The sequence below is a fragment of the Phyllobates terribilis genome, unplaced genomic scaffold (assembly GCF_046119375.1).
Source record: "Phyllobates terribilis strain yellow unplaced genomic scaffold, ASM4611937v1 Scaffold_7__3_contigs__length_470593459, whole genome shotgun sequence".
NCBI classification, from domain to species: domain Eukaryota; kingdom Metazoa; phylum Chordata; class Amphibia; order Anura; family Dendrobatidae; genus Phyllobates; species Phyllobates terribilis.
In genome coordinates this window covers 129,619,512-129,691,600 of record NW_027362767.1, presented here as the reverse complement: position 1 = coordinate 129,691,600, position 72,089 = coordinate 129,619,512, and the positions used below count along the sequence as shown (strand labels likewise).

Sequence of the window (72,089 nt, the reverse complement as noted above, 5' to 3'; positions counted from 1 at the left end):
CAGATACCCGCTCGCTGGAGAATATAGAGTGCACTAAAATTGTAAATAACCCTGTTGACAAATGTTGAAATGTTTGCCAAGTTACATGCATGTTTGGTAATTCTGTGTTTCAGTTCCTTACAGTTGCCGTACAGACTCGAAGGTTATGGACTTTTTATAACCGGGACCTTGTATGGACTGCGTTCGGAGCCTAACCAAGGAATGAACTAAGACTGTAAAGGACTTGGGGTAGGACAGACCCCCACCTGGTTAAGGCTCCCCGTTGTATTGGTGATATGGACACCCGGTCACAGACCACACTGTGACCTTAAGAACTCAATCTGTGCGTCGCTTGTATACTAATGTTTTATAGTCATGTATATTATCTTTGTTTACTGTTTAGTCCCGGAGTACTAAATTTTACTAGGGGGGAATGTGTCACCCTGGCCTTGATGCCACAAAATGTAATAAAGCTGTGTCTGAGAGCAAGGGGGAGGTTCTCTAGTCAGGGGAACATTAGCATGCAGTACCTCCTGTCTCGGGCCTGTAGGTGGAGCAGGTTGCCCCTATAAAAGCTGGTGCTGGGGGCAGGGTTAGAGAGAACTGGATGACCTGTCTCAGCATTGAGACGTGTCGCGGAGCAGAGCAGGGACAGAAAGTTGTATTGCACCTAAGAGGAAGTGTGGCAGGAGGAGAGCCACAAGCCAGAGACAAGAGGCGAAGTGAGCCTGTCTTGGCAGATAAAGGACTTAATTTACCAGACTTTGGTGTCTGAGGCTGGGAGGATTCCACATCCTACAGCAGATAACCAGTCCGCAGGGGACTGTATATTCCTTGGCCTAAGAAGCCTGGAGGCTCTGCCACAACAGAAGGGACCAGTAAAGCCGTACCAGGCCGGGAGCAGAAAGGAACCCACGTCGCAGGCCATACAGGCGAGAGTACACGGAAAGCTCGGAAACGTGGGCTGTTACCCTATAAGGAAGAGATAGCCAGAAGGAGCACAGAAAGCACGGTAGGCCTACACCCTCACCCTGACCAGGGCCAATTTCCCCATTGCTCTCAGACATCCAGGTCCCCTCCTAGCCGGGACTGTTTATGGGTCAGTTTACCTGTTTTAGTAAAGACCCTGGACTGCAACCTGTTGTCTGTGTGCTCCTTCGCGCCTCCAGCCCTACCGGTACTGGGACTCTCACCATCATCACTCCCACCATCCATTATACTGCCCTGGGGCCGCACTCTTCCCGTGGGGAGTCACACTACCCTAGCTGCACACCTCATCAGCCCCAGCGGTCTGCATGCAGCGGCGGTTCCTAATAACCGCAATCCACGGGTGGCGTAGTCGGACATAATCATCAGCGCATAACGGACTACCACTGGCCTGACCACCCTCAGCCATGGAACCGGGTTGCCACTACTACTCCCATTGTTCCCCTACTGCCCGGATCCGAGTGCCCCACGGCCCAGGAGGCGAGTCAACTGGGTCCCGACTTCCACTATGTTTACCCAGTGTGCCGTCAGGGAGATGTACACAAAACACTTGTCCACAAACACTTGTCCACGTGTCCGTTGTCAGGTGGACTCTCCCAGTAACTGCGTTGTTGAGGGCACGGCAGATGTTTTGGGACACGTGCTTGTGTAGTGCGGGGATGGCATACCGGGCAAAATAGTGTCGGCTGGGGACCGAGTACCGAGGGACGGCCACTGCCATAAGGTTGGGGAAGGATTCCGTCTCCACCAGCGTAAAAGGCAGCATTTCCAACTCAAGCAGTCGTGAAATGCGCGAATTTAGGACTGTGGCCTGTTGGGCGTTAGCTGCGAATTTCCGCTTTTGTTCAAAGGTCTGGGATATGGACAATTGAACGTGGACGTGGACGTTGATGCTGTTTCTTGAGAAACTGCCATAACAAGTGAAGACTGAGAGGAGGGGGCATCTTTGCATGCAGTATGGATAGGGGATTGCCTTGCACACACAACAGGGGGTTCTATTGCACGCACAACAGCGGAAGAAGCAGTGGTGACACCCGCTGACTCTGGTCGTGGACCTTGGGGTTCGCCCCACAAAGTCGGGTGCTTTGCTGCCATGTGCCTGATCATGCTGGTGGTGGTCAGGCTGGTAGTTTTGTCACCCCTGCTGATGCTGGAATGGCAGGTGGTACAAATGGCCTTTTTGGGGTTATCAGCAGAGTCTTTAAAAAAATTCCAGACTCTGGAAGACCTACAGGTTGTACTGGCAACGTCCCTCGTGTTGGTGTTACGGGGAACTGTTGCCTGCCTTCTGTGTGCAGCCACCACACTGCTTCTTCCTGCCTGTTGGGGTACTCTGCCTCCCTCACCCTGTGTGCTGCTGGCCTCGCTCTGCATGTCCTCCTGCCACGTTGGGTCAGTTACTAGATCATCCACCACCTCCTCCTCTTCCACTTGCGTACCACGATCCTCCTCCTCACTTCGTGGCAATTGTGTCTCGTCATCGTCCACCTCTTGTGACAAATTGCCAGCGTCGACTTCCTGTGGCCGTGGCTGTTCAAATATTTGGGCATCACTACATGGGATCTCCTCTTCCACCACTTCAAGTGGAGCAGGCGAGGGGCACAAATCTGGAAATGGACCAGTGAACAGCTCTTCAGAGTGTCCAAGTGTGGGATCAGTTGCTGTCTGACGACACTCGGCATGGTGGGAGGAAGGAACATCAGGGTGAGGAGGAGTATGCGGTCGATACTCACGGCTACTAAGATTTGACCGTGTAGGAAGACAGACCGGAGGTGGTGGTGCCCAGGTAACTGGAAGTATTATCTGCTATCCAATTAATAACCTGATCACACTGATCAGTTCGCAATAAGGGTGTTGTTCTGTGCTTCCCTAGTAATTCAGTCAAGAAGTGGGAGCGAGAAGATGTGGCTGTTGGTTGTGGCAGATTTTCACCTTGGCCACGGCCCCGTCCTCTGCACGCACCATCACCAGAACGTCCAGTTCCACGTCCCTTGCCACGCGCCTTGCCCATTGTAAAGAAAGTAAAATAGCTTACACTCGCACTATCAATGGAAAAAGGGTAATAAAAAGTAGATTAGAACCGTGGAAGAGGAAAACCATAGTTCTATTTCTCTGGCCTACACCCGACTCTTTTAAACAATCTGAACAATCAGGGAGAAACTATTACTGTTTTTCTTTACGGAAAAAATACCAAAAGCTGAATAATAGAGATTTTTTACCGTGGAATGGCAAAACCACAGTTATTGTTTACTGGGGTATACCAGACTTTTTTAAATATATAGATTTGCGGCTGAACAGTGAGCGACACACTCAAACTGTTTTTTTTTTTAGATACAAATGGCCCAAAATGGATAATACAAAGGTTTGAACCGTGGAACTGCAAAACCACACTTCTATTTTTCTGACCTTCACCAGATTATTTTCAACAGATATATTTGTGTCTGAACAATCAGGAGACACTATTATTACTGTTTTTCTTTACGGAAAAAATACCAAAAGGTGGATAATAGAGATTTTTTACTGTGGGACAGCAAAACCACAGTTATAATTTACTGGTGTATACCAGACTCTTTTAAACAGATATATTGGTGTCTGAGCAATCAGGAGACACTATTACTGCTTTTCTTTATGGAAAAAATACCAAAAGCTGGATAATAGAGATTTTTTAACGTGGAACGGCAAAACCACAGTTATAATTTACTGGTGTATACCAGACTCTTTTAAACAGATGTATTGGTGTCTGAACAATCAGGAGACACTATTACTGTTTTTCTTTACGGCAAAAAATGCCAAAAGCAGGATAATACAGAGATTTGACCCGTGGAACTGCAAAACCACACTTCTATTTCTCGGGCCTACACCAGACTATTTTCAACAGATATATTTGTGTCTGAACAATCAGGAGACACTATTACTGTTTTTCTTTACGGCAAAATATGACAAAAGCAGGATAATACAGAGATTTGACCCGTGGAACTGCAAAACCACACTTCTATTTCTCTGGCCTACACCAGACTATTTTCAACAGATATATTTGTGTCTGAACAATCAGGAGACACTATTACTGTTTTTCTTTACGGCTAAAAATGCCAAAAGCAGGATAATACAGAGATTTTTTACCATGGAACAGCAAAACCACAGTTATAATTTACTGGTGTATACCAGACTTTTTTAAATATATATATTTGCGGCTGAATAGTGAGCGACACACTCAAACTGGTTTTTTTTAGATACAAATGGCCCAAAAGTGGATAATACAGAGGTTTGAACTGTGGAACTACAAAACCACACTTCTGTTTCTCTGGCCTACACCAGACTATTTTAAACAGATATATTTGTGTTTGAACAATCAGGGAGACACTATTACAGTTTTTTAATTACGGCAAAAAATGACAAAAGCATGATAATAGAGACTTTTTACCGTGGAACAGCAAAACCACAGTTATAATTTACTGGTGTATACCAGACAATTTTAAATAGATATATTTGCGGCTGAACAGTGAGCGACACACTCAAACTGTTTCTTTTAGGTAAAAATGGCCCAAAAGTGGATAATACAGAGGTTTGAACCGTGGAACGGCAAAACCACACTTCTGTTTCTCTGGCCTACACCAGACTATTTTCAACAAATATATTTGTGTCTTAACAATCAGGGAGACACTATTACAGTTTTTTTTTACGGCAAAAAAAGTCAAAAGCAGGATAATAGAGATTTTTTACCGTGGAACAGCAAAACCACAGTTACAATTTACTGGTGTATACCAGACTTTTTTAAATATATATATTTGCGGCTGAACAGTGAGCGACACACTCAAACTGTTTTTTTTTAGATACAAATGGCCCAAAAGTGGATAATACAGAGGTTTGAACCGTGGAACTGCAAAACCACACTTCTGTTTCTCTGGCCTACACCAGACTATTTTCATCAGATATATTTGTATCTGAACAATCAGGGAGACACTATTACAGTTTTTTTTTTACGGCAAAAAAAGTCAAAAACAGGATAATAGAGATTTTTTACCGTGGAACAGCAAAACCACAGTTATAATTTACTGGTGTATACCAGACTCTTTTAAACAGATATATTGGTGTCTGAACAATCAGGAGACACTATTACTGTTTTTCTTTATGGCAAAAAATGCCAAAAGCAGGATAATACAGAGATTTGACCCGTGGAACTGCAATACCACACTTCTATTTCTCGGGCCTACACCAGACTATTTTCAGCAGATATATTGGTGTCTGAACAATCAGGAGACACTATTACTGTTTTTCTTTACGGCAAAAAATAGCAAAAGCAGGATAATACAGAGATTTTTTACCGTGGAACAGCAAAACCACAGTTATAATTTACTGGTGTATACCAGACTTTTTAAATATATACAGTATAGACCAAAAGTTTGGACACACCTTCTCATTTAAAGATTTTTCTGTATTTTCCAGACTATGAAAATTGTACATTCACACTGAAGGCATCAAAACTATGAATTAACGCATGTGGAATTATATAGTTAACGAAAAAGTGTGAAACAACTGAAAATATGTCTTATATTCTTGGTTCTTCAAAGTAGCCACCTTTTGCTTTGATGACTGCTTTGCACACTCTTGGCATTCTCTTGATGAGCTTAGGTGCATTGTCCGACCCGTCTGTGTCCATCTCAGGTCAAGCAGCGCCTGCTTCCGTGGCACCGCAACCTAGTTCTATTATGGCGTCCGGCTATGGACCCCGGCTCTCGCACCTCCACATTTTGCTGTCAACCCAGCTTTAGCTTGAGGTTTCATAAACCAGTGCACCCTGCACTTTGAACTCTTGGCACACCAGTTCATCTCCGACCGGGCCAAGGTTGCATTCATCATGTCCCATCTCAATGGACAAGCACTGGCATGGCTAAATCCCCGGTGAGAGAGAGGGGATCCCCGGGTGTCCGATCTATCGTCTTTCCTCGCTGCTTTTCAGAAAGTGTTCGATGAACCAGGACGAAAATCCTCTTCTGCCACCTCTCTGCTACGTCTCCGCCAAGGGAGTCTCACTGTGGGCCAATATGCCATACGGTTCCGTACCCTCGCTTCTGAGCTTGCCTGGGACAACGAGGCCCTGGTGGCCATCTTCTAGGAGGGTCTTTCTGGTCGGATTAAGGACGAGTTAGCGGGCCGGGACATTCCTACCACCCTGGATGACCTGGTGTCACTAGCAACCCGGATTGACATTCGTTTCCTAGAACGTGCTAAGGAGTCTACCCGGGAAAGAGGATTTCCTCGTCTTGCTCCTGTTTTCCAGAGACCGGCTTCCCAATCAGCAATTTCCCGAGCACGCTCGCCTGAACCTATGCAGATCGACCAGAACAAGATGGTCAAATCTCGCCAAGAGACACGCCGAGCCGAGGGGAGCTGTTTCTACTGTGGTAGTAAGGAGCACCTTATCCGTTCCTGCCCGGTGAAGCCGGGAAACTCCAGAGTCTAGGACCGCTCGGAGAGGTCGTCTTAGGCAAAAGTAAATCCTCTCCGTCCTTGACTTTATCCGTCTCTATCTCCTGGGGAGAGAACCGCTACTTTGAAATTGCACACCTGGATTCCGGAGCTGCTGGGAACCTAATTTCCCAGTCCCGTGTAGAGAAATATCACATTCCCACCAAACCTCTGGCTGAACCATTGGCAGTTGCCTCCATGGATGGAAGACTCCTTCCGGTGACCATCCTGCTCGTCACAGAACCTATAACCTTGCAGGTGGGAATGCTGCACTCTGAGAGGATCTCCTTCCTTGTGCTTTCCGGTCTCTCTCACTCCCTATTGCTAGGTCTACCCTGGTTTCAGAAACATGAACCCGTGCTGAATTGGCAATCCGGTGAAGTTCTCCGTTGGGGGCAGGATTGCCATAAGACCTGCCTGGTCCCGGTCCGCCTGGTTCGTCTGGCACCCACCCCGGCTAATCTATCCGGTTTACCGGCACCTTACTGGTCCTATGCTGATGTCTTCGAGAAAAAGGAAGCAGAGACACTGCCGCCTCATAGGCCATATGATTGTCCGATCAACCTGGTACCCGGTACCACTCCACCCCGTGGGCATATTTACCCGTTGTCGTCGGCCGAAACCCGGGCTATGTCGGAGTACATTAAGGAGAATCTGGCTAGGGGATTCATCCGGAAATCTACCTCCCCGGCTGGAGCCGGATTCTTCTTCGTCAAGAAGAAGGATGGTTCACTACGCCCCTGTATTGACTATAGAGGACTCAACCAAATCACGGTCAAAAACAAATACCCCCTGACGCTCATCTCCGAGTTGTTTGACCACCTTAAGGGCGCTAGGATCTTTTCCAAGCTGGATCTACGTGGGGCGTATAACCTGGATCCGTCAAGGTGACGAGTGGAAGACGGCATTCAATACCCGGGACGGTCACTATGAATACCGTGTGATGCCCTTCGGTCTCTGCAATGCTCCCGCCGTCTTCCAAGAATTAGTCAATGACATCTTCCGTGACCTTCTATATTCCTGCGTAGTGGTGTACCTGGACGACTTCTTGGTCTTCTCTCCGGACCTTCCCACACACCGGAGGGATGTTCGTCAGGTCTTGCTTAGTAAGCTCAGGCAGAATCACCTGTATGCAAAATTTGAGAAGTGCCTCTTCGAGCAGACCTCCCTTCCGTTCCTGGGCTATATTATCTCCCAGACAGGTCTACGAATGGACCCCGAGAAGCTCTCTGCTGTCTTAAAGTGGCCCCGTCCGGAGGGGTTGAAGGCGATTCAGCGATTCCTGGGCTTAGCCAACTACTACCGTCTATTCATCCCGCACTTCTCTTCCCGGACTGCTACCATCTCTGCGCTCACCCGTAAGGGAGCAAATCCCAAGGAATGGCCGCCCGAAGCTGAGGAGGCCTTCCTTTCCTTAACCCTTTCGCAACCTTGGGTTTTGTCGTTTTTTCTTTTTCGTTTTTTGCTCCCCTTGTTCCCAGAGCCATAGCGTTTTTATTGTTTGGTCAATATGGCCGTGTGAGGGCTTATTTTTTGCAGGACGAGTTGTACTTTTCAACGCCATTACTAGTTTTACCATATCATGTACGGGAAAACGGGAAAAAAAATCCAAGTGCGGTAAAATTGCAAAAAAAGTGCAATACCACAGTTGTTTTTTATTTATTTTTTTACCACGTTCACTGAATGCTAAAACTGACCTGCCATTCTTATTCTACAGGTCATTATGAGTTCATAGACACCAAACATGTATAGGTTCTTTTATATTTAAGTGTTGAAAAAAAATTCCAAAATTTGGTAAAAAAAATAAATAAAAAATAGCGCCATTTTCCGAGACCTGTAGCGTCTCCATTTTTCATGATCTGGGGCTGGGTGAAGGCTTATTTTTTGCGCGCCGGGCTGACATTTTTATTGATAACATTTTGGGGTAGATCCTCTGTTTTGATTGCCCGTTATTGCATTTTATTGCAATTTTGCGGTGACCAAAAAACGTAATTCTGGCGTTTAGAATTTTTTTCTCGTTACGCCGTTCACCGATCGGATTAATTATTTTTTTATATTGATAGATCGGGCGATTCTGAACGCGGCGATACCAAATATGTGTATGTGGGGTTTATTTTTTATTATTTTATTTTGAATGGGGCAAAAGGGGGGTGATTTAAACTTTTATATTTTTTTTATTTTTTTTATTTATTAAAAAACTTTTTTTTTTCACTTACTGCATGCTTCAATAGTCTCCATAGGAGACTAGAAGCAGCAGTTGTCTGATCGGCTCTGCTACATACAGGGGACCAGCAGATCCCCTGCATATAGCAGAATTGGTCCTGTGCTATGAGCGCCGACCACTAGGTGGCGCTCATAGCGACCAGATCATGACAACCACAGGCGTCTGCTGCAGACCCTGGGTTGTCATGCACGCCCATCGGCGACCCGCGATCACGTGACGGGGTCGCCGGTGGGCAGGGCTTAGGACGCGTGTAGCGTCGGCGTCCCTGCCTCCTGCTAGGCAGGGACGCTGTTCCCCTCACCTCTCTGCTCCGTGCCCGGCGGCTACCTCCCGCTCTGCTTGCAGCGCCCGCTCTCCCCCGGTCAGTGTGCTTAGGGCGCGCGCGCGCTCCCCCTTTCTTAAAGGGGCCGCGCGCGTCGCCCTAAGGAGTTCCCGGCCAATGGCCGGAGGATCCCTCCATATATAAGGCACCTCCTCCAAAATGGAGGTGCCCGAGCAATGTTGTTGCACTGTTCACTACTCTGCTTCAGCCCTCAGGTCCCGTTGCCTGTTACCTGCCTGTTACCTGCCAGTTACCTGCCAGTTGCCTGCCAGTTGCCTGCCAGTTTCCTGCCAGTTTGCTGCCTGATTCCTGCCTGTCATCCGCTTTCCTGCTTGCTAGCCTGAGGTCCGACGGTCTTCCGACACCTGTCAGTCTGTCTATGGACCAGCTTGCTCGCTCACCTGGGAGCGCTCACCTGCTACCTGTCTGCTAGCCTACCTGGAGGCTCCGCCGTCACGTGCTGTGACCACCTGCTTATCCTGAGACTCTCGCCTGCTCACCTGGGAGCACTCATCTGCCATCTGCCTGCTAGCCTACCTGGAGGCTCAGCCGTCACAGGTCGTACCTGCCCGTTTACCCAGAGACTGTCCCGGTCACTTGCTGTGACCTCCTGCCCGTTTACCCAGAGACTGTCCCGGTCACTTGCTGTGACCTCCTGCCCGTTTACCCAGAGACTGTCCCGGTCACTTGCCGTGACCTCCTGCCCGTTTACCCAGAGACTGTCCCGGTCACTTGCTGTGACCTCCTGCCCGTTTACCCAGAGACTGTCCCGGTCACTTGCCGTGACCTCCTGCCCGTTTACCCAGAGACTGTCCCGGTCACCTGCTGTGACTACCTGCCTGTCTTCCCTGGTCACCACCCGCTTCCTTACAAGGACCACCCCCTTGTATAAGTTGCTCAGAGGTTCCGCCTCCCAGACCCGTTACAACGCGCTTCCAGGAAGCGCGCGTTAAATGCCGCTGTCGGAGATTGACAGCGGCATTTAACAGGTTAACAGCCGCGGGTGGATCGCGATTCCACCCGCGGCTGTTGCGGGCACATGTCAGCTGTAAGAATCAGCTGACATGTGCTTGGTTCAGTGAGGGCTCAGCGCAGCAGCCCTCACTGAACGGGCAGTACACAAATGTGCGTACTAATACGGCATGGGCTCTAAAGGGGTTAAAGCATGCCTTCTCCTCTGCCCCAGTGCTGCACAGTCCGGACTGCGACAAACAGTTCTTCCTGGAGGTTGATGCTTCCTCCTTCGGAGCCGGAGCGGTGCTCACCCAAAAATCTTCATCCGGGAGAATGGTAACCTGCGGCTTCTTCTCCAAACTCTTCTCCTCGTCTGAGCACAACTACTCCATAGGAGATCGAGAACTGCTAGCCATCAAATTGGCACTGGAGGAGTGGCGTTACCTGCTTGAAGGGGCTCTATACCCGCTGATTATCTATACTGATCACAAAAACCTAGCATATCTCCAGAATGCCCAAAGACTCAATCCGCGTCAGGCCTGGTGGTCTTTGTTCTTCGCTCGCTTCGACTTTATCCTACATTACCGCCCGGCAGACAAGAATGTTAAAGCTGACGCCTTGTTCCGATCTTTCCTGTCCTCCGATCTAGAGGAGGAGCCTATGCACATCATCGACCCCTCCAAAGTGATGAGTATGGCCCCCTTGGCTCTGACTCATCTCCCACCCGGTAAGACGTTTGTAGCGGTTCCAGATCGGGAAAAGAGTCTTCACTGGGGTCATTCATCTAAACTAGCCGGCCATGCCGGTCAGAAGAAGACCTTTCTGCTCATTACCCGGCATTACTGGTGGCCTACCCTGCGCAAGGATGTGGTAGACTTCGTCTCGGCCTGTTCGTCCTGTGCCCACAACAAAGTTCCCAGACATCTTCCAGCCGATCACCTCCTGCCTCTTCCCGTACCTGCTGCCCCGTGGCAGCACATTGCTATGGACTTTATTACAGATCTCCCTGTTTCTGCCGGTTGTACAGTCATTTGGGTGGTCGCCGACCGCTTTTCCACAATGGCCCACTTCATCCCTCTGCCTGGTCTCCCGTCTGCATCGGAGCTGGCTAAGGACTTCACCCTTCACATCTTCCGTCTCCATGGCCTACTCCTCCACATTGTGTCGGATCGAGGGGTTCAGTTCACCTCACGTTTCTGGAGAGCTACGTGTAAGCTGCTGGATGTCACCCTGGATTTCTCCTCCGCTTTCCATCCACAGTCCAATGGCCAAGTGGAGCGTATCAACCAGATCCTTACCAGCTACCTCCGGCACTTTGTTAAAGCCCACCATACCGATTGGGTGGAGCTCCTACCATGGGCCGAGTTCTCCTACAACAACCATGAGAGTGAATCGACTTCCAAGTCCCCGTTCTTTGTAGTCTACGGTCAACATCCCCGGATTCTGTTTCCCGTCTCCGCTTCTGTGGACAACCCTGCCGCGGAGTCTCTGGTCTGCGAATTTTCCACCATTTTGGAAAATACTAGGTCCGCACTTCTTCTGTCCTCCGAGCAGATGAAGAGACATGCTGACAAGAGACGTCTGGATCCGCCTCAATTCCGTCCGGGAGACAAGGTTTGGCTCTCCTCCAAACATGTTCTGCTCAAAATACCCTCCTATAAGTTGGGTCCTCGGTTCATCGGTCCATTTGAAGTCCTCAAACAAATCAACCCAGTGGCCTACAAGTTAAAACTCCCGGCCACTTTGCAGTTTCTCAATTCCTTCCACGTATCTCTCCTCAAACCAGTTGTGTTTAATTCTTTTTCCAACAATCCAGGTACTCCCCCTGCTCCCGTTTCCGCTGAGGACGTTTTTGAGGTAGAGAACATTCTGGCCACCAAGAGGGTAAGAGGAAAAACCTTTTTTATGGTGGATTGGAAGGGGTTTGGCCCAGAGGAGAGAACTTGGGAACCCAGGGAGAACATTCATGCTCCACTTCTCCTTAAAAAATTTCTTTCTGGCCTAAAAAAGAGGGGGCGTAAAGGATGGGGTACTGTAGCATCGGCGTCTCTGCCCCCTGCCAGGCAGAGACGCCGTCCCTCTCACCGCCGCGCTCCCCGCCCGGCGTTCTCCAGCGCTCCTCTTCCTGCTGCTGCCGGCACGCGCAGCCTCCCGGGCACGGTGCTTAGGGCGCGCGCACGCACGCGCTCCCTCCCTCTCAAAGGGGCCGCGCGCCACCCGAAGGAGTCCCCGGCCAATTGCCGGAGGTCCTCCCATATATAAGGCACCTCCTCCAAAATGGAGGTGCCCGAGCAATAGTTGTTGCACAGTGTACTTACCTCTGCTTCAGCCCTCAGGTCCCACTGCTAGCCTGACTACTAGTCCTGCCCGCCAGCCTGACTACCAGTCCAGTCCGCCAGCCTGACTACTCTCCAGCCCGCCAGTCTGTCTTCTGTTCAGTCCGCCAGTCTGTCTATGGGTTTTGCCCGCTTGCTTACCTGGGAGCACCTGCCCGCTACCTGCCGTGCCTACCTGGAGGCTCCTGCCTGTCACTTGCCGTGACCACCTGTCAGCCTACCTGGAGGCTCCTGCCCGTTACTTGCCGTGACCACCTGACAGCCTACCTAGAGGCTCCTGCCTGTCACTTGCCGTGACCACCTGTCAGCCTACCTGGAGGCTCCTGTCCGTCACTTGCCGTGACCACCTGACAGCCTACCTAGAGGCTCCTGCCTGTCACCTGCCGTGACCACCTGACAGCCTACCTAGAGGCTCCCGCCTGCCGTGTCTGCCAGTCCATCCACCCGGATCACTCGTCAGCCTGCCTGCTGTGCCCATCTGCAATACCGGTCAGTCCCTACCTTCTGTACCGTGGGAGTCACCTGTGTAACGGGTCTGGGAGGCGGAACCTCTGAGCAACTATACAAGGGGGCGGTCCTTGTAAGGAAGCGGGTGGCTCCCAGGGAAGGCGGGCAGGTAATCACGGCAAGTGACAGGGACAGTCTCTGGGTAGAAGGGCAGGTAGTCACGGCAAGTGACAGGGACAGTCTCTGGGTAGAAGGGCAGGTAGTCACGTGAAGTGACAGGGACAGTCTCTGGGTAGAAGGACGGGTACTCACGGCAAGTGACAGGGACAGTCTCTGGACAGGCAGGTGGTCACGGCTAGTGACGGCAGAGCCTCCAGGTAGGCTAGCAGGCAGGTAGCAGGTGAGCGCTCCTAGGTGAGCAGGCGAGAGTCTCTGGACAGGCAGGTGGTCACGGCAAGTGACGGCGGAGCCTCCAGGTAGGCTAGCAGGCAGGTAGCAGATGAGCGCTCCCAGGTGAGCAGACAAGAGTCTCTGGACAGGCTGGTCCATAGACAGACTGACAGGTGTCGGAAGGCAGACCGTCGGACCGCAGGCTGGCAAGCAGGTAAACGGATATCTGGCAGGTATCAAGCAGGAATCTGGCAGGTGACTGGCAGGTAACAGGCAGGAATCTGGCAGGTGACTGGCAGGTAACAGGCAGGAATCTGGCAGGTGACTGGCAGGTAACAGGCAGGAATCTGGCAGGTGACTGGCAGGTAACTGGAAACGGGACCTGAGGGCTGAAGCAGAGTGAAGGCTTTGCAACAACATTGCTCGGGCACCTCCATTTTGGAGGAGGTGCCTTATATATGGTGAAGTCCTCCGGCCATTGGCCGGGGACTCCTTAGGACGGCGCGCGCGGCCCCTTTAAGAGAGGGGGAGCGCGCGCCCTAGGCACCGTGGCCGGGAAGCAGCGCGCGCTGCCAGCAGAGCAGGAGGAAGACGCCGGGCACAGAGCGGAGAGGTGAGGGGAACAGAGTCCCTGCCTAGCAGGAGGCAGGGACGCCGACGCTACAGTACCCCCCCCTTTAGGCCCCCCCTTTTTTAGGCCAGAGAGAAATTTATCAAGGATGAGAGGGGCATGGATGTTCTCCCGGGGCTCCCAAGTTCTCTCCTCAAGACCAAACCCCTTCCAATCTACCAGAAAAAAGGTTTTTCCTCTTACCCTTTTGGTGGCCAGAATGTTCTCTACCTCAAACTCGTTCTCAGCGGAAACCGGAGCAGGAGGCGTACCTGTAGACTTGGAAAAAGAGTTAAGTACCACGGGTTTGAGGAGAGATACATGGAAGGAGTTAGGGATCCGTAAGTTGGCCGGGAGTTTTAATTTATAGGCCACCGGGTTGATCTGTTTGATAACTTCCAGTGGGCCGATGAACCGAGGCCCTAACTTGTAGGAGGGAATCTTGAGCCGGACATATTTGGACGAGAGCCAGACTTTATCTCTAGGACGGAATTGTGGAGGATCCAGGCGTTTCTTGTCAGCGTGTTTTTTCATCCGTTCGGACGACTGAAGGAGTGCGGATCGGGTACTCTCCCAAATGGAGGAGAATTCGCGAACGAGAGATTCCGCAGCCGGATTGTCCACCGAGGTGGAGACGGGAAATGGGATCCGAGGATGCTGACCGAAGACTACAAAAAACGGGGATTTGGAGGAAAATTCGCTCTCGTGATTATTGTAAGAGAACTCGGCCCATGGTAGGAGATCCACCCAGTCCGAATGGTGGGCATTAACGTAGTGCCGGAGGTAACTGGTCAGGTTCTGATTGATCCGCTCCACTTGACCATTGGACTGTGGATGGTAAGCGGAGGAGAAGTCCAGAGTGACGTCAAGCAACTTACATGTGGCTCTCCAGAAGCGTGAGGTGAACTGAACCCCACGATCTGACACGATGTGGAGGGGCAGGCCATGGAGATGGAAGATGTGGCGGATAAAGTCTTTAGCCAGTTCGGGTGCAGACGGGAGACCCGGCAGGGGAATGAAGTGCGCCATCTTGGAGAAGCGATCAGCGACCACCCAAATGACCGTACAACCGGCAGAGACAGGAAGATCCGTTATAAAGTCCATAGCAATATGCTGCCACGGGGCAGCAGGTACTGGAAGAGGAAGAAGGCGACCAGCTGGCAGGTGTCTCGGAACTTTGTTGCGGGCGCAGGACACACAGGCAGAAACAAAGTCTATTACATCCTTGTGCAGGGTAGGCCACCAGTAATGCCGGGTAATGAGCTGGAGGGTCTTTTTCTGACCGGCGTGGCCAGCTAGCTTAGACGAATGACCCCAGTGTAGGACCTTCTTCCGATCAGGTACAGTTACAAACGTCTTACCGGGAGGGAGGCGATTTAGATTCACGGGAGCCACTTGCATTACTCTGGCGGGATCAATGATGTGCTTAGGTTCCTCCTCTAGATCAGACACCAGGAAGGATCGGGACAAGGCGTCAGCTTTGATGTTTTTGTCTGCCGGGCGAAAATGAAGAACAAAATCAAAGCGGGCAAAAAACAAGGACCACCGGGCTTGGCGCGGGTTAAGTCTCTGGGCGCTCTGAAGGTAAGCCAAGTTCTTGTGGTCCGTGTAAATTATTACCGGGTGAAGAGCCCCCTCGAGCAGGTAACGCCACTCCTCCAGTGCCAGCTTAATGGCTAACAATTCACGGTCTCCAATAGAATAGTTGCGCTCAGAAGAGGAGAAGAGTTTGGAGAAAAAACCGCAGGTTACCATTCTTCCGGAAGATGACTTTTGGGTAAGTACCGCCCCGGCTCCAGAGGAGGAAGCGTCAACTTCTAGGAAGAATTGTTTGTTGCCGTCCGGACGATGCAGCACTGGGGCGGAGGAGAAGGCCTGTTTTAAGGAAAGAAAGGCCTCCTCAGCTTCGGGCGGCCATCTTCTGGGATTAGTACCCTTACGGGTGAGCGCAGAGATAGGGGCAGTCCGGGAAGAGAAGTGCGGTATGAAGAGGCGGTAATAGTTGGCGAAGCCCAGGAACCGCTGAATAGCCTTCAACCCCTCTGGTCGGGACCACTTCTGGATGGCCGACAGTTTCTCAGGATCCATTTGTAGGCCGGTCTGAGAGATTATGTAGCCCAGAAATGGAAGAGACGTCTGCTCAAAGATGCACTTCTCATATTTAGTGTAGAGGTGGTTCTGCCTGAGCCTGAGCAGGACCTGACGAATATCCCTCCGGTGAGTAGGAAGGTCCGGAGAGAAGACCAAGATGTCGTCCAGGTACACCACCACGCAGGAGTAGAGAAGGTCACGGAAGATGTCATTGACCAACTCTTGAAAGACGGCAGGAGCGTTACAGAGACCGAAGGGCATTACAAGGTACTCATAGTGGCCGTCCCGGGTGTTGAATGCCGTCTTCCACTCATCCCCCTGACGGATACGGACCAGGTTATACGCCCCACGGAGATCCAGTTTGGTGAAGATTCTAGCCCCCCTCAGGCGGTCAAATAATTCAGGAATGAGCGGGAGGGGGTATTTATTCTTCACTGTAATCTGGTTAAGGCCTCTATAGTAACATAGTAACATAGTTTGTAAAGCCGAATAAAGACTTGCGTCCATCAAGTTCGACCTGTTAGTTCTGTAATTGCTAAAGTTGATCCAGAGGAGGGCAAAAACCCCAAATGATTTGGCCAATCTTCACCTGAGGAAAAATTCCCTCCCGACTCTGAAACCAGCAGTCAGAATAAATCCCTGTATCAACCTACTATTTTATTTTATTTTTAAGTATATGCTGAAATCTGCCTGGTATCTAGAAATGCATCCAGTCCCCGCTTGAACTGGTGTAGTGAATCCGACATTACCGTCTCCTCACTCAGTGAATTCCATATTGTCACTGCTCTTACCGTAAAGAACCCCTTCCTATGCTGGTGCTGAAACCTTTTCTCTTCCAGTCTTAGTGAGTGCCCTCTTGTTACCGTAATATCCCTCCTTTTGAACAAATCTCGGGCAAGATCTCTATACTGTCCCCTAACATATTTGTACACATTTATTATGTCCCCCCTCAACCTTCTCTTTTCCAAGCTGAATAGTCCTAGTTTTGCCAACCTCTCTGGGTATTGCAGTCCCTCCATTCCCTTTATTAATTTTGTTGCCCTCCTTTGTACCTTTTCAAGCTCATTTAAATCCTTTCTATATATTGGGGCCCATAACTGAGCACAGTATTCAAAGTGTGGTCTGACCAGTGCTTTGTACAGTGGAAGAACAATGTTCTCATCCTTTGCAGCTATACCTCTTCTGATACATCCCATTACCCTGTTTGCCCTTACAGCAGCGGCCTGACTTTGGGCACTCCAATTTAGTTTGCTATCAATCAAGATGCCCAAGTCCTTCTCCATCTCTGAATTCCCCAATGATTTCCCATTCAGTGAGTACTGGTGACTTCCATTTTTCCTTCCCATATGTATGACCTTACATTTCTCCTCGTTAAACCTCATTTGCCATTTAATGCTCAACCTACCCAGCTTATCCAAATCCCTCTGTAGGTCTGCACTGTCCTCTTTTGTATTAATTGTTTTACATAACTTTGTGTCATCTGCAAGTATTGATATTTTACTATTTATCCCGTTGACTATGTCGTTAATAAAGATATTAAATAACATTGGGCCTAGTACAGACCCCTGTGGTACCCCACTAGTGACGCTTACCCAATCTGAGTATATTCCATTTATAACCACCCTCTGCCTTCTATCCTTTAGCCAGTTAGCTACCCACTTGCAGACATTTCCCCCCAGCCCCATCATTCTCATTTTGTATACCAACCTATTATGTGGCACGCTATCGAACGCTTTTGAGAAGTCGACATACACGACATCCACTGGTTCCCCCTGATCTACTCGAGAGCTAACCTCCTCGTAGAAGTCAATCAGATTTGTTTGGCAGGAGCGATTCCTCATGAATCCATGTTGGTTCGGGATTAAAAGATTATTAGCATCAAGATGCTCCGTAATTGCCTCTTTAATGAAGCTTTCAAAAATTTTGCCCACAAAGGACGTCAGACTCACCGGCCGATAGTTTCCGGCGTCACTTTTCGCTCCCTTTTTGAATATTGGCACTACATTCGCCTGTCGCCAATCAAGTGGCACAGACCCAGTCTCAACAGAGTCCTTAAATATAAGATATAACGGTCTGTCTATCACATTACTTAGTTCCCTTAGTACCCGTGGGTGTATGCCATCAGGTCCTGGTGATTTGTTTATTTTAATGTTACTGAGGCGTTTCTGTACCCCAGCTTGGGTTAGATTTGTCATACTTAGTGGAGGATTAAGTTTGTCACTTCTCATTTCTCCTGTTAGTTCGATTTCCTTTGTGAAAGTTGTCGAAAAAAAATTATTTAATAGATTAGCTTTATCCTCATCTTTCTCTATGATTTTGCCTTCCTCACTTTTTATCGGTCCAATATTATCCGATTTAATCCTTTTACTATTTATATATGTAAAGAACAGTTTGGGATTTGATCTACTTTCCCTAGCAATACGTCTCTCTGTTTCCTCCTTCGCTATTTTTATTTGTTTTTTACAGGTTCTCGTTTTTTCCTTGTAACACATTAGTGCTTCCTTACTGTTTTCCTGTTTTAATCTCTTGAATGCCTCTTTTTTGCTATTTAACGCCCCTTTTACGTTCTTGTTCAACCATATTGGTTTCCTCTTATTTCGGGCCCTTTTATTCCCATACGGTATATATCTCTCGCACTGAGTATTCAGAATTCTTTTGAAGGTTTCCCATTTACTATTCGTATTCCATTGATTAAGAACTTTGTCCCAGTCAATAAGTTGAAGGCTTTCTTTCAGCTGATCAAACTTCGCCCTCCTAAAGTTTAATGTTTTTGTTGTTCCCTTATTGATAACCCTACTGAAGGGCATTTTGAAGTCGATAATATTATGGTCGCTATTACCTAGGTGCCCCCCTATCTGTACCTCAGTTATTCTATCAGGCCTATTAGTCAATATTAAGTCCAACACGGCCTTCCCTCTCGTTGGTTCCTGCACTAGTTGGGAGAGATAATTATCCTTAATATTTGTCAAGAACCTTTTACCTTTCTGAGATCTACAGGTTTCTGTTTCCCAGTCAATATCCGGGTAGTTGAAATCCCCCATTACAATCACTTCATTATGTTTTGCTACTTTGTCTATTTGTCCTAATAGCAGATTCTCATTCTCCTCTGTTATATTTGGTGGCTTATAGCAGACCCCCGGTAATATTTTATTATTATTTTTAGTTCCCTCTATCTCTACCCACATGGACTCGACCCCCTCTTCTCCCTCTCCTATATCTTCCCTTAGTCTGGGTTTTAGACATGACTTTACATATAAGCAGACTCCTCCGCCTTTCCCCTGTTTCCGGTCCCTTCTAAATAAACTATAATCTAATAAATTTACCGCCCAGTCGTAGCTATCGTCTAGCCAAGTCTCTGTTATACCTACGATGTCATACCTCTCCTCCGATATAAGCGCCTGCAGCTCATCCGCCTTATTGGTCAGGCTTCTTGCGTTGGTCAGCATGCAAGATAAAACTTTGGGGTTATTTAGCATCCTATTCTTCTCTAACGATCTAACTGTACTATCCCCACCCCCCTCTCCACCCTCATTATATTCACTTCTCCCCTTCCCCCTTGCTTGCCTCACATCCCACCTATTTCCTTGGTTTCCCCCCCCCCCGTCTCTAGTTTAAAAACTCCTCCAACCTATTAGCCATCTTCTTCCCCAGCACCGCTGCACCCTCCCCATTGAGGTGCAGCCCGTCCCTACGGTAGAGCCTGTAGCCGACCGCGAAGTCGGCCCAGTTCTCCATGAACCCAAACCCTTCTGCCTTGCACCAACTCTTTAGCCACTTATTCACCTCCCTAACTTCCCGTTGGCGCTCCTGTGTGGCTCGCGGGATTGGTAGTATTTCTGAGAAAACTACCTTGGAGGTCCTTGCCCTAAGCTTCCTACCTAGGTCCCTGAAATCATTTTTAAGGACCCTCCATCTACCACTCATTTTGTCATTGGTGCCGATGTGGACCATGACCGCTGGGTCTTCGCCAGCCCCACCCAGTAACCTGTCAACCCGATCCGCGATGTGCCGGACTCGAGCGCCAGGGAGGCAGCACACCGTTCGGCGATCCCGGTCTTTGTGACAGATTGCCCTGTCTGTCCCCCTAATAATAGAGTCACCCACTACCAGAACCTGTCTTGCCTGCCCTACACTTCCCCCCTCCCCCTCATTACTGGAGCATACACTCCCCCGGCGGTCAGAGGATCTGTCGTGCTCCAATAATGCCAGTTCTGAACCAGCCTTCCTATACTTCTTCCCTCTATCCCTCCTAACTGTTATCCAGCTCCCTGCCTGTTCAGCCTGCACTTCCCCTCTATGCTCCACCCCCAGTATTGACCCATTGAGTGTCTGCTCGGTGAGCAGCAAACTCCGTTCCATGTTGTCGATGCTCCTCAGTACCGCTATCTGAGCACCTAGATCCAGAATTTGGGCTTCCAAGTGCACGATATGCTCACATCTCTCGCAGCAGTATGGATCCTCGAGCGGTTGCTCACGGAATGCATACATTGCGCAAGATGTACACTGCACGGCTCCGGCCAACATGGACGTCATTCTAAATATGGGGATACAGTCAGTATATATATACACAAGTACAAAACACAATTATTTATATATAGGTGTATGGACGGGGATCAATTAGGGATGTGCAAGTGTATCAATTAGATATCAATTAGATAATATATACATGGACGGAGTGAGCCGTCCTTCTTTTTGACGAAGAAGAAGCCTGCTCCTGCCGGGGAGGTAGATTTCCGGATAAATCCCCGGGCCAGATTCTCCTCAATATATTCTGACATGGACCGGGTCTCCGCTGCGGACAAAGGGTAGATACGCCCACGGGGAGGAGTAGAGCCGGGTATCAGGTCGATTGGACAATCGTATCGTCTATGAGGGGGTAATGTCTCTGCTTCTTTTTTATTGAAGACATCCGCATAAGACCAATAGGGAACCGGTAGACCGGGTAGACTGACTGGGGTAGGAGAAGGACGAGCAGGATGAACGGGAACTAGACAAGTCCTATGGCAGTCCTGTCCCCAGCGAAGGACTTCTCCGGTCTGCCAGTCAAGCACGGGTGCATGTTTCTGGAGCTAAGGTAGACCTAACAAGAGTGCGTGAGAGAGTCCAGGCAGAACATGAAAGGAGATGCTCTCAGAATGCAGCATTCCCACCTGCAGAGTTATGGATTCGGTGATGAGTTGGATGGGATGTGGTAAGAGGCCCCCATCCACGGCGGCGACAGATAAAGGTACGGCCAGAGGTTTGGTGGGAATGCGGTATTTCTCTACCAGAGACTGAGAAATGACATTTCCAGCAGCTCCTGAGTCAAGTTGAGCCAGTTCGAAATAGCGGTTCTCTCCGCAGGTGATAGAGACTGACAGCATCAGAGATGGAGAGGGTTTACTTTTGTCTAGGGCGACCTCTCTGAGCAATCCTAGACACAGGCGTTTCCCGACCTCTCTGGGCAGAAACGGATCCGGTGCTCCTTACTGCCACAGTAGAAGCAGCTCCCCTCGGCACGGCGTAAGTCTTGACGGGTTTTGACCATCTTGGTCTGGTCGACCTGCATAGGCTCAGGTGAGTGTGCCTGGGGAGTAATGGAGGGAGTGACGGGTTTCTGGAAGGTGGGGGCTAGACGTGGAAACCTCCTCTCACGGGTGACCTCTTTGGCGCGCTCCTGGAATCGGATGTCAATCCGGGTGGCAAGTGTTATTAAGTCGTCGAGAGTGGTAGGAATGTCCCGACCGGCGAGTTCATCTTTAATACGGCCGGACAGACCCTCCCAGAAGACAGACACCAGAGCGTCGTTATCCCAGGCCAGCTCCGAAGCAAGGGTATGGAACCGTATGGCATATTCGCCCACGGTGAGATCTCCTTGACGGAGGCGTAGCAGTGACGATGCGGATGAGGTCTTCCGTCCGGGTTCGTCGAAGACTTTCCGGAAAGCCGTGAGAAAGGCTGGCAGGTCGGACACCAGGGGATCTCCTCTCTCCCACAGAGGATTTAGCCAAGCCAGAGCCTCCCCCGTGAGGTGGGACATGATAAAGGCTACTTTGGACCGGTCGGAGATAAACTGGTTGGACAAGAGTTCAAAGTGCAGGGTGCACTGGTTTATGAAGCCCCGAGCTTGAGCGGAGTCACCTCCGAAACGAGGAGGTGCAGAAAACCGGGGTCCGGGACAGGATACCATGGTATTGGTGGGCAGCGGCGCTGCCGGGTTGCGTGTCATGACACTAGCGGTGGTTGCAGGTGGAGCAGACAGAGTGTCCAGACGAGAGTTGACACTCCGCAGGTGACTCAGGATGGACTCCTGTTGGGACCTCTGACGGGACAGTTCATGACATAGGTCCGAGAGCGAGGGAGCTTGGGTGTCACCGGATTCCATGGCCCGAGCAAACTGTAACGGGTCTGGGAGGCGGAACCTCTGAGCAAGGGGGCGGTCCTTGTAAGGAAGCGGGTGGCTCCCAGGGAAGGCGGGCAGGTAATCACGGCAAGTGACAGGGACAGTCTCTGGGTAGAAGGGCAGGTAGTCACGGCAAGTGACAGGGACAGTCTCTGGGTAGAAGGGCAGGTAGTCACGTCAAGTGACAGGGACAGTCTCTGGGTAGAAGGACGGGTACTCACGGCAAGTGACAGGGACAGTCTCTGGACAGGCAGGTGGTCACAGCTAGTGATGGCAGAGCCTCCAGGTAGGCTAGCAGGCAGGTAGCAGGTGAGCGCTCCTAGGTGAGCAGGCGAGAGTCTCTGGACAGGCAGGTGGTCACGGCAAGTGATGGCGGAGCCTCCAGGTAGGCTAGCAGGCAGGTAGCAGATGAGCGCTCCCAAGTGAGCAGACAAGAGTCTCTGGACAGGCAGGTGGTCACGGCAAGTGACGGCGGAGCCTCCAGGTAGGCTAGCAGGCAGGTAGCAGATGAGTGCTCCCAGGTGAGCAGACAAGAGTCTCTGGACAGGCTGGTCCATAGACAGACTGACAGGTGTCGGAAGGCAGACCGTCGGACCGCAGGCTGGCAAGCAGGTAAACGGATATCTGGCAGGTATCAAGCAGGAATCTGGCAGGTGACTGGCAGGTAACAGGCAGGAATCTGGCAGGTGACTGGCAGGTAACAGGCAGGAATCTGGCAGGTGACTGGCAGGTAACAGGCAGGAATCTGGCAGGTGACTGGCAGGTAACTGGAAACGGGACCTGAGGGCTGAAGCAGAGTGAAGGCTTTGCAACAACATTGCTCGGGCACCTCCATTTTGGAGGAGGTGCCTTATATATGGTGAAGTCCTCCGGCCATTGGCCGGGGACTCCTTAGGACGGCGCGCGCGGCCCCTTTAAGAGAGGGGGAGCGCGCGCGCGCCCTAAGCACCGGGGCCGGGAAGCAGCGCGCGCTGCCAGCAGAGCGGGAGGAAGACGCCGGGCACAGAGCGGAGAGGTGAGGGGAACAGCGTCCCTGCCTAGCAGGAGGCAGGGACGCTGACGCTACAACCTGCTCCCTTACAAGGTCGTCCCCAGAGTAGCACCTGGTCCCTCTGCTCGGATCCTCCCCGGTCACGGAGTCGATTGAGCCGCCGTATGACCTAGCTCGCTCCGAGTTGATAACTAGTTACGCCGCTCTGGGTCCCTCCTTGCACCGCAGCACAGAGGTTACACCACCCAGATCCGTAACATCGGGGCTCGCCGAGCATCCCGAGTAGCGTGATGCTCGGGCGAGTACCGAGCATTGTCTAGCATGTTCGCTCAACACTAGTGGTGGCAGCTAGTAGTTCTTTTATTATTGCGGAGCTGGTAGTGATCGTACCGGGGGTATATACATATATTCCATGCATTGGAATCGGAGGTGTATATACCATACGCTCACGGTTAATGCCCCAATGACCAGCCTAGTAGTGGAAACAGCCGCGGCCTCGTCCATCACTGTGCTAATTGCGCAATTGTCCTGATGATTGGAGGCAGCGGAGTTACGTTTCCTTGACAACTGCGACTGGAGAGATCATACAGATCTCACTGCTGTGACATCCGTGACAAAGTGGTAACAGTGGTAGGATCTATGTGACCCACCCGGCTGTGTATTCGTGACTGTCTCTATGAATCACCTTGAGGGTCACTACACCACCAGATGAATTCCTTGATGATGGTTGTTTCCAAAATGGCGTCACTTGGGTCATTTCAAGGTCATTTCCACTGTGTACTGTCAACTCAGGGGTTCAGTAAGTGTGATATTGTAAATGAATACCATTTTTACAAGATTTGGTCTTCAAAAGTGAAATGGCACTCATTCCTTTCTGAGACCTGCTGTGAGGCCAACCAGCAGATCTTATTGATGCTAAATGACAATCAGCCCCTAGGTTCATGCCATTGGATTGTAAGAGAATGGTAGTTTATTTACTTTGTTGCAGTCAAAAATCACAAGTTTTCTAGTTAAAATACTTCACAGTCGTCAGAGAGTCACTCTCTGGGGAAGCAATGTGTGAAACACACGGGTGAGTAACTCACTTAGCAAAAGACAACCGAAATACATCAGAGATTCACTTGCTAAGGAAGCTGCTATAGGCTCACCTTGTGAGGTGGATCCTCTAAGATAAGTCTGGGTGGGTACACGGGCCTACAGGCGTCAATGCAACAGTCAGCTTAGGTAAGTAGGAACCAAGGACTAGTAGTACTGGAGGAAGCAGGCAGACAGGAGACAGGGAAGCAAGTAGCAGAGGTAATGGAAACTGCATGTAAAGTGCACAGGGCGGTAGTCCTGGTCGAGGGGCTGCGTTCCCACACTACTAGAGAAGTAGCAGAGGTTCTGGAGACTGCAGAAAGGTAGCAGAAGTCCTGGAAGCGAAACAGGTATGGAGCCTTAGTGTCTTGGTGGGCCTTATATAGGCCTAAGTAGATGGAACATGGGAGCATGCCGAGCTACTTGCAAAGCCCGACATGATGCACAAAAGAGTTTAGCGCATCGGGGTGAAGGGATCAGAGTTCGGAAGTGGGAAAGGTGTGTAAATGTACACCCTCCCTTAAGGCTCCCCCGCAAATTAGCCCATAACTGCAGAAGAAAGGACCAGGCCTGCACAGTCACATCTTGCCTGCAATTCTCTTTGACTCCAAACTTGGAGAAGACATCTGGGGAGACCTGATAGGAGTCAAGAAATTAGAAGCAGTGGATGAAGAGCAGAGTTTCCGAGAAACTGTTAGAGGCAGGATCTTGAAGTAGTTATGACAAAATGATCCCCACTGGCCGATCTGGTCGGATAACCAGAGCATGAAGCCACAGTAACGTAAGTCCCAAAAGCACTGGTGCATCAGAGAGGGGTAAAACTAAAAAATGAATGTCCTCCATGTGTAATGCACCAAACTGGTGCGTTACCTTCCCTTTCCGGAATCCGGTAGGACCACCAGGAATTGTTGAGCCATTCACAGAGGTTAGCTACAGGGGTGTCTGCAAAGACACAAGAAGTCCATAAAATTCTCAGTTGCTTCGGAATCAATAAGTCTTTTTCTCGGAACCCAGAGGAACTGTAGGAAACAGATATAGGCAAGAGCAGTTTATCTTTAATGGAGGAAAGTGTTAATCCTAGGAGGATACCTCTCTCTTTGCATAGGGTATGAAGTTTTTTTCATTTGGCCTTCAGTTTGGAACAATTAGTGCAATAATGATCCTGTCACCACAATTCAAACAGAATGTAATTGAATGTCATCAGGATCTTTCAGCCAGATATAATCTATTCTGGCCGATCTCCATGGGTTCTGGTTTAGCCATTCTAGATTTTGGAGAGGTTTCAGAATGTGAGACACGGGAATCAAGCTTTTTTTTTCTTTCGACCTGTCTATAAAATGCAAGTCCACTCAGGTGGGAGGAGAAATCAAGCCATTTAGGGAGACCGAGACCGCAGACAGGTAGCAGAGGTCCTGGAGACCGCAGGCAGGTAGCCAGATTTCCTGGAGTCCGCAGGCAGGTAGCCAGAGGTCCTGGAGACCGCAGACAGGTAGCAGAGGTCATGGAGACTGCAGTCATCTGGCAGAGGTCCTGGAGTGTACAGACAGGTAGCAGAGGTCCTGGAGTGCACAGACAGGCAGTAGAGTTCCTGAAGACAACAGACAAGTAGCAGAGGTCCGGGAGACTGCAGATAGGTAGCAGAGTTCCTGGAGTGTGCAGACAGATAGAAGAGGTCTTGGAGACTGTGAAACAGGTACTGAGCAAGTCGTGGTGCACAAACAAACTAATAGTCTTCATACCAAGACACAGGTGTGTGTCTTGGTGGACCTTATATAGGCCTAGATAGATGATCACATGGGAGAACGCTGGGCTACTTGCAAACCCCGGAGCACAAGAGAGTTTAGTGGACCAGGGTGAAGGGACCAGAGTCCGGACCCGGGACAGGTGTTTAACAGAAGTGACTCGCCCCCTGGGCCGTGGGGCACGCGGATCCGGGCGATAGGGGAACGATGGGGGTAGTAGTGGCGGCCCGGTCCCGCGGCTCAGGGTGGTCAGACCAATGGTAGTCTGCTACGTGCTTCAGATAATGTCCGACTACGCCACCCGTGGATTGCGGTTATTAGGAACCGCCGCTGCAAGGCAGTCCGCTGGGGCTGATGATGTATGCAGCTGGGATGGTGTGACTCCCCACGGGAAGAGTGCGGCCCCAGGGCAGTGTAGTGGATGGTGGGAGTGATGGTGGTGAGAGTCCCAGTACCGGTAGTGCTGGAGGCGCGAAGGAGCACACAGACAACAAGTTACAGTCCAGGGTCTTTACTCACAGTTCATTTGTTCCGGGTCACTTCTGTACAGGTAGTGACCGCCCGAGCCGTGCTGCGTCCACCAGGTGTGGGGCTCGGTCAACTCCCAAGCAGTTCAGGAGCATGGCACAGGACCCCCTTTAATCCTTTCTCTGGCCTGCCTCACCAGTGACCCACTTTTGTCCAGCTGCCGCGGACTTGTGTGGTTAAACGTGGGCCCCGTCCTCCGCTGTCCTATATGGTGCCTTCCTAGCAGGTTTGATGAGGTGTCGCACCAATAGATGATCACGACGACCGGTGTTTGGCTGAGGGTAGTTTCTCCTCCACCAACTTGGGATCCGGTACCCTTAATCTGCCTGACCCTTCACCCTGGATTCTCGTGGGTTCTTAGGGTCCCTTCCACCTTCTTGTTCCTGAGCCCTTCTGTTTCTCTGTCTCTTCTTCTCCCTTTCCGTTCCTTCCTGTTCCTTTCTGTTCCATTCTCTTGGAGCTGAGATGAGCCAAAATCCCAGCTCCCCTTCACCTCCTCCTCGGCCTCTCACTAGGCCCTCCTGGAGTAGAGCTCCTACAGAGCCTCTACTCCCTGTCTTCTCCTCTGACTGAACTGACTTAAATCTAAGATGGTGCCCACCTTTTATACCTCCCTCTAGAAACATGAGCCCAGGTGACCAGCAACCAATGGGCTCCTTCCTACGCTCAGGAACCAACCCCTATCTGCCCCTACAGCACTGGGTGTTCCACCCCCCTCCCCACTCCAGGCAGGGACATAGTCGGTCGTGCCTGCACTTCTGTCTAGTGGGAGCACCGTTGAGCTGTCCCTCGGAAATGGGGTGTGTGTGCTGTATGCAGCTAACTGAGCCCTGGTCCATACTCCATCCTTACCTGGGAGTGGAATATCACACCTCTGGTCTGAGGTGCAATACACCTGTAGCGACCGAACCCTCGGGGCGCTACAGAAGCAACTCGCGAAATACATTTCAGAGGGTAGTCTCCGGGAAAGTGACTTGCGAAACACATCAGAAGGTCACTCTCTGAGCAAGTGTGTCGCCCCTGAGGGTTCGACCGCCACAGGAATGCTGCACTCCTTTAATGGAGTGTGGTGTTCCTCCTCTGAGGTAAGTCCGGTGCGATGGTAGTTACCTAGTTTTGCATCCAACACCACATTTCCACCAGAGGGAGCTAGTATGCACTAGGTGCGGCTCCCCTGGTTACAGGGAGACTGGGGAACACAAAGTAGTAGGAACCAGTTAGTGGGTGTGGGTGGAGGAACAGTTAGTTAGTGACACTTCTAAATTCATATTTAATAGAATGTCATCTTTGATCTTGGTCTTCGGTTGGTGCTGTTTAGTTCAAACCTGGTCCTGTGTGGACCTGTCCTTCTTAGTGGTCGTTCTGTGCTGTCATGAACTGTGTGTGAAGTGACTTCCCTCCGGGAGCGCAGATCCTGTGTGGGCCTGCACCGGCATGGGACACAGCCCTCGTACCCAGATCTATGGGACGAGAGGGAGGTTGCAGACAAGGAATGTCTCAACCCGGCCAAGGACCAGGATCAAGAAGGCCCGGGAGCTTTAGAGTGTGGCTCCCTAGCAAATGGGTCCCGGGGAGGATGCAGATGGAGCGGAGTACGCCACCTGTCCTCTTCTACCTGATCTATTCAGAGGGATTCCGGCTGCAAGAGGGGTACCGGCTGCAAGAGGGGTACCGGCCCCCGACACCCGACCTCGTACTCTATGTCCAGGATGGGAAAGCCCGGTTAGGCCCTGAGGATCCCGTCGGGCTTGGGATGGAGAGGAATTGCCACCCGAGCCCTACACCTGAGAGGAGCTCAGAGGGAGACCCGGCCTATCCACACACGCACAGACGGGAAAGGGTAAAGTCTGTAGTGCAGGAACACTCTGGTGTAGGGATGCTACCTCATACTGGACTTCTTTGGAGGTAGTCGGACCCCCGTCCCTGGTGGCCGCAGGACTCCGCGAGGAGCAGGGAGAAGCCTTGCGCTGCTTATGAGAACTCTGAGTAAAGCCTTGGAAATTCATCCCTATGGCCTCCGGACTGTTCATTACGCGCCATACCACGCGACGCGGTGCCCGCACTCCCCGCGCTACTACTACTACCCCCTTCATCCCGCCTTGCCTGCCCTGAGGCCGCGCTCTGCCTGTGGGGAGCAGTGAGAACTTTAGCCGCCATGACATCGGGCCTCAGCGGACTGTAGCGGTGCTGGTGGCGCATCACCAGACACCACAGGTGGCGTAGTCGACAATTACCACTCAACCCGGAAAGCCCTAACATCATTTTCAATGTGACGGCCCTGGGCACGGAACGGGTCCAGGCCACGACTGCATCCCCGTCCTCAACATCTGACCCGGCTCCGAGTACCCCATCTTCCCAGGGCAGGGCTTGCGAGCGTCACATCACTGGCGTAGTCGGCAGGATATCGTGCCCGCAGCAACAGAGAAAAGTGCCCATTGCTATTGGGTACTGTGTGCCTTACACCTTGGACTGTTGTTTTGCACTTAAAATGGCGCCCGCCCAAGAAGAACAGGCGCCATAATGCTGTGAAAAGACTGTCTTTGAACGCCTCCCATCGTGGGCTGGGCTCCCGCTTGGCGCCAAAAATGTGGACTGCCCCTTCCATCAGAGACTGTCCGCGGGGTAATGCCCGTCAAAGTGGATGGGCTGAACGAAGGCGGGCCTGTCAGCATGCCGCCCAGGAACCGCCCCGAAAGAGGAGGAAGAAGAAGGAAAGCAACAAGGTGCGGCCATGTCAGTCGGAGCTTGGCAGTGAACGGAGGCAGTTATGGAGGCCTCTGGGGAACGAGACCACGCGACCACTGAGCCCGGTTCAGGCCCTTCACCCGGCGGAGAACCTAGTGGCAGCGCATTGACTCCGGGAGACTTTGAGTTTCTCCAGCAGGAAGCTCCAGAACTAGCAAGGAGACAGAAGGAGGCCCAGAAGGCGGCAATGGCAGCGTGGAAAGCTGAAATGCTGCAGCGCATACAAGACCGCCGCCGAGGAGTGGAGACTCTGGAAGCAGTCGGCCTGGAGGTCGAAGTAGAGACTGACCTAACGGCGGGTGAGAGTGCAACCCCTGCCCCGGCTGCGGAGCCATCGGAGTTAATCTTGGACCTCATGACGGAGTATATACATCCCCAAGTCATCACCTGGGAGCAGGCGCTAGCTCCTGAGCTGCAAGCGGCAGCTATAGGTGGGGACTTGCGCTGCCACGAGAGCTCTACAACGGAGGTGCCTGGAGCTGCGGAGGAGGCTACCGGCTTCAACCCGGACTGGTCCGCACTACTGGAGGACTTACAGCAACCCGTCCTGACCCCGCTACCTGCACCAGCGGTAACCTGGTCCGAGGCCGAGGAGTGGGCCTGGGAAAACCAGGGGGGCGACCTTATGGGCTTCCCGCGGGAGACCAGATCTGAAGCGCGCAGGAGGAGCCAATGGTGCAGCGACCAGGTCTTCCAACTGGCACGGGAGCAACGTCGGCGGGAGCAACGCTGCGAGCGCCTCGAGGTGAGGACCAAGGCTACAAAGACTCGGGCGCGACTGGAGGAGGCCACCCGTCCTAGTCCCCGGTATGAAGGCCAGGTTGTGCGTTTTCACCATGAGGCGGGGTGGGGGTTTATCCGGTGTCCCATGTTCCAGGACGATGTGTTCGTCAGCCGGCGGGACGTCGAGCCGCGCCTTAAGAAGGGACACCCCGGCCGGAACCTCTTCCTGGGCGATACTGTGACTTTCACTCGCCACCAGGGGGAGCGTGGGTGGTACGCCCTGGATGTCCGCAAAGTGTCTGGGAGTGACGCCACCCCGCCCTCAGCCTCAGGTGACCGGCTAGCCTCTGTCGGGAGGAATGAGCCCTTCCCTTCATGTGAGCCCCAAGTCTAAAGCAGCCCCGGCTGCTGTAGTTATTGTTTGAAGTTTAACTATTGCTGCTATTTTTCGTGTGTTTTTCTTTTTTTATAGAGACTTTGGTCCCTGCGGACTATGGCAGGCGGCGGACTGCATTGTAAATAGTTATGCATCTATTTAGGTGCTCCCTATTGGTTTTATACAAAACCGTGCCTACTTTCTACCTCAGACCTCAGAAGCAAAACCTGTCTGGAGTGGCTTGTGTGGGGGTCCAACTCCGGATCTTCATGCCCTGCAGCCACCCCAGGGCCCACGTAAAGGGTTTAGGGCAGGTCCCTCTTGCTACTGAACTGACCGTCGTCACCTTTAAGCAGTCCGCTGTCTTGATCAAAAGGTCTCTTGTCTTAATTTATAATTTTGCACTATTATATCTCTGTGTTTTTTTTATAATTTTATACTTTGCACTTTTGTACTTTTATAACTGTTATGCAACGTTACAAGAAATGTGCCTCCCATAAAGGGATGATAGTTTTACTTGTTATATAAAAAGAATTTTCCTGGGTGCTATTCCTTTGCAGCCCGCGGACGTGCTGTGTTTTACCAGGGGGGAATGTGGCGCCCCTGAGGGTTCGACCACCACAGGAATGCTGCACTTCTTTAATGGAGTGTGGTGTTCCTCCTCTGAGGTAAGTCCGGTGCGATGGTAGTTACTTAGTTTTGCATCCAACACCACATTTCCACCAGAGGGAGCTAGTATGCACTAGGTGCGACTCCCCTGGTTACAGGGAGACTGGGGAACACAAAGTAGTAGGAACCAGTTAGTGGGTGTGGGTGGAGGAACAGTTAGTTAGTGACACTTGTAATTTCATATTTAATAGAATGCCATCTTTGATCTTAGTCTTCGGTTGGTGCTGTTTGGTTCAAACCTGGTCCTGTGTGGACCTGTCCTTCTTAGTGGTCGTTCTGTGCTGTCATGAACTGTGTGTGAAGTGACTTCCCTCCGGGAACACAGATCCTGTGTGGGCCTGCACCGGCATGGGACACAGCCCTCGTACCCCGATCTATGGGACGAGAGGGAGGTTGCAGACAAGGAATGTCTCAACCCGGCCAAGGACCAGGATCAAGAAGGCCCGGGAGCTTTAGAGTGTGGCTCCCTAGCAAATGGGTCCCGGGGAGGATGCAGACGGAGCGGAGTACACCACCTGTCCTCTTCTACCTGATCTATTCAGAGGGATTCCGGCTGCAAGAGGGGTACCGACACCCGACCTCGTACTCTATGTCTAGGACGGGAAAGCCCGGTTAGGCCCTGAGGATCCCGAAGGGCTTGGGATGGAGAGGAATTGCCACCCGAGCCCTACACCTGAGAGGAGCTCAGAGGGAGACCCGGCCTATCCACACACGCACAGACGGGAAAGGGTAAAGTCTGTAGTGCAGGAACACTCTGGTGTAGGGATGCTACCTCATACTGGACTTCTTTGGAGGTAGTCGGACCCCCGTCCCTGGTGGCCGCAGGACTCCGCGAGGAGCAGGGAGAAGCCTTGCGCTGCTTATGAGAACTGTGAGTAAAGCCTTGGAAATTCATCCCTATGGCCTCCGGACTGTTCATTACGCGCCATACCACGCGACGCGGTGCCCGCACTCCCCGCGCTACTACTACTACCCCCTTCATCCTGCCTTGCCTGCCCTGAGGCCGCGCTCCGCCTGTGGGGAGCAGTGAGAACTTTAGCCGCCATGACATCGGGCCTCAGCGGACTGTAGCGGTGCTGGTGGCGCATCACCAGACACCACAGGTGGCGTAGTCGACAATTACCACTCAATCCGGAAAGCCCTAACATCATTTTCAATGTGACGGCCCTGGGCACGGAACGGGTCCAGGCCACGACTGCATCCCCGTCCTCAACATCTGACCCGGCTCCGAGTACCCCATCTTCCCAGGGCAGGGCTTGCGAGCGTCACAGAAGTGACTCATGAAACACGCATCAGATGGTCATTCTCAGAAGAAGCAACTATATAAACATATGTCTGAGGATCAGTCTCCAAGGAAGCAACTCACGAAACACATAAGAGGGCCACTCTCTGAAGAAGCGACTTGCTTATAGTTTAGTTAAGAGGAGTCGTCTTGGATTTGTCTGCCTTTTCTCCCGAAACAGCACCCCATTTGTCTATATCTGGTAATGCAGCTCATGTCTATTCAAGTGATGGAACAGAGCTAAAATACCAGATACAACTTATAATAATAATTTGGTGATTTTTCTAGAAAACAAAACAGCAGACCCTTTTTTCCTAGACAATTTCTTCCATTCTTAAGAAACCCTAGCTAACCATACTGATCTACTTTGCCATTGTTTAAACTTTTTAAAGTTTTCTTCTCAGCTGCCCTACATATGCATATTCATTAAAACCACAAATCATGACATAAGTTATACATGTCATCCACAATATTAATATGTAGATAGTAGTGCGTTCATAAAGCCGAATAATTTAATAACAGGCTTGATGACTCCATACTGCTTCCCTTGCAGTAATTTTACAGTACATGCTTGTGTATATTTACCAGTGGACATAGGGACATCAAAGTTAAATTACAGCCTTGTTATACACATGGAGGTGATGCTTGTTTTATTTTGAACCCTTATATTAAATATTTCGACACACCTCACTGTACCTCGAAACTCGGAGCCTCTGTATATAGCAATTAATGAGCAGTAGAGCGAGCCCCCAAAACGTGATGACCGATAAAAGTTTGGGCACTGTTTTTCCTGCGGACCTCCCATTCTAATTGTCGATGTTCTGATTCTTCTATATGGGCCATTAATTTTCTGTTTGGGTCCAAATCAGGCCCAGGGGAACATAAGAACTCATGGAAGGAACCCCATCTTCCAGTTTGATTAGTTACCAGCCAAATCCCTCATTTATGGCCATAAAAGTGATTCCTAAGGGTGCACAATATGTATTTCAGCTCATTTTTTTATGCCAGAAACAGCACTATCGAATATAGTCTCAGAAAAGTAAATAAGATCTCTGAAATCTCTGATACATATTGCATTTGTTTTGCAAGCTTAAAGGGAATCTGTCAGTAGAATCAACCTTCCTAAGCCGACTATATGGGCATGTAGGGTGCAGAGGTAGCAGTCGCATCTAAGTCCTGGAGCCGTAGGGATCTAAAAGTCCCTCTACCACATGATAAAACAACAGTATTATATACAGCACTGTGCAAAACTTTTCAGCAGGTATAGAAAAAATGTGACAAACTAAGAAAGCTTTCAAAAATAGAAAAATGTTAAGTTTAATCTTATCAATTAATAAAATGCAAAGTGAATGAACAAAAAAAGAAATCTAAATCACATTAATTTTTGGTGTGACCGCCCTTTGCCTTCAAAACAGCATCAAGTACACTTGTCACTTGCACACAGTTTTTGAAGAACTCGGCAGGAAGGTTGTTCCAAACATCTTGGAGAACTAACCGCCGATCTTCTGTGGACGTTGTGTGTTTCGACACAAGATAGCCGTACTATCTGTCCTGTCGTAATGGTGTAAATGTGATTTGGATACAGCATTATGCATTATAGTAACATAGGATGTCAACAATGTGTTTCCACATCCTTTTAACCCATAAGACCCTTTTACCAACCCCCTGGTAAGAAAACCCTTTGAAGTCTTCATGTATTATGACGTTCCGCCACTTGTACTTTCCAGCGCAGCGATAAATGTTTTCTTATTAAAGCTTTGCCCCTCCTGGCTTTCTATCAGGTGTACTGTAATTTATGTCTGTTTGCTGGATAATTATTATTCCATGATAATTAAAAATGTTTCTACAATCCGATGTCACTCACAATTATCTGAAGTTTGTCTTGCCCGTCATACACACCCTGCTTCGCTGCTCTAATTAAAACCTTCCATACAGAACTTGGCAACTGCAGCCTTCTATCCAATAGTTTCCTGATAAACTCCACTTTATGCTGCGGAAAACATAATTAAAATTTGGAGCTACTGGTTTGGAATACCTCTCGCCTTCTCATTAATCTCTACATCATCTTGTTGTTCATACCAATACATTAACAGTATATTAATCTACAAGGGTTGTCACCACTAATGTGTGCTCAGCATTGTATTACTCATGTTTAATAAACTTGCAAACCAGGTGAATGGATGCCCATTGTTGGCTTAGCCAATTATTCGCTTCATGATGATTTTTATTATTATTATTTTTTATTATTTTTTTTTATTATTTATTTATTAGTTTTATTAATTAATTATTCTTTTTTAAAATTTTATATACTGTATATTTTTGTAATCCTCTCTTTCTAATCTTTCAGATTCCACTTGAAACCTGCCTGGAAAAGCACTAAAAAAATGGAAAAAAGAATGAACATTTGCACTGCAATGTAAAAACCACTTGCTGAGCAAATGTTCAGTCTTCCAAAGCTGTGAAGCGGATAAAAAGAAGTGATCGGACAATTCTTCTGGCAGCTTCTGCATGGAAACTGCTCACTATTAATACATACATTTAAAAAGAAAAAAATAGAGCAAAGGATGTAAAATAAGACTCTTGAGGAAAAAACTCTAAAAGACATTGTTTGCACAGAACCTTAAGCCCCAAAACTTTTTTATTTTTTTGTTGATGCAGCCTTATAAGAATTTGTTCTTTGCGACCGAGTTGTATTTTTTAATGGTATTTTGGGGTACATATAATGTATTGAAAAATACATTATTATTTTTTGGGAAGAGGACTGAAATAAAAGACAATTATGAAATACATTGGGTTTGTTTATTTGGGGGGTTTCGTTTTTATGGAATTTACTGTGCTGTATAAATAACATGATTTCAATGATCATAAACTGTAAAATGTCTTCAAAGATAAAAATCCACAAACCAAACGGGACACTTTTAAGGACATCCTAGTGTGACGTGCAAAAGTAGTGCTATTGCATCAAAAGCATCCAGCAAATATAAGAGTTAACACAGTCACAAGAGATAGGAAGTGTTGTGCTTCAGAAGAATCCAGCAACTAGAGGGGTTAACACAGTCACAGGAGACAGGGAGTGTTTAGCAGAGCCCCATGGGGATTGTGGAGAACTTGTTTATTAGTCTGGCTGGAGCTGAAGAGAAAGGTGGTGTATGATCTGTATCTCACAGAAGGCAAGTGAACAGAATTCAGGTCAGGAAGGAAGCTAAACACAGGTCAGATAGACTCCCTTAACTAACAGTGCAGAGTATTATCGGGCAGAAAGAAAAGGACTGGAAGGAATCCTGTCACAGGTATCATCTCCCTCATCAAACCCTCCCCCCCTTCCATCTCCATGCAGGATAAAGAATGCTGTGCACTATTGTGTCCTTGTGAAGGAACAACCTGTGGTTGTTTATGCATAGAAGTGTGCTGCTAAGAGATCTAATCTGTGCTGAGTTATGTTACTGAAGAGACTGACGTTACTGTGCCTGCTTTAATAGACTGTACTGTGGTGAAGCCTGTTGTTTCAAAGAGTTAAATGGTACTGGCCGTACTTGATTAAACTCCACTGTTCAACTGTTTATGAAGACTCTTGTCAGATGTGTCTGGTCAGCAACTGAATCTATCATGTACCTGAGAGAAGCTGCAGCCTATGGTCGTCCTGAGTAACGGTTCCCCCAGGATTCCAAAGAATTCATGAAACCTGTCTTGCCCTATCTGAACCTAGCGGCGTGCGTGTAACACTAAATAGGTCCTGTGCACAATATATGCCATGTGGAAATAAATAAGTTAGAAATCGGAGAAGATCACTATGGCTAGGGGTACAATAAATGACAAAAAGAAAATGTTTGGCAAAGCAGAGATGATCACAATGTGGTTATGGAAAAGATGAGATCCGGAGAGTATAAGCAAGGTTTTTTATTCACATCAACTCATTTTGGTGCAGGACTTGGGCCTTTCTCAAGGTAAAAAAACCTTGACATGTGGTCTTCTACCTTGAGAAAGGTACTAGTCTGGTGCCATAACACGTTGGTGTGAATAAAAACCTTGCCTATTTTTCTTGATCTCATCCTTTCCCTGACCACAGTCCGCACATCGTGATAATCTCCGCTTTGCCAAACTGTTTTCTCCACAATACTTTCATTCAACCATGAAGTTGCAGCTATGGCAGATCAGGCATCTATAGGTGCTGTGTCCTCACACAACCCCTACAGGTGAGCGCTACCGTCATCCCCATTTTGTTCCTTACGGTATTGCCCTATCTTAGCTACTTTGTCCCATCCAAATCTTCCTAAAAAGAAAATGTTAGAGCATTAAAGCAATAGGGTAATGATGAGGCATTAAGGAAACCTGGCAGCTGATTCATACTACCCAAACCATGGGTCATAAGAATTAGACTCAGGCAACATTATTTCAGGAAAAAGACCATCCGTCTCAGCTAAGTGGTCCAAGGAAGGCTCCCGGCGGCTTCTCCCCACTCTGCTCCCCTTGACTGACAGGACTCTCCCTACATATCTATACAGGGAGAGACCTGTCACTCATGGGGAGCCAGGAAGGGAGATGCCACCAGGGACCATCCTCAGACTAGTCAGCTGAGACTGTGAGAACAGTGAGAAGCCTCTGGAGACCTGCCTCTATGACTAGTCATCTGAGTCACATGGTCCCCAGCTAGCTTTTAAAAGTAAGTTCCAGACAGGACCAGGGTAAGACCCTGGATGCTGCCTGTCTGGACTTTTAAAAGGCATTCAGTACATAAAAGGTTGGTGCACAAAATGAGAGCAATGGGTGTTGGCGAAAAATATGTGTAATTGTGTCTCCAACTAGCTCATTGATAGAAAACATAGGATGGTTAAGAACCGTGACAATATTTGCTATGGCAAATAGAGTACAACCAAAGGTTTCCAAGTCTGCCAGTTCGGTGGCCTGATAGGACCCACTATAAGTGTGGTCTAACAGGCCTCTTATCAGTTTCACGATATGCTGTTTTTGAAAAACCCGACCTCATACGGAAAAAAGACTAGGTTATTCAATTGGGTGTTTAGATGACAGTTTTTTCACAAGAACCAAATGTCCATATGAAAAAAACATTGCAGTGTTCTCTATTCTCTTCCATATTTTGGATGAGAATTACCCATTCTAGTCTATTGATGCACAAAAGTAATAAAATAATCGGATCCCATACTGCTCATTCGATTTTTATGGATACATTGCAATTCTTCACTTAGGGAACTGTATTTGGTCTTGGAATATCACACAGATGATAATACAGAGGAAAAAATATCATTTTTTTCTGGATGAAAATTGGATTTTGTAAACTTAGCCTTAAATTGGCAGGTCTGATACGCTGAAATAAAGAAGTATGTCAGTGTATTTGACCAACGTTCAAACCAGTCAATGCTTAAAATGGGTCTAAAGTGGGACTAAGTAAAAATATCAATCAAATTTGTAAAAATATAAAGAACAAAAAAATAAATAAAAAGCAACCAAAAATGTAGCTCTATATTTTGTAAAAAAAATAACAACTTTTAATGTGCAAAAGTAGCAAAACATAAAAAGCCTGTATAAATCTGGGATCAGTGTAATCATACTGACTCGAAAAACAAAGTCGACTTATTTTTTGGTGAATGGCAGTCAAATAAAAATTGCAAATAATTCATGAATTTGTTTTTTGTTCATGCTACCACCCAAAAATGTAAAAAAATGTTTATGTTGCTCAAATATAAATCAATAAAAACTTCAACTCATCCTGCAAAAAAAACAAGCTGTCCCTCTGTTTTTTCTACAGAAAAATAAGAAAGTTATTATATCATATCTCTGAGAATATGGCGGTGCAAATATAAATAAAAACTTTTGGGGAAAAAAAGTGTTTTAACGTGCAAAAGTAGCACAACATAAAAAAGGAAAATTATATAAATCTGGAATCACTGTAATTGTGCTGACTGAAGAATAAAGTTGTCTTATTGGACGGAGAACAGCATTAAAAAAAAACAGCAATTCAGGAATCGTTTTTATTAGTTTATTCAGTTTCCCAAAAATTTGGGATAAAAATTTTAAGTGACTCAAAAGTTACCAATAAACACTTCAAATCTTCTTGCAAAATAAAGACCTCACTCAATGGAAAAATAAGATTATACTAATATCTCAAAAGCTATGAAAAAGCAACATGACTCCCAAAAAACAATCCAAGCTCTCCAAGCCAAATGGCCGCCTACTGAGCCCCAAACCACTGTTAACTTCCACATGTATGGCACTGATGAAGAAGATAGAACCCATTCAAAGGTGTTCTCCAGAACTTGAGGACTGATGACCTCTTCTATTCATTGAGTCCCTCTCAGAAACCTCCAGCAAATGTAATTACCTCTACATACATAGGAAACGTATAGGAAGCCTTGATCCTGAATGAGACTGAACCTCTTACAAACCTGAAATAATCATAGTAATTATATCCACAACTGAAATTACTGTTATTAACTTGCAGCCTATTTCAAACGCTCCATTTCTGTCGTTGCCGAGCTATTATTTTTTTATGAGTTTTTTACTCATCGTACTAGATTATATTTATGTCAATGAAGCCTTGAAGACCGCACCCCGGTTGAGCTGGATTCCATACTATTGAGATCCACCTATTCTTCCAGTATAAATAGAGCGAGCTGGACGATCAAACCTTACCGTCTACTGCTGCTTGCCCAAGGTAAGTGACTTCTCCCAGTGACAGGTCAGCCTTAATATAAATCTCATTGAAACAGCTTTTCTACAAGGCATTGCAGAATCTGATGTTATAGCATCTGTATCTATGTAATACAGGGTACTTGCAATGTATATGGTCCTTTATCTATGTAGATTGTTGCATGCATTATTTATTTCATTAGATTTGTAACATTTTCTGATATCTTCCTGACTTCTCAGATATCAACTCATCTATAGAAGCTTAAAAAGGCAATTTAATCATTACTTTTAATTATCTTCCTTTATATTGTACACTGATTTCTGAAAATATATGCATAAAATGCATATGTACTATACTTTCAGAAGGATTTTTGAGTTTTCGGCATAAGTTGCAAAGCCAAGAGGCTTTTATCTGGGCAACTATTAAGCTATTTAAGGGGAAGAATATAGAACTTTTGCCTATGACTACTGTATTTTTCAGACTATAGGACGCACGTCATTATAAGACGCACCCCATATTTAGACAGCAGAAAATAGGAAAACAGATTTCCTACTGATTTAAATGTCCTTGTCAGTGTAGAGAAGGGGGGTTAATATCACTAATTTTAATGCACTAGGGTAGAATAGTGGGGTCATAGATCTATTGACTATATTTCTCTGTATCATGTGTGCTATAGGTGCAGCATTGCACACTCTCTGCAGTGCACATACACATCACTGCTGCATGAACAGTACATGCACACTGAGCTCTGCTGTATATATGCACACAGCTCTGCTACACATAAGTACACACACACAGTTCTTCTACACGCACAGCTCTACTACATGAACACACAATCAGATATACCTGTGTTGGCCAGGAGGAGAGAGAGATCTGTGCCTCTGCACAGTTCTCTCAGTGATCGGTAAGGACGCTGCTCCGCATTCTCCTTGATCACATGAATTTGCCTCCAGACTATAAGATGCACACTTTTTTTAGTAAGATTTTGGCTTGCTAAAAAGTGTTTCATAGTCCAAAGAAATATGGCATTTTTATTTTGCAAATCCTTCTTCTTAATAAGCACAATGCAAGCTAACATTTGCAGCTCTTTATGGAGCAAATGTGCAGAAATCATCTAGATTTCCCACAACTCGTCTTTTCAGATTATTTCTGCTTTTAAAAAAAGGGTTTAATTTGGAGAATGGGGTTTAGAAGAAGAAATAAGTTACCTAACTTGAACCTACGTTTTACATCATGTTACAAGTTATTGGTTTGTTTATTTCCTAACTCACTCGCAGAATCACTTTTTGGTAATTATAACTCTTTATACCATTAAGAAAGTCAACTTAGATTTTTAGTATTTCTCAACCAAATGTCTGACGTGAGGGATGAAACATAATTGGGCAACTAATTATGCACTAAAAAAATAGTAATGAAAGGAGTGGCCAAACATCTACTTTTATATAAGCTGACAAACAAGAGAATTAGCAGAGGATTCTGCTCTGTCAGATGTCATGGTATATAATCCGAGGTTTACTAGACTATTATTATAGAAAGACAAGGTTGTTACATTGAGGGAGGTAGTGATTATATAGGATGTAGCAATCTACTGTGTATATAATACGAATATATTTGGTAAATAATATTTACCAAATATATCTATAGGTGCCCACCTGTAAGAGCCCCTATAAGTTACACCCTTGTTAAACAGAAGAAGTCTATTGATTGGATAGATGGACTTTAGGAGAAAGCCGCTGCCAGATTCCTTTAGCAGTGGCTTATCTTGAGGGAGAACAAAAGGATCGAAAGGTCGGATCTTCCTCTTCCCCAACATCATCTGTCAGGGGAGAGTCTGGAGGCCCCCGTACACATTACACTTTTGGGGGTTTTGGGACTTTAGTCTAAAATCTATGGGTGCCTTTTCCTCTCCAACCTCAAAGTATCTTATCTAATTCGATCCTTATTCTTGAATGAGTCTGCCTAACACTTATTCATTTCCACAAATCTCTTAATGAGAATGATATTTATGAAATTTTACACCAATTCTTAATTAATTATTCATTTCTCAACAGCTTTTATTCTACGCATCCTCCCCAGGAGCCTATAAACCTCAACCACCGAAATGGAAGGAGGTAAATAAGACCTCTAGATTTCCAAATGGCTTTTAGCCAAAATAAGATGAATTCTTTCCTCCAAAAAGTAACTTGGTCAGTTTAATTTACCCTCTTTTTATTCATTTTCAGCACCAAACCCCGCCAAGAAGGTAAGAGAATACGTTGTCTCCTAGGAAAAAACTGGATTACTTAATATCTTTATTATGAATTGAAATATTGAATATGATTTAGATACCAGGCACAGCCTATAGACAAGGATGACGCGGTTGTGGAAAAAGCAGACTATATTTGTAGTCTTTAACTCCTTTAAACTTATGCAAAACTTAGATATAGCAACATATAAGATATACAGTTATAATGCGAGTCTGAACATGATACTGGAGGCAATCATTACAAGTTTCATCCTTGACCTTAATATCTTCTTATCTTTACAGCCCTCTGGCCAACAACAAGCCTCAGTAAGTAAAACTTATATAAGGAAAACTATTAGTATGAACTTAAGCTATGTGCTTTTTCAGTTTTGTATGTCAGTTCTCTATTATATTCTTGATGACAAGTTGGTTTTCAGGCTACAACATATATTATATACATTTTATGTCTATTTCTTTCTAAAGGGCACATCAGGAAGCCAAGGAAACAGCCAAAGCCAGTCCGGCGGTCAACAGACCCAAGGCAATAAACCACAAAACCAGGGAAGTGGACAAGTCACTGGAAGCCAACAAGGACAAGATCAAGGACAAACTACCAGCGGGCGCCAACTACGCAGCGGACAACAACAAGGACAGGATCAGAGCAGTGGCCAACAGGGTGGTGGATGCCAACTAGGACAGAATCAGGGCAGTACACAACAAGGTAGTGGACAGAGCGGATCTGGATACCAGCAAGGAAAGGACCAAAGCAGTGGGCAGTGCCAGGGCAGCAGCAGTGGTCAACAAGGCCAGGCTGGGAGACAGAGTCAGGGCAGTGCACAACAAAGCAGTGGGCAGTGCCAGGGTAGCAGCAGTGGTCAGCAAGGCCAAGCTGGGGGGCAGAATCAGAGTAGTGCTCAACAAAGCAGTGGACAGAGCCAGAGTAGCAGCAGTGGTCAACAAGGCCAAGCTGGGGGGCAGAGTCAGAGCAGTGCTCAACAAAGCAGTGGACAGAGCCAGAGTAGCAGCGGTGGTCAACAAGGCCAAGCTGGGGGGCAGAGTCAAAGCAGTGCTCAACAAAGCAGTGGACAGAGCCAGAGTAGCAGCAGTGGTCAACAAGGCCAAGCTGGGGGGCAGAGTCAAGGCAGCGGGCAACAAACTTCTGGAAGTCAGCAGGGAGGACAGAGTCAGGGGCAAGGGCAAAAACAAGGCAAGGATACCTCTTACAACTTTAAACAAGGAAAAGAGAAGTAATAGGCCTGTATTTAACAGTCCAATATCTATGTATACCTAATTATACCTACTGTCCCGCTATACTCCTAAATAGATCTAGTTCCAAAGCATATAAATAAAATTATCTTGTGATTACAGCAACTAAAGTTTCTGTCTTTTCATTTTATTTCTGTTTTAATATTTGATTACAAAAGGAACTGAATTAAAATTTACTAAAAAGATAAGAAAACAAAAATTAAAACTGCATATACTGTATACAATAAACTGTATATATAGTGTGACAGGTTAGGGCATTATCTCATGCGATCGCCATCTCCTGGGTCAGACAGGCCCTTCAGGCATTTCCATAAATCAGCAATGGAAAACATAAGTGGTACAAAATAAAATCCCATGCTGGCTGGACGGTAACTATACATGAAAGTCCTGACTGCCCAGAGCTGGGCCTAGTGCACAGCATCCCAAACAAACAATTGCATTTCTCACAGCAGTTTCTCAGGAGCAGAGAGAGCAATCAGCATGTGGACTCTCTGCCATTTTATACCATACCTGAGCATTGCAGGTGATTAGTCACAGTCATCACAACCACCTGGAGTGGCGCAATGGATCAGAGGAAATACTCTTCCCTGCTAGCAAATTGCCTGGCTGTCCCGCCTACACAGTATAAGACAGGAACCTAGGGAAAATGGTCATCAAACACTTTTTTCCTAGTGCAAATCCTCTTACCGATTATTGATTGTTACGAGTCCGGGTGGTGGAACCTCTGTGCTGCGGTGCAAGGAGGGATCAGAGGGGCGTAACTAGGTATCAACTCGGACCGACCAAGGTCGTACGGCGGCTCAATCGACTCCGTGACCAGGGATGGACCGAGCAGAGGGACCAGGTGCTACTCTGGGGACTAACCTTGTATGAGAGCAGGTGACTCCCACGGGTCAGAAGGCAGGGACTGACCGGTACAGCAAATGAGCACGGCAGGCAGGCTGACTGGTGATCCAGGCAGACGGACAGGCAGGCACGGCATGTAACAAGCAGTAGCCTCCAGGTAGGCTGACAGGTAGGCACGGCAGGTAACAAGCAGGAGCCTCCAGGTAGGCTGGCTAGTAGGCACGGCAGGTAACAGACAGGTGCTTCCAGGTAAGCAGGTGGGTTGGGCCCATAGACAGACTGGCGGACTGGACCGTAGGCAGACTGTCGGGCTGGAGAGTAGACAAGCTGGCGGACAGGACTGGTAGTCAGGCTGGCGGGCAGGACTGGTAGTCAGGCTGGCGGGCAGGACTGGTAGTCAGGCTGGCAGGCAGGCAGGACTTGTAGTCAGGCTTAGCAGCGGGACCTGAGGGCTGAAGCAGAGTTTAACACACAAAGCTACAATCTTGCACGGGCACCTCCATATTGGAGGAGGTGCCTTTTATAGGGGAAGTCCTCCGGCCATTGGCCGGGGACTTTTTAGGACGGCGCGCACGGCCCCTTTAAGAGAGAGGGAGCGCGCACGCGCGTGCCCTAAGCACAGAGCCGGGGAAGCTGCGTGCACCAGCAGCAGCTGCAGGGAGGCCGAAAGACTCTGGAGCAGGACCACAGCGGTAAGGGGGACGCTGATGCTACATTGATTTTAGGACTGGAATCTCTTTGGTCCTCAAAAATAGACCCTGAACCGGCATCTGCATTTCCAAGCTAACTTCCGGGTCTATGCTCAACTGTAAAGCTAAAATGTTCTATTGACATGAACCACCGGGCCACTCTTTTATTTTCTCCAGGTTCTGACACATCCGTTTGACTGGGGCATGGTCCATAACCAATTTTGATGTTTCCCTAAAAGATATTACTCTAGTTCTTCTTTTAATCACCAAACACTCCTTCTCTACAATGGCCTAATTTTTCTCATGGTCATTCAATTTTTTACTGCGGTAGACCACAGATACTCTTCCACGCCCCTCATTTGTGATAGTATCGCCCCCATACCAACATCAGAGACATAGTTTGTAAAACAAACTCTTTTCCAAAATCTGTTGTTATTAACATCAGCTGGGCACACAGAGCTCGCTTCTGGAGGGTCTCAATCTTGTTTGATGCTTCATAACACCCTGCCGAATTGTGTACCCCAGGTATTTTGCTTCCTCGTGTTCAGAGACGCAATTTTTAGGGTTTGATGTCAAATCTGCTTCCCTAATAGAGTTGAAAACAGCATAAACCCGGGGAAGCTGACTCTCCCGATCTGGACTACGTGTGATCTCATCAACCAGATAGGCAGCAGCATGTTTCCGGAGTGGCCTCAGAGTTTTGTAATCGGCCTCTGAAATGTATCTGGTGCCCCATGTAAACCAAATGGAAGAACCACATATTAAAAGTGTTGTTTTTTTTTCGTTGCTGCACTTCTCAAATAAAATGCAATAAAAAACGTTGAAAAAATACTGTGTGCACCCAAACAATGGATATAAATAAAAAAGACACCTCGGGGTACAAAAAACTAGCTCACACAGCTCCATTGACAGAAAAATTGAAAAAATGTTATGCCTCAGAAAACGGTAAAGCAAAAATCTAAATATATATATATTTTTTTTTACAAGGTTTTGAATTTTTTAACCATTAAAATATAAAAAAATTGAAAAAATTTTATCGTCATAATCCTACTAACATGGAAAATCATTTTAACCGCACACCAGTAGTGTTGCTAATAGAAAGCAGAGAGGGTAGTCACACAAACACAGTGGGATCCACAAGGAGCGATCGCCACTCTTAACTGTATCAGCGTGCACAGCGAGCCGATCAAGGAGCCATGGTCTCTCTGCCCTACCACTGTCTGTTCTGTAGACGTCATTTCCCTTTAGGTCTACCGCCTACAGAATTGTTAGGGCATGCACAGGACATCAGCTTCCAGCGCTGTTAGAGCGACATGGTGACGTCATTGCCCTGGAACTCTAACATCCTGTGTGCGCGCCAATACGGGGTTAGGGAAGTAAATAGTGTTTATTTTATGAGTCATTACTTGTGGGGGGAATGTATTGTAGGGACATCATACTGTGTGGGGGAATGTATTATTGGCACATCATTGTCACGGGTTTACCGGTCCTGAGGAGAGGATGTGGGTACCAGCATCTGACGGCCCTGCAGCCAGGTTGATCCAGTCTTTTTATGCGGCACACCCTGATAAACCCGGTTTTGAGGTTCCGGAGGTCCCTTATAGAAGGGGGGAACCTGTCACGGGTTTACCGCGACGGAGAGGAGCCAGTTTTACAATACGTTTGTGACCATTTCTTAGTGGCGATGGCTTTCGATTTTGACGCCAGAGAAGCAGTATGGAATAAGCAAAGCCTGACCGTTTTTCCTCCCACAGCACCAGCGGAGGATAGTGACTTCAATGTTCTTTCACATGATCTGACTGACATGCATAAATCAATAACACGGGTTTGGTGAAACATCTCCAGCCTAGAGGAATACCAGAGACTCTCTATTATACTACGGGGCTTACGTGTACAAATATTTCCCACCTGGGAGGCTTCCCCTACTTTTAAAATTTTATGGGAGATGGGTCTGGCACAATATTCCAATATCCTTGTCAATTTACTGATACAACATGATAAGGAGTTAGTCCAGATACTTAAAACTCGTATTAAGTTATTGTAGACCCAAATGACCAAATATGACCAAGTCAAACAGATTGCACCATTTCAAGCTAACTTGAGGTGATAGACCAACTTGACAAGGATATCATGGAAAGAAAAAGAAGTAAACTCAATCGGAATAAAAGGGATTATGATAAGGGTCAGATCTTCAAGTGGAAACACAGAGGCAATTCACGAGTCCCCCTATTTGACAGGCCCACTGAAACTCTCTCAACAAATGGTTTTGGTAATAGTGATTTTTTAAGCTCGGAAACGAGCGATACCGATGGAGGACGAGACACGGTAGAAGTAGGTAGAAGAACAGGCCCCAAATACAAGAGATCTACAACCACCAGGATGAACAGGAGGAGGAACAAGTACTAGGTGGTACTGACTCCCAACTACAAATCATTAACCTCTCTACATATGTCCTCACCACTTCTGAAAGGTCAGTACTACAAAAAGGGCTTACTTTCTCTCCCATGGCCCCGGTTGAAAAATTTGTCCTGCTCAAGGACCTGTATCTGTTTTGGAGAAAATTCACCTTTAAGGTCATTTACAGTAAACTAGATTTAGTGTCCAGCTTCTCCTCCCCGACTGATAGACAGGTCTTTTCAGACCTGTTAGATCTACTGCGTGAGAACCAGGTTCACCCAGGTAGGCGGAAATTTCCCCATCGTTTGCCCTTGAGGGTTCTGCCGGCTCTGTCTATGGTCCTTGTGGTCTCCACCTTCTTCAAAGTCATGAAGGAGGAAATCAAGAGACTACCGGTTAACATTTACACTAGTGTTGAGCGAGCATGCTCGACACTGCTCGGTACTCGCCCGAATATCTCACTACTCGGGATGTTCGGCGAGCACCGAGCATTTTTGGGTTACTCAAACGGGAGCTCGGGTCTCCGCCCTGCATGTTTGGCGCTCTTTACAGAGCCAATGAACATGCAGGGATTGCTAGCCAGTCACTGTAATGCCGCAGCCATGTTGGTTGTGGGCATTACAGTGATTGGCTGGCCGCACAGCGTTACCTCGAGTATTTAAAACCGGGCACCGCCATCTTGGACACAGTCTCTCTGGATCAGACAGTGTAGGGAGAGTGCTGCTGAGCTAGGGAGAGATTTATACTGCGAAATAGGTAGTGTAGGGTCTCTAAAGCCTGCAAAATCAAACAAACAGTCCTTCTGAGGACTAATATCCATCCCAGATATCAGGCAGGCAGGCAGGCAGGCTGTATAGGAGATGCAGTGGTTATACCAACAAACACTGCATTACAGTCCTGTGTGCTGCTTCTCAAATTGCTAGACTTAGCCCCAGGTCTCAGGGGTCAGGAAAAATCCTTTTTTTTTTCATCTAAATCCTCTTTTTTTCCCCTCAGTCAGACTGTACAAATACCCATCTTCTTAATCTTTTGGTATTTTCTCCCCCCCCCAAAAAAATTGAGTGTGTCTGTGAGTGTTCAGACACAAATATATCTGTTTAAAAGAGTCTTGTTTCGGCCAGATAACTAGAACTGTGGTTTTGCAGTTCCACGGTTCAAATCTCTGTATCCACTTTTTTAACTTTTTTCCATAAAAAAAAAAACATTTTGAGTGTCTCGCTGACTGTTCAGACACAAATATATCTGTTTAAAAGATTCTAGTTTAGGCCAGAGAACTAGAACTGTGGTTTTCCTCTTCCACAGTTCAAATCTGGGTGTAATCCACCTTTTTGCCTTTTTTACATAAAAAAAAAACAGTTTGAGTGTCTCGCTGACTGTTCAGACACAAATATATCTGTTTAAAAGATTCTGGTGTAGGCCAGAGAAATAGAACTGTGGTTTTCCTCTTCCACGGTTCTAATCTCCTTTTTATTACCCTTTTGCCATTGATAGTGCGAGTGTAAGCTATTTTACTTCATTTACAATGGGCAAGGCGCGTGGAAAGGGAAGTGGAACTGGACGTTCTGGTGATGGTGCGTGCAGAGGACGTGCCACAACCAACAGCCACATCTTCTCGCTTCCAGTTTTTGACCAAATTACTAGGGAAGCACACAACAACACCACTATTGCCAACGGATCAGTGTGAACAAGTTATTAATTGGATAGCAGATAATACTTCCAGTCACCTGGGCACCTCCACCTCTGGTCTGTCTTCCACACGGTCAAGTCTTAGTAGCCGTGAGTCTCAACCGCATACTGCTCCTCACCCTGATGCTCCTTCCTCCCACCATGCCGAGTGTCGTCAGACAGCAACTGATCCCACAGTTGGACACTCTGAAGAGCTGTTCATTGGTCCATTTCCATATTTGGGCCCCTCACCTGCTCCGCTTGAAGTGGTGGAAGAGGAGATCCCATGTAGCGATGGCCAAATATTTGAACAGCCACGGCCACAGGAAGGTGACGCTGGCAATTTGTCACAAGAGGTGGACGATGACGAGACACAATTGCCACGAAGTGAGGAGGAGGACCGTGGTGCGGAAGTGGAAGAGGAGGAGGTGGTGGATGATCTAGTAACTGACCCAACGTGGCAGGAGGACACGCAGAGCGAGGCCAGCAGCACACAGGGGGAGGGAGGCAGAGTACCCCAATAGGCAGGAAGAAGCAGTGTGGTGGCCGCAGACAGAAGGCGGGCAACCGTTCCCCGTAACACCAACACGAGGGACGTTGCCAGTACAACCGGTAGGTCTTCCAGAGTCTGGAATTTTTTTAAAGACTCTGCTGATAACCCCAAAAAGGCCATTTGTACCACCTGCCAGGCCAGCATCAGCAGGGATGACAAAACTACCAGCCTGACCACCACCAGCATGATCAAGCACATGTCAGCAAAGCACCCTACTTTGTGGGGCGAACCCCAGGGTCCACGACCAGTGTCAGCGGGTGTCACCACTGCTTCTTCCGCTGATGTGCGTGTAAGAGAACCCCCTGTTGTGCGTGCAAGGCAATCCCCTGTCCATACTGCATGCAAAGATGCCCCCTCCTCTCAGTCTTCACTTGTTATGGCAGTTTCTCAAGAAACAGCATCAACGTCCACATCCACGTCCCACCGCAGCGCTCAATTGTCCATATCCCAGACCTTTGAACGAAAGCGCAAATTCGCAGCCAACACCCCACAGGCCGCAGTCCTAAATTAGCACATTTCACGACTGCTTGCATTGGAAATGCTGCCTTTTAGGCTGGTGGAGACGGAATCCTTCCGCAACCTTATGGCGGTGGCCTGTGGCACCCTGCTGTTCACAGGTACCACAGGACCCAGGGTGCATGGATGGACTTCTCCACAAGAGGCCCTCACTAAATACAAACACCTCCACCCTTCCACCTCATACCAGCAGAGGGAGACTGTTAGGGATATATATATGGAGGGTGGAGTCAGGCAGTCAGTTAGTTGTTGGAGAGCGTGCTGACGCTGAGAGCAGCGAAGACGCAGCACGTCTGCTGCTGTATTGAGGGCCCCGAGTGTGGCCAAAGGAAAAGAGGAGAGGAGAGAGGAGTTGAGGGGGCAGAGGAGCATCATAGGCTCACCCCGAGTATACAAACCGGACACCTGGTCTGCGCCTACAGGGTCCCTTTATACCCAGTAGGGATCACCGGCATACCAGGAGGACTACAAGTCCCTGGCTGACCTGAAGCTAAACCCATTACAGGACCAGGAACCACGAAGGCCCCGGCGCCCAGGGATAGTGGTTGCCAGCGGAAGGTCCTATTACCAAGCGACAGGTGAAGAGAGCAACATGACACAGAAGCTAGGCCCAGTTTTAGGCTGGCCAGGAGCTTAGAGAGAGGGAGACACAGACCAGGAGGCCCTATACCCGCTCACTGGGGAGAAGTCCTGAAGTGCACCCTTCCTACCGAGTACCCTGGACCATACCTGAGATCCGCACCAGTAAAGGTATTGAAGCGAATCCCCTGTCTCTGTCAGTTACTCCTGCTGCGCCATCCTGACTGCACTACAAGCCCCACCATCACCACCCACCGTCAAACTCCACACTGCCCAGAGGCCCGCTCCACCTGTGGGGAGCTGTTCCATCCTAGCTGCCTATCAACAGCCTCAGAGGACTGCAGCAGCGCTGGTACAAATTACCAGAAACCACAGGTGGCGTCACTATCAAACTACAAATCCCATATAAACTATCCCCTTTTTGTTGACCGCCCTGGGCCACGGACCGGACCAGCCACTGTGACATATTCCCCCCTCAGCATCCACAGGCCCGGACACCGAGTACCCCACTGCCCTGGGGGCGCGTCAGGCCGTCCCCAGCTGACACTATTTTGCCCGGTGTGCCATCCCCGCACTACACAAGCATGTGTCCCAAAACATCTGCCGTGCCCTCAACAACGCAGTTACTGGGAGAGTCCACCTGACAACGGACACGTGGACAAGTGCTTGTGGCCAGGGACGGTACATCTCCCTGACGGCACACTGGGTAAACATAGTGGAAGCCGGGACCCAGTCGGACCTTGGGACGGAACACATCCTCCCCACACAGAGGATTGCAGGCCCTATGTCAGTCAGAGTTGCCCCCACAGTGTACAGCTCCTGCGCATCATCCTCCTCCTCATGTTCAGCCTCCATCTCAGATATCACCACATCAATTATAAGCTGGAAGCACTGCAGTACTGCCTCAGCCAAGCGGCATCAGGCTGTGCTGAAACTCATAAGCTTAGGTGATAAACCTCACACTGCTTGTGAGTTGTGGACAGCTGTGAAAGAGCAGGCAGATCTGTGGCTGACACCACTGAACCTACATCCAGGCATGGTCGTGTGTGACAATGGCCGTAACCTAGTGGCGGCTCTGAGGCGAGGCTAGATCACACACGTACCATGCCTGGCTCATGTGCTTAACCTCGTGGTTTAGCGGTTTCTTAAATCATACCCCGAGTTGCCAGATCTGCTCGTCAAAGTACGCCACCTGTCAGCTCATTTTCGGAAGTCGGCTACAGCTTCCGTCGCCCTTGCTGTGTTGCAGCAGCGTTTGCAGCTTCCGGCACACCGACTGGTGTGTGATGTCCCCACACGTTGGAAATCTACCTGGATGTCTGACATATGTACCATCCTAACAAACTTTGAGGAGTCCACCAAGATGGTGAGTGGCAATGACGCCATCATTAGCGTCAGCATCCCACTTGTCTGTCTTTTGCAACGCTCTCTGCAGAGAATTAAAGAGGAGGCATTGCAGCCAGAGTATGATGAGATGGATCAAGAAGCCGTAGCGGGCGATTACACACAGTCCAGCCTCATCTCATCCCAACGTGCATTGGGGGACAATGAGGGAGAGGAGGAGGAGGAAGAACAGGAGCTGGTATCATGCGCTGTAGACTGTAGTACCTGTACAACTGTCATATCGTCGGTTCAGCATGGGTGGCCTGAGGACAGGGGTGAGGAGGAGGAGGAGAGCATGGTCAGTCGTCATCTTAGTGAGGACACGGAGGTCTTGCCCATTACCAGTCTGGCACACATGACTGACTTTATGTTACGCTGCCTTAACCGTGACCCTTGCGTTGTCAAAATGTTGGGTGACAGTCATTACTGGTTGGTGACACTTTTAGACCCCTGCTACAAGGAGAACTTTCACTCTCTTATTCCTGAGGTGGAGAGGTCTACAAAAATGGGGCAGTACCAGAAGGCCCTTGCTGCAGAACTGTTAAAAAAATTCCCATCTGAACACGCTAGCGGCAGAGGTCACAGTTCGTTGCCCAACCGGCGTACAGGCGAGAGAGACGCAACTCCAATCCAGCAGAGGCAGGGGAACACTGTCAACATTCTGGGACAGTTTTCTCAGACCCGCCCAGCTTACAGGCCCTGAGGTGCAGGGTACTCTCACAAGGAGTGGAAAGTTTCAAAAGATGGTGAAGGAGTACCTTGCCGACCGTACCAGCGTCCTCCGTGATTCCTCTGTGCCTTTTAATTATTGGGTATCCAAGCTGAACACTTGGAATGAACTCGCTCTGTACGCCTTGGAGGTCCTGGCCTGCCCTGCTGCTAGCGTGTTATCGGAGCGTGTTTTTAGTGCCGCTGGGGAAATTATAACTGATCAGCGCACTCGCCTGTCAACTGACAATGCTGACAAGCTGACCCTTATCAAAATGAACAAAGGCTGGATTGGGCCAGACTTCTCATCACCACCAAATAACAACAGAGTAACATAAAGTCAAATCCACTGTGTTATTTTGGGAGGTGTATTCCCATGCACCACTTCACACCCACACATGGGTATACGCTTCCTCATTTCGGCTGTTTTTTGCTCTTCTCCTTATCCTCAGCCTCCACCACCACTATACCACCAGGGTGACCGTGGTCCGTGTTGCCAGCATTGCAAGTTCCTCCGTCCTAATTTTTGGCAGCTCTTGCTTGGAAGGCATAGGCAAAGACTATGGGAGACCCACTCCCCAATAATGGGAATAATGTTTTTAATATGCTGAACTGCATGGCTCTTGTAAGGGGCATTGCAAGTTCCTCCGTCCTAATTTTTGGCAGCTTTTGCTTGGAAGGCATAGGCAAAGACTATGGGAGACCCATTCCTCAATAATGGGAATAATGTTTTTAATATGCTGTACTGCATGGCTCTTGTAAGGGGCATTGCAAGTTCCTCTGTCCTAATTTTTGGCAGCTTTTTCTTGGAAGGCATAGGCAAATACTATGGGAGACCCACTCCCCTATAATGGGAATAATGTTTTTAATATGCTGCACTGCATGGCTCTTGTAAGGGGCATTGCAAGTTCCTCCGTCCTAATTTTTGCCAGCTTTTGCTTGGAAGGCAAAGACTATGGGAGACCAACTCCCCAATAATGGGAATAATGTTTGTAATATGCTGTACTGCATGGCTCTTGTAAGGGGCATTGCAAGTTCCTCCGTCCTAATTTTTGACAGCTTTTGCTTGGAAGGCATAGGCAAAGACTATGGGAGACCCACTCCCCAATAATGGGAATAATTTTTTTAATATGCTGTACTGCATGGCTCTTGTAAGGGGCATTGCAAGTTCCTCCTGTCACGGGTGTGTCGCCACGAAGATCGTCGCGATTACACAGCCTGACTTCTTGCAGCTGAGTTTTTGGTGCTTGGTGTTTTTCGGCAGGGAGGGAGTTAATTCTCTCTCTCTCTGTGCTAGACGAGGCCCAGCCTCGCCCAGCTGCAGTTAATTCTGCAGTATTGGGACTCCTTCAAATACCTGCCGTTCTGATAGGGTAGTTGTCGGTGAAAGCTTTTCATGCAGACTATCAGAGTGATACGTGGTATTGTGGAGTTAGGAGCGAAGTGTACTCGGTGTGGTTTTTTCCCTTCCTCGCTTTATTCTTTATCCCCTTACCCGTTGGTGTTCCCTCCGTTGTAGTGGTGTAAGTTTTTGTATGCAAGGTGGTTTTGGGTTCGCCCCTTGTTCTGTCTCGTTCGTCTTGTACTGTGTTTGGCATATACGGTCCTGTCCCCAATTGTTGTGATCGGGGTCCTTCTCAGGACTAGATTACTGAGGTTCAGGGATTCTCAGGAGGTAGGTTTACGCTGGCGACCTGGACCTCTGTACCATCAACAGTACCTCCAGGTAGAGGGATTAGGCAGGGCCTCAGTGTAGGGTCAGCATAGGCCCCTGACCTCCTGAACGCCGAGACAGCGTGACATTTTCACCGACCCACTAAAAGATTCTCTCCAGCCACCATGGATCCAGTAGCCAATATAGCTCGGCAGTTGCAGAGTTTGTCCTTGGAGCTGGCGGACGTTAAGTCCAAGGTTTTGTATCCCCTGGAGCAAGCCGGATCAGAACCCAAAGTAGCTCTCCCTGACAGGTTCACGGGGGGGCGGGACAAGTTTTTTGTTTTCCGGGAGGCATGTAAGTTGTACTTTCGGCTGCGGCCTCGGTCATCGGGGAGTGAAGAACAAAGGGTGGGAATAGTCATCTCGCTCCTTCAAGGGGACCCCCAATCTTGGGCGTTCTCTCTTCCCCCGGGCTCTCCGGCTCTCCGGACAGTGGATGGGTTTTTCTCTGCTCTGGGTCTTGTATATGATGACCCGGATCGGATCTCCCTTGCTGAATCTAAGTTACGTAGGATCCAGCAGGGAGATCGTCCAGCGGAGGAATTCTGTTCAGAGTTCCGTAGGTGGGCCACGGACACCCAGTGGAATGACCCGGGTCTTCGGAGCCAGTTTTGTCAAGGTTTATCTGACAAATGAAAGGATATGTTGGCACAGTATGACTCTCCCGCGTCGCTGGAAGCCGCTATGGCCCTTGCTATTCGCATTGACAGACGGCTTCGGGAGAGGTGCGGGATAACTCCACCCCCTGTGATGACTCCACCTTCTACAAGGGTCCCTTATATGGAGGTTCCCCTGGTCAGTCCAGAGGAGCCTATGCAGTTAGGAGGGACATCCTTTCGGGGGAGGGGACCGGCGGTGCGCCACAAGACAGGAAGGTGTTTCTTCTGCGGGAGAAAGGGACATTTTATTGGGGGGTGTCTTTCCCATCCTTCGCAGAGCAAAGAGTCGTCGGAAAACTATTGATCCCAGGTTGTGTGGTGGACGGCAATCTGGAAGTAGGTATTTCGTCCCTAGGTTCGTCTCAGTTTCTTGTACCGGCGGAGGTGGTGGTGGGTACGAGAACTGAGAGGTTATCTGTTCTTCTGGATAGTGGGGCCGGGGCTAATCTGGTGGACGCTCGGTTTGCTCGGGTTCAAGGTATGCGATTGAGTGTGTTGGCTAAACCCATCCCCATATTCTCGATCGACGCCAGGCCTCTCGGTCAGGGAAGTTTTTCGCAAGCGGTGCATAACATAAATCTTCAGGTGGGGGCGATACATAAAGAACTGTTGTCTTGTTACGTGTTGGAGGGTCTTCCCACTCCTATTGTGTTGGGCCTTCCTTGGTTAACTAAGCATAACCTGGTTATTAATTGGCAATCTAGAGAGATAAGCCAATGGAGTGAATTCTGTAAAAAAAAACTGTATGAATACGGTCATCGGTACGGTCGCTCCTAGGGTCTTACCCCCATTTCTGGCTGACTTTGAGGATGTGTTCTCGGAAAGAGGGTGTCAGGAACTACCTCCTCATCGCGTGTATGACTGTTCGGTAAAACTGCTTCCTGGGGTCAAGTTACCTAAATCTAGGTTGTATAATTTGTCTGGTCCGGAGAGGCAGGCCATGAAGGATTATATTTAAGAGAGTCTGGCTAAGGGGCATATTAGACCTTCATCTTCCCCGGTGGCCGCGGGGTTCTTCTTTGTGAAGAAGAAAGATGGTGGCCTACACCCTTGCCTGGATTTCCATGAACTTAATCGGATTACGGTCCGAGATCCGTATCCGCTCCCACTTATCCCCGATCTCTTCAATCAGATCGTGGGCGCCAAATGGTTCTCTAAATTGGATCTCAGGTGGGCGTACAATCTGATTAGGATGAAGGAGGGGGATGAGTGGAAGACGGCTTTTAACACTCCGGAGGGACATTATGAGAACCTTGTCATGCCATTTGGTCTGACTAATGCCCCGGCGGTGTTCCAACACTTTGTTAATGACATTTTTCGCTGCCTGGTGGGTCAGTTTGTTGTTATTTATCTGGATGACATCTTAATTTACTCGCCTGATCTTGTGTCTCATCAGGAGCATGTTAGGCAGGTGTTACAGATCTTGCGGGATAATAAACTGTACGCCAAGTGGGAAAAGTGTGTGTTTGCCGTTCAGGAACTCCAGTTTCTTGGCTTCCTGGTGTCAGCGTCTGGTTTTCGTATGGACCCTGGGAAAGTGCGGGCAGTTCTTGAGTGGGATCTGCCAGAGAATCTTAAGGCACTACAACGTTTTCTGGGGTTTGCTAATTATTACCGGAAATTCATTCGTAATTTCTCTTCCATGGTTAAACCTCTCACAGACATGACAAAAAAAGGCACGGATTTTTCTAGGTGGTCTGACAAGGCTTGTCAAGCTTTCTCCTCCTTGAAAAAATGTTTTGCCTCGGCACCCATACTCATTCAACCTGATGCGTCACAGCCATTCATTGTAGAGGTAGACGCTTCCAAGGTAGGGGTAGGGGCAGTATTATCACAAGGTTCGTCTCCTGGTAAATGGCGTCCGTGCGCTTTTTTCTCTAAAAAATTGTCGTCCGCTGAGAGGAATTACGATGTCGGCAATAGGAAACTCTTGGCCATTAAGTTAGCTTTTGAGGAGTGGCGCCATTTTTTGGAGGGGGCTATCCATCCGGTCACCGTCATCACCGATCACAAGAACCTGCTATATCTGGAGTCCGCAAAACGTCTGAATCCCAGACAAGCTAGGTGGTCATTGTTTTTTACCAGGTTTAATTTTGTCGTCACATATCGTCCTGGATCAAAAAATGTAAAGGCGGATGCCTTATATCGTAGTTTCCCTGGGGCCGGGAATACGGATGACCCAGTTCCTATCCTTCAGGAGGGGGTGGTGGTGTCGGCAGTATTCTCTGAGCTTGAGGAGGAAGTATTGGAGGCTCAGGGGGACGCCCCTGTTGGACCTCCTGGGACACTGTTTGTTCCAGATCAGTTGCGACAAAAGGTGATCAAGGCACACCATAACTCAGCTTTGGCAGGACACCCAGGGAGTAAAGCAACTGTGGATCTCCTTTCGCGTCGGTTTTGGTGGCCTAATTTACATAGGGAGGTGGGAACTTTTGTTGCGTCCTGTGGGGTTTGTGCGCGCTCTAAGACCCCACGTACCCGTCCGTCTGGGGCTCTCTTACCTTTGAAGATCCCGGAGCGTCCTTGGACTCATCTGTCTATGGACTTTATTACGGATCTCCCGCCATCTTCGGGTAAAACGGTCATACTCGTTGTAGTGGACAGGTTCAGCAAGATGGCACATTTTATCGCTCTTCCTGCTCTTCCTAATGCTAAAACTCTTGCGCAGGTGTTCATTGGGGAGATTGTAAGGCTTCACAGTGTACCCTCTGATGTGGTGTCTGATCGGGGGTCTCAGTTTGTGTCCAAATTCTGGAGGGCTTTTTGAACACGGCGGGGGATGCATTTATCGTTTTCTTCGGCTTTTCATCCTCAGACCAATGGTCAGACGGAACGTCTGAACCAGAGTTTGGAGATATATCTCCGGTGTTTTGTGTCAGAGAACCAGGAGGACTGGGCTTCTTTCTTACCTCTGGCGGAGTTTGCTCTTAATAATAGGCGGAGTGAGTCCACTGGTAAGTCCCCGTTTTTTGGGGCATATGGTTTTCACCCCCAGTTTTGTACTTTCAGTAGGGGGGGCTCTTCGGGGTTCCTGAGGAGGAACGTTTTTCGCCATCACTCGCTTCGATATGGAAAGGGTTGCTGTATAATCTAAGTTCTATGGGGAACCGATACAAACGTATGGCTGATAGGAAGAGAGTGTCTGGTCCGGACCTAAGTGTGAACGATCGGGTATGGTTGTCTACCAAGAATATAAAACTTAAGGTTCCCTCCTGGAAACTGGGTCCCAGGTTCATCGGGCCTTATAGGATCTGCTCTATAATTAATCCGGTGGCATTTCGTCTTGACCTCCCCTCTACTTTTAAAATTCACAAAGTGTTCCACAGATCTTTGCTTAAAAGGTATGTGGCGCCGGTGATACCGTCACCTTTACCTCCTCCTCCTGTGGTGGTCAATGGTAACTTGAAGTTTCAGGTATCGAAGGTCATCGATTCACGTTTTAATCGCCGGTCCCTTCAGTACCTGGTTCATTGGAAGGGGTATGGTCCTGAGGAGAGGATGTGGGTTCCTGCGTCGGATATTAACGCAGACCGATTAATTCGGGCCTTCCACATGACTCACCCAGATAAACCTGGCCCTGAGGGTCCAGAGGCCCCTCGTAGAAGGGGGGGTACTGTCACGGGTGTGTCGCCACGAAGATCGTTGCGATTACACAGCCTGACTTCTCGCAGCTGAGTTTTTGGTGCTTGGTGTTTTTCAGCAGGGAGGGAGTTAATTCTCTCTCTCTGTGCTAGACGAGGCCCAGCCTTGCCCAGCTGCAGTTAATTCTGCAGTATTGGGACTCCTTCAAATACCTGCCGTTCTGATAGGGTAGTTGTCGGTGAAAGCTTTTCATGCAGACTATCAGAGTGATACGTGGTATTGTGGAGTTAGGAGCGAAGTGTACTCGGTGTGGTTTTTTCCCTTCCTCGCTTTATTCTTTATCCCCTTACCCGTTGGTGTTCCCTCCGTTGTAGTGGTGTAAGTTTTTGTATGCAAGGTGGTTTTGGGTTTGCCCCTTGTTCTGTCTCGTTCGTCTTGTACTGTGTTTGGCATATACGGTCCTGTCCCCAATTGTTGTGATCGGGGTCCTTCTCAGGACTAGATTACTGAGGTTCAGGGATTCTCAGGAGGTAGGTTTACGCTGGCGGCCTGGACCTCTGTACCATCAACAGTACCTCCAGGTAGAGGGATTAGGCAGGGCCTCAGTGTAGGGTCAGCATAGGCCCCTGACCTCCTGAACGCCGAGACAGCGTGACACCTCCGTCTTAATTTTTGGTAGCTTTTGCTTGGAAGGCATAGGCAAAGACTATGGGAGACCCACTCCCCAATAATGGGAATAGTGTTTTTAATATGCTGTACTGCATGGCTCTTGTAAGGGGCATTGCAAGTTCCTCCGTCCTAATTTTTGGAAGCTTTTGCTTGGAAGGCAACCTTGGGTGGACACCCGGCCGCCGGGCGGCTGGGGACTGAGTATGGATACCAGGCCGCCGACGCAGCCATGACATGGTGGCCGGCGTCTGCCTCCACAAGCCTAAAAGGCCTCATTTCAAGTGCAAGCAAGCTAGCAGTATGGTATTTCAGCCTGGGGGTGGGTGGGTGGCAGGCTGCACACTTATGCTTGCATTCCAAGAAAACAAAGCAGATGCTAACTTCTATCATCATCATCATGCTCCTCACCTTGGCACTCTCAACTTCCCTGATGGAGAAGCCAGGGCCCACCGGAGGAGTCTGGTTGTCTGGTGGGCTCATCCAATGCTGCCCTAAAGCAGGCCAGGCTAAGAAAAGTGTGGGGAAGGTTACCGGGACACATAGTGGCGACTGGGGACTGAGTATGGAGACCTCGCTGCTGAAGCAGCCATGAGGTAGTGGCCAGCTTCGGCCTCCTCCAAACTAAAAGGCCCCATTTCAAGTGCAAGCTAGCAGTATGGTATTGCAGCCTGGGGCTGGGTGGGTGGCAGGTTGCACACTTACGCTTGCATTCCAAGAAAACAAAGCAGATGCTAACTTCTATCATCATCATCATGCTCCTCACCTTGGCACTCTCAACTCCCCTGATGGAGAAGCCAGGGCCCATCGGAGGAGTCTCTGGTTGTCTGGTGGGCTCGTCCAAAGCTGCCCTAAAGCAGGCCAGGCTAAGAAAAGTGTGGGGAAGGTTCCCGGGACAAATAGTGGCGGCTGGGGACTGAGTATGGAGACCTCGCCGCCGACGCAGCCATGAGGTAGTGGCCAGCTTCGGCCTCCTCCAAACTAAAAGGCCCCATTTCAAGTGCAAGCTAGCAGTATAGTATTGCAGCCTGCGGGTGGGTGGGTGGTTGGCTGCATATTTGCGCTTGCATTGCAAGGAATGGGGGAGGTACAATTGAACACTGCCCTGGGACAAGGACTTGCACGGGGATAGTTGCAAGTCTGCATCTTCTGATGCGGCAAGGATCACTTCTGATGGGCACACTTTTAGGCAGTGACCTGGGTGTCAGAGATGCTTCCAGGGGTCTTCCCCATGCTGTTCCCATGTCTTTTCAGCACTGTATGCATGTGTCACATAGCACATGGCCAGATAAGGCTGTAAAATGTTAAAAAGGACATTTCCCGGTGAATGCATTTGTCACGGTTGAAAGCAATGCAAAAGTGCAAAAACGCATAAAAAATGCTACTTGTGAACATAGCCCAAGGTGTGGAGGAGTATTTTTGTTTTTGGTTATTTATTTTACCTTATACACAAGTATTTACCCTGGAAAGGATGTTCCTTAACATATTTCACAGGAAAACAGTTTCAGTTTCGTTTTTGAATGTTTTATTGTGAGCCCGTAAAAGTGGCTTAATACCTCTGACCACGTTGTTGACAGCAGTGACCTGGGGATCAGAAATGCTTCCTGGGGCGATCCCCATGCTGTCCTCATGTCATTTGAGCACTGTCACTATCGTTTTGGGCACTTTTTAGGCTTTCTACAGACTGCCGTGGGTGCCGCCGCAAAAATGCTTGGGTCTCCCATAGACTAACATTGGGCTCGTTGCTCGGGTCTAGCACCCGAGTATCACGGTGAGCTCAGCCTGAGCTTCGAGCACCCAAGCATTTTAGTGCTCGATCAACACTAATTTACACCCATCAAAAATTTGTCCCCAAAAGGAAAAGCATGCCTTGGTTAGCCTTCAAAAAAAATCAAGATTTTTTAATTAAAGAAGCGGATAAAGGGGGCAATATTGTCCTGTGGCCCAGAGATATGTATATCTCCAAGGTACAAAGACAATTGAGTAATACCAAATACTATCACAGACTCCCTTCTGACCCAACCTCGTTTTTTCAGTCAAACTTGAGCATATACTACTGAGAGCATTAAATATGGGGACAATGACCAAACAAGAAAAAGAGTACATGTTCATTAAAAAACCCACAATATCGACCTTTTATGTTCTGCCCAAATTACATAAAAACTTGGAATGCCCCCCAGGGAGACCGATTGTGTCGGGTATTGGCATCAGTGAAAAGGCAAGTACCTATATAGATTTCTTTTTGCAACCATTTGTCTCTAATCTACCTTCTTACCTCAGGGATTCATCCCACCTGATCCAGATTTTGAATTCTCTCGACCCTCCAAACCAAGTGCTTCTGATAACGATCGATGTCGAATAGCTTTACTCGAATATAACACACAAAGACGGGCTAGCAGCGGTATCACATTTTTTAGATTCCTACAGTGGAGGTAACCATTTACACGACATGTTTATGATGGACCTCCTCAATTTTGTATTTACGTATAATTATTTTGTTTTTGATTATAATTTTTATCGTAAAGGCTCGGGGACGGCTATGGGTGCGCGCTGTGCGCTCTCCTTTGCCAACCTTTTCATGGGTTGGTGGGAGGGCGCACACGTGTACCCGCTGCCTGTTTTCAACAAATATGTCTACAGATGACTTTGTTTTATAGATGACATCTTTGCTATCTGGACGAGTACAGAAATAGAGGCACTTACTTTCATTGAGGAAATTAATAATAACAACTTGAACAGTCAATTGACTTACCAAATATCTTCTGTTAAAGTCAACATCCTGAATCTGGAGATCAAGGTAGCAAGCAGCTCTCTCACAACCAAACTGTATAGAAAAGTGACGGCAACAAACAGCATTCTACACTACATCAGATTTCATCCTCGGAGCCTCAAGGATGGAATACCTGTTGGACAGTTTTCGAGAATTAAGAGGAATTGCTCTCTCAATAATGACTATAGACTTGAAGCTATGGATTTGTCCTCCAGATTTCGGGAAAATGGTTACCCCAAATATGTAGTCTCTAACGCACATCAAATGATTTTGGCAAGACCTTGTGAATCACTTCTGGAATCTCGCATTAGAGCTGAGAACTCTCAAATTAGGTTTATCACAAGGTTCAATAACCAATGGAGTAAACTTAATAAGTTACTTTGCTAGCATTGGCGCATCCTTAAGACAGATAAGTGCATCTCTGGCCTAATACCTGACAGACCACTTGTTACAGCCAGATGTGCACCTAACCTTAGGGACAAACTTGTAAGAAGTCACTATGCACGCCCCACTCATAGCACCTCTGGAGGAACACGGTTCAAGGGTTCATATCCGTGCGGTGATTGTTCTGTATGCCCACATTTTTTGCCAGGAAAATGTTTTATCAACCCGGTTGACAACCAACAGTACCCCCCTGACTTTATTAACTGTAGGACATCTAATGTGATTTATGCCCTTAAATGTACTTGCCCTAAGATATATGTGGGACAAACTTACCAGGAATTGCGAAGGAGAGTGCAACAGCACATCTCCAACAAAAAATCTTGCGGAACAAGATCTGAAGAAAGGTCGGACAATTACGACCGTAGCTTTCCACTTTCTTCATCATCACCCAAGATACTTATATGTGGTGGGCGTCCAGAAAATACAACAAAATTTTCGTAAAAAGGATTATATTAATTATCTCTTGAGATCGGAATCTAGATGGATATTTATGCTTGATTCGGTTGCCCCAAAGGGAATTAACGAGGACCTTTCATTTACGGGATATCTAAATTGAATCTCTGTTGATCTCACTATCTTCCATCTTGGGTCCTGAAACCCTTTGCTCCTTATTCATACTCACCTGTAATAATAATTCTATTCTTCTTTTTCCTGACTTGGAGGTATCCTGTGGGTGTGATCTATTTGTAATAATGGACCCTTTTGTCAGAAAATGGTAGGTATACGTGTGCTACATGTTGTGCTGTTCTGTATACTTGGTCCTTAGAACATTCACCAACACTGTTCAAGCTATGCGTTGTTTGTCGGGAATGTCCACTTTTGTTTTGTTTTGTCCCTCATTGTTTCATATCTCCATTTTTGTATGCTTTTTATTATCTATTTCCCTTTGTTGTCTTTATTTATTTTCCTTTATTTTTTGTCAGTTCATTTTATTTTATGTGGTTCTACACTAGTTGTATGTCTCCCTTAATGTATTTGTTTACTCTGTTGTCTGATTGACATGTCTCCCATCTTTTTCCTAATTGATCCCCTTATTATTGTCTGGCCCCTGTTCCCTTCCATTTAATTTCAACCTTCTTCATTCTTTTTCGCTTTCCCCTACCTCAAGGAGTCACTCCTGAAGTCTACTACCGGTATTTTTGTTTTTTTCCCTTTTGTGGCAGACGCGCCACTTCCGGTTTGCGTTCCATCGCATGTGTGAGTGGAACACATGCTTACCAGAACTTTGGGAGCTCATAGTCTGGCTGCATACTTGCAGAGAGTGCGTCACATCCGGTTGCGTTCCACTGCGATCGATGGGTGAAACGCACACCAATATTGTATGTTACGCCGACCGGAAGTGACGCACGGGCCATCCCTGTCCTGTGCGTTGTTCTGGCCGCATTATACTTGGAGATTGTCTCACATCCGGTTGCGTTCCACTGCGACCAGTGGGTGGAACGCACTGCGATACCAGACGTGACACCAACCTTAAGTGACGCACGGGTCGCCCCTGACCTGTGCGTTTCACCTGGTTAGGCCATGGTCCCACTATCAGTATTTGGTCAGTATTTTTTCTCAGGAGTGGGAGCCAAATAGCAAATCCGAAAAAAAAGGGGGCAGCACTATTCCCATTTGGCACAGGTAATTTTAAAATAGGAGACTGCAAAGAGGGTCCAGCCTCTTTTGCTCTCACTTGAGAGCTTGACGAACGTGAGTTAAAATTGTCATTTCATGTGGTGTTGGTGCAGTGTGTCGGCCATTGTTGCTGTGGCTTTGTGCTTGTGGGGCGGCGTGGCCTGGAGTCATGGGGGCTCAGTCTTGCAGCATGGGTGCTGTGGGGCACCGGGTCACCTGCCCTGCTGGTGCATTGTCGCTGCAGCGGTGGTTGGCATAAGGTGCCGCTCCTTTAAGGCAGGAAACGTTAGGACCCACTAAGAGGTGTGCCGTGATGTGGCAGTGGGCTTCATACAGTCTAATCAGAATGTTAAACTAAGAACCTCATGTTCACTTATATATATTTTTGCTGAGAGGCATTAGATCAGTGTATGATTTTTGGAGGTGCGGTCCATGCTCTTTTTTTTGTATTGTCAACGACACTGTTTGGGCACTCGGCTGGCTAGGGTGGATACCCAGTCTGTGCCTAAATACCTGTCTGACTTTGAGGATGTGTTCTCGGAACAGGGGTGTGAATAACTCCCTCCCCATCATCCTTATGACTGCGCCGTTATTCTTCTTCCTGGGGCCAAGCTGCCTAAGAGCAGACTTTATAATCTCTCTGGTTCAGAGAGGCAGGCCATGGAGGACTATATCTCGGAAAGTTTGGCAAAGGGTCATATCAGACCATCCTCATCTCCCGCTGCTGAGGGTTTTTTCTTCATAAAGAAGAAAGACAGGGGTGGGGTTACGCTCCTACATAGATTTCCGCGAGTTCAATCAGATCACGGTCCGGGATCCATATCCGTTCTTTCTCATCCTGGAGCTATGTAGTCAGATTGTGGGAGCAAAATAGTTTTCTAAACTGGATCTCAGGGGGCGTAAAAAAGAGGGGGATTAAAGAGGGGGATGAGTGGAAAACAGCCTTCAATATGCCTGAGGCACATTATGAGAACCTTGTGATGCCATTTGGGTTGACTAATGCTACTGCCTTTTTTCAGCATTTTGTAAATGACATCTTTAGTCACCTGGCAGGTAGATCTGTGGTGATCTATCAGGATGACATATTAATTGATTTGCCTGACCTTGAGTCACATCAGGTACATGTTAGGCAGGTCTTACAGATACTCAGAGACAATAAATTATTTGTCAAACCAGAGAAATGCATGCTCTCCATTGAGGAGTCCCTTTTCTAGGCTATATTTTATCATCCACCGGTTTTCGCATGGGTCCGGCGAAAGTCCGGGCAGTACTGGATTGGGATCGTCCTGAGGATTAAAAGGCGTTACAAAGGTTTTTGGGTTTCGCCAACTACTACCGCGAGTTCTTCAAAAACTTTTCGGTACTGGCCAAACCTCTGATGGATATGACCAGGAAAGGGACGGACTTTTCCATCCATTCTGGCCAGGGAGACATTTAATACCTTGAAGGAGTGTTTTGCATCTGTGCCAATTCTCATACAGCCTGACGTCACTCAGCCATTCATTGTAGAAGTTGACGCGTTTGAAATGGAGGTGGGGGCGGTTTTGTCACAGGGTGTGCCTCCTGGTAAATGACGTTCATGTGCATACTTTTCTTAAAAAACTGTCACCCACTAAGAGAAATTATGACATTGATAATAGGGAACTCTTGGCAATCAAGTGGCTTTTTGAAGAGTGGCATAATTTTCTGGAGGGGGCAGTTCATCCGGTTATGGTTTTCACAGATCATAAAAATCTGGTATATCTACAGTCTGCAAAGCATCTAACGCCTAGACAGGCAAAATGGGAGTTATGCTTCACCAGATTTAACTTTTTTGTTACATATATGCCGGGGAACAAGAACATTAAGGTGGATGCCTTGTTTGCCTTGATGCGCTGTTTTCCTGGAGGCAGAGATAATTGTGAACCGGTTCCTATACTTCAAAAAGGGGTGGCTATTGCATCAATATGCTCCAATCTTGAAAAGGAGGTTGTTGAGGCTCAGGGGGACACCCCTGCTGCCTGTCCATTAGGTAAACTGTTTGTACCCTTGAATCTCCATCTTAGTGAATGTCAGGGTTTTACAGGGATGACACCGGGGAGGTCACACAATATCTCACCGCTGCCGTCACTCTTTCAGGATTTCATCAGGGATTCGCGAGCATAAGAACCCGACTACTCACTACAGAGCTATCGGCAAGAGAGCAGAAAGCGTATAGCGTCACACCTCCAGATTCCAACGCATGGAATATGTGTATACGCCCCGTACGGTTACTGCCAGCTTCACGATAGCTCAATTATTATTATTCGCTGACACCACCGGCCGAGTTTGAAATATAATACAGGCCTGACCGGACGCCTGCGTTCTGGTAGCTTATATGGCTTCGGAGGAGAGAACGATTATAAAGCAAAAGAAACAGGACTATTAAATTTTATATTTAATCCAAAAGGGAGGCAGTGTTATGAAAAATATACAAAGATTTTACAAAACGGGACATTACAATACAGAATATACAGTTACACAAAATAAACAGGATTAAAGAAGACTTACGTACTAGACAGATCGCAGAGACAATTCCGTTTAGCTGGAGGGGGGGCGCCCCACTTATTTATTTGACTATTATTGAACAGGATCCATTGCTTATAGTCTTAATACCCCCCTGACAATGAATATGTATCAATCTTCAGTTGGATCTTTTTTGCCAAAGAAGGGACCTGCCCACATGCCCCTTGTGCTGACATCATGTGGGCTGGGCTCCACCCTTCATGTTTTTATTAAAAACTCTAACTTCTTTGATAACTCCTCACTGGTTGATCATAGAGGCCTGAAAGTGATACCACTTTTTCCGTTATGAATTTACCGTCCTGTAGAGACCACACAAGGCGTAGTTGCGGTCTGCTATTTTGTTACTTTTGCGCCACAGCCCCCCGGAGGGTCTTACAGCGATGGGAAAATATACATATTGTTCCTTAGCTAAACCTGTCATTAAAAATATGGGTCCCATTATTATCAGAATTATGGAACTTGAGATATTCCTTATTTCGTATCAGTGCTGGCCAGACTGGAGCTTCGGTAAAATTCTCTTTGACGTCCTGGGAATCAAGCCTCACAGCTAGATGTAAATCTCCATGACAGTGAACATCATGATTCGGTCTTGGCCGGACATCCCGGTAATAAAGCCACCACAGATCTTCTGACTCTGCATTTTAGTGGTCAGGGGTTCATCAGGATGTTCGGGAGTATGTAGCAGCCTGCAATGTTTGTGAGCATTCTAAAACCTCTCATACTCGTCCGTCTGGGTCTCTCCAACCTTTGATGACTCCCAGTAGACCATGGACTCATTTATTTGTCGATTTTATCACTGCTTTACCCGTGTTGGCAGGTAATTCTGTAATTTTGGTGGTGGTGAACAGATTCAGTAAGATGTCACATTTCATTGCGCTACGTGAATTACCTAATGCCAAGACTTTGGTGCAGATATTCATCAAAGAGATTGTAAAATTACATGGGATACCTACCAATATTGTTTCTGATGGGGGGAGGTGCAATTTATTTCCAAATTTTTATGGGTATTAAGCACTTCGTTGAGGATCCATCTGTCCTTCTCTTCAGCATTTCACCCACAGTCTAATGGGCAAACTGAACGTGTTAACTAGAATCTTGAAAATTATCTTAGGTGTTTTGTGTCTGAGAATCAGGAGAATTCGGTTACTTACTTATCTCTAGCTGAATTCGCTGTGAATAATCGTTGTCATGAATCTACTGGTAAGTCCCCGTTCTTCGAGTCATACGGTTTTCATCCTCAGTTCAGCTCATTTAACAGAAATCATTCTTCAGGAATACCTGACGAAGAACGTTTTCATCTATTATGTCTGTGTGGCAAGGGGTTCTTAACAGCATGAGTAAGATGGGGTCCATATACAAGAGTGTGGCTGATCGGAGACGTGTGGTGGGTCCAGACCTGATGACTTGGTGTGGTTGCCCTCAAGGAACATTAAGTTGAAGGTTCCCTCTGGGAAACTGGCTCCCAGGTTCATCGGTCCCTATAAGACTGTGGCCGCCGTCAATCCCATAGCATTCTGCCTTGCTTTGCCGCCCACCTTTAGGATCCATAATGTGCTTCATCGATTTCTACTCAAGAAATACGTTGCGTCCTCAGTACCATCACCGCTACCGCCATCTCCGGTCATTGCGGATGGAAATTTGGAATTCCAAATAGCTAAGATCTTTGATTCTGGCTTGGTTCGTTGGTCGCTTCAGTATCTGGTACACTGGAAGGGTTACGGCCCTGAGGAGAGGATGTGGGTACCAGCATCTGACGGTTATGCAGCCAGGTTGATCCGGTCTTTTTACACGGCACACCCTGATCAACCCGGTTTTGAGGTTCCAGAGGTCCCTCGTATAACGGGGAAGCCAGTCACGGATTTACTGCGACAGAGAGGAGCCAGAAGACCACAGCATCTGATTCCTCCCACTCCTGCACTCATTAGAAGCCTTTCACCTTCATATTAAATGGTGCAGGTTTCTTTCAGCAGTGAAGGGGTTACTCTGCTCAGTTGTAAGCTCCTGTAAGCTTACCTGCATTAAGACGCTCAGCTGTCCAGTGTTAGCTACTCCCCGCTCCTATGTATTCTGGGCTTTGGCTTGGAGTCATTGCCAGTGCTAGCTTATGCTGCATTGTGCTAGGAGTGTGGTGGAGAATTGTTTGAGAAGGTGTTTGGATGATTTAAGCTAAGACTGTTGTGTGTTTTAGGTTATGTGCAATCATCGTCTCCTATTTTGTTTTCTTCCCCACCTTCCACTTCGCGGTGTTAACCTCTGTTGTTAGTGTGCATTTATTTGTATGATTGGTATCTTCCTGCAGCCCTGTTTGTATTACCTTGTTAGTCTGGTTGGTGTACTGCCATACACTACTACTCCCCTCTTCCCTGAGTGGGGGAAGGGACCAGACTGAAGGCGGATTGAGGAGCTCAGTCAAGGTACGTGGCCCCGGCGTCTTCACCTTAAGAAGTAATCCAGGGAACAGGGCCAGTTAGGGTGCCCCTAGCGTTAGGGACAGGGAAGCGGCCCTTGGCCCCAGGATACCCGACAACAGAGTCGTGACATTCATACTGTATGTGGGGAAATGTACTGTGGGGACATCATACTTTGTTTGTGGGGGGGAATGTACTGTGGGGACATCATACTGTGTGTCCAAGGGGGTGGATGAACTGTGGGGACATCATATTGTGTGTGTGGTGGGGGATGAACTGTGGGGACATCATACTGTGTGGGAGGAATGTACTGTGGGGACATCATAGTGTGTGTGTAGGGGGGATAAACTGTGGGGACATCATACTGTGTCTGCAAGGGGTGGATGAACTGTGGGGACATCATACTGTGTGTGTGGTGGGGGATGAACTGTGGGGGAATCATACTGTGTGGGAGGAATGTACTGTGGGGACATCATACTGTGTGTGTAGGGGGAATGAACTGTGGGGACATCATACTCTGTGCGGGGAATGTACTGTAGGAACATCATACTGTGTGAGGGTAGGTGATGTACTGTGGGGACATTATACTGTGTGAGGAATGTACTATGGGCACATCATACTGTTTGGGGGGAATGTAGTGTGGAAACATTACACTTTGTGCGGGGGGAATGTAGTGTGGAAACATTAGACTTTGTGTGGGGTGTGGTAAAGCGACTTGTGGGGGAGGACATGGGACATTATTGTTAGAACTCTCCTGTTAGGTTTTTTCTATTTTGCTGGTCACATGACCTTTTTTGCCTATTTAATCCTGCTCCGCCCTTCTGGCCATGCTGGACTTCATGGTAATTTCTACTCTTTAGCTAGCCAGGTGCTTTGTTACCTTTCTCAGTCAGTTTAGCTAGGTCTTTTGACCTCTATGTTCTATGTTGTTTGTTTGTCTTATTACTGCTACAATTTCTGCTAGGAGGTGTCCATCTTTCTCCCAGTCCCTAGTTCTTGTAGGGATCCCTCCCTCACATCTTTAGGTCTTCGTTCAGACTAGCTAAGGACTTTAGCGGGTCTGATCACAGGATCAGGTTCCCCGTTACATCGTAGGGATCTAGCTTAGTTCTATTGTAGGGACAGATCTCCTGTCTTTCCTTAGTGCTTGTAGCCTATCATAACTGTAAGTCCAGCCCAAAAATATCTCTAAGGAAAGACCTCCAGTTTCCATCATGGTGTCGGTTCAGGATTTGGCTCAACGCCTGCAGGGACTCTCTCTGGAGGTGGCCGAGCTCCAACAACACGTGAGTAGCTGTTCTGGAGCGCATTTTGTGGAGCCAAAGGTACGATTGCCTGATTTATTTTTTGGTGAACAACAAGATTTTTTTTCCTTTAAAAATGCTTGTTTATTGTATTTTCGTTTGAGACCCAGATCCTCTGGTGATGAATCACAGCGCATAGGGTTCATAATGTCACTTTTGCGCAAAGAATCTCAGGGATGGGCCTTTTCTCTCCAACCTAGTGATCCATGCTTTAGATCAGTGGATAGTTTTTTTTCTGCTTTGGGGTTGTTGTATGATGATCCTGATCGTGTCTCATCAGCTGAGACGGAATTGAGACTTTTGAGACAGGGATCAGGTAATGTGGAAAATTATTGTACTCACTTCGGTGGTCTGCTCAGGTGGGGTGGAACGATTCAGCTCTGAAAAGTTTGTTTCTTGCTGGGCTAGGTGAAAGGGTTAAGGATCTGCTTATTGCTTATCCTACACCTGGAAACTTGCAGCAGGCAATGCAATTAGCTATACGGGTGGACAGGAGACTGCGTGCAAGGGTTAATGAGAGTAAATCCTTTGCCATGTCAGCTCCTAGTCTTGAGAGGGTCTGTACTGACATTGGAGAGCCGATAGAGATTGGGGCGATGTCACCCCGCTCTCAGGAAAAAGACTGCAGGTTTTCTGAAGGTTTGTGCTTTTATTGCGGAAAATCTGACCATTTCATTAAGAACTGTGTACTTCGTATGAACAAAGAAAAAAAAAAAAAGGTCAGTTACGCCCATATAGCCTGTTTAAACACTAAGGGGGTATTTATTTCTGCTACTACTGCAGCTCAGGAAGAATTAATTGAATTTCGGGTATTTGTGGATTGTGGTTCTACTCTGAATGTGATTGATGGGGGATTCTTGGAAAAACTTAAATTAAAACCCAAACCTTTGTCATCCCCTATTGCCGTGGTTTCTGTCGATGGCTCTCCCTTGAAATGTGTTACTCACAAGGTTTATGAATTTCCCCTCACTATTAATGGTATTCACCAAGAAAATTTGGATTTGGTAGTATTAAATAATTTGCCTTCTCCAGTAATTTTGGGGTTACCCTGGTTAAAATTGCACAATCCTGTACTGGATTGGTCTACTAATTAAATTAAGTCCTGGAGCCCTAAGTGTTATGACAAGCATTTCTGCTGTGAATAAAGGGGAATTACCTGTACCTATTCAGGATTTTTGGAAAGTTTTTTCTGAGGAGGAGTCGTAAATTTTGCCTCCCCATAGAGACTATGATTGTACCATTGAATTTGTCCCTGGAGCGACTCTTCCTAAAAGTCGTTTATTTAATCTTACTATTCCTGAGAGAAAGGCTTTGGATGAATACATACAGACGAGCTTGGCCGCCAGTCATATCAGACCCTCTAAGTCACCTGTGGCTGTTGGATTTTTTTTGTTAAAAAAAAGGACGGCGGTTTACGTCCTTGTCTGGACTTTCGCGAGATTAATAAAATTACTGTACGTAATCCCTACCCACTGCCATTGATTCCTGATTTGTTTAACCAGTTAGTGGGGGCCAAGTGGTTCTCTAAAATTGATCTCCGGGGGGCATACAATTTGTTGTGCATGAAGGAGAGTGATGAATGGAAGACTGCTTTTAACACTCCTGTGGGTCATTTTGAGAATCTGGTTATGCCTTTTGGTCTTACCAATGCACCAGCATTTTTTCAGAATCTTATTAATGACATCCTTAGACCTTTGATCGGCAAAAATGTGGTTGTGTATTTGGATGACATTTTGATTTATTCGCCTAGTCTGGAGTCTCATTGGCGGAGCGTACGTGAGGTATTTCAGTTATTAATTGACAATTCGCTTTTTGCTAAGCTAGAGAAATGTGAGTTCGCTCTACAGAGAATTCGTTTTTTGGGCTACATTATCTCCAGCGAGGGCTTTGAGATGGACCCGGTGAAAGTTCAAGCTGTGCAGGAATGGCCTAGGCCTATTGGTTGGAAATCGATACAGAGGTTTTTGGGTTTCGCCAATTATTACAGAAAATTCATAAAAAAAAATTCTATTATTGTTAAACCACTGACCGATCTCACCAGGAAAGGTTCTAATAAGGTTCAGTGGACTACTGAGGCCATTGAAGCTTTTGTGTTTCTAAAGGAGAGGTTCAGCTCTGCCCCCATCCTTATGCAGCCTGATGTGACTAGGCCGTTTTTGGTTGAGGTTGATGCTTCTTCTGTGGGGGTCGGTGCGGTGTTGTCTCAGGAAAACAAGGATGGAGTACATCCCTGTGCCTTTTTTTCAAAAAAATTTTCTGAGACTGAACTTAATTACGATATTGGTAATCGGGAATTGCTGGCTATTAAACTCGCATTTGAACACTGGCGTCATCTCTTGGAAGGTGCTGAATTTCCCATTCAGGTTTTCACTGATCATAAAAATCTGATCTATCTTGATGCTGCCAAGCGCTTGAATGCCCGTCAGGCTAGGTGGGCACTTTTTTTTTCGCGGTTTAATTTTTCAGTTACTTACATCCCGGGTACCAAGAATGTTAAAGCTGATGCTTTGTCTCGCAGCTTTTCTCCCATGGTCGGTGCTGAGGAGGAGGAGAGCATTTTACAAGAAGGTGTTGTGATTGCTGCAT

At 47.8% G+C, this 72,089-nt stretch overlaps 1 protein-coding gene across 1 annotated transcript; it reads left to right on the top strand.

The window, feature by feature from the left end:
• Window positions 1-38,934: 38,934 nt before the first annotated feature.
• On the top strand, window positions 38,935-42,567 carry LOC141152936 (uncharacterized). Its single transcript, XM_073637576.1, has 5 exons — window positions 38,935-38,991; window positions 41,019-41,078; window positions 41,190-41,209; window positions 41,495-41,518; window positions 41,675-42,567. The coding sequence occupies exons 2-5, from the start codon at window positions 41,069-41,071 to the stop codon at window positions 42,440-42,442; spliced, it is 822 nt and encodes a 273-aa protein (XP_073493677.1). The 5' UTR covers window positions 38,935-38,991; window positions 41,019-41,068; the 3' UTR covers window positions 42,443-42,567.
• Window positions 42,568-72,089: the final 29,522 nt, after the last annotated feature.

What these genes read in the sequence shown, in the direction of transcription:
- LOC141152936 (XM_073637576.1), top strand. An exon ending in CACCAAACCCCGCCAAGAAG is followed by an intron (nt 41,210 to 41,494) that starts GTAAGAGAATAC and finishes TTATCTTTACAG; the next exon opens with CCCTCTGGCCAACAACAAGC. An exon ending in CTGGCCAACAACAAGCCTCA is followed by an intron (nt 41,519 to 41,674) that starts GTAAGTAAAACT and finishes TTCTTTCTAAAG; the next exon opens with GGCACATCAGGAAGCCAAGG.